The sequence below is a fragment of the Mya arenaria genome, chromosome 1, assembly GCF_026914265.1.
Source record: "Mya arenaria isolate MELC-2E11 chromosome 1, ASM2691426v1".
NCBI lineage: Eukaryota > Metazoa > Mollusca > Bivalvia > Myida > Myidae > Mya > Mya arenaria.
The window spans coordinates 17978120-18050208 of record NC_069122.1 but is presented as its reverse complement, the minus strand read 5'-3'; the positions used below and the strand labels follow the sequence as shown (position 1 = coordinate 18050208).

The following is a 72089-nucleotide window of genomic DNA, read 5'->3' as shown; positions in this document are numbered from 1 at the left end:
CGAAACCTCATTCACTAACGAAAAGGTTTCAGAAGGATTTATGCACTACTTCTCCAAAGTCTTTAGCAGTTCAAATAGTCAAGATACCATCGCTTACCGTGACGAGGCCGAACTAAATAGCTTTCTGAACGTAAATAATGAAAATTGAGACCTCTCCAACTTTATCACACTTCCCTTCACACCGGAAGAAATACAAAAGGTCACACAGGCACTTGCCAAACACAAAGGCCCTGGTCACGATGGTATACTGAACGAACATGTATTAATAGGTGGGAAAGCAACAATTAGAGCGTTTACATTCTTATTCAATGCTGTAATTAAGCACGAGTCAACTCTAAGCGCATGGAAAATAAGCGTATTGGTCCCAATTTAAAAGGCAAAAGCGAGACCCATCAAGCTATAGACCAATATCTCTTATACCTTGTTTTTGTAAAATCTTCGAAAAGCTCTTGGCCAACAGAATATACGCCAACCCTTTACTTTTCAAGTCACTATTTCCTAATCCCCAACAAAACGGGTTTCAAAAGGGTCTCAGCTGCTTGACAGCCGAATTTAACCTCCAGGAAATGATTTATCACGCTGTTGACAATGGTAGTCACGCGTTCGTGGCATGTCTAGATCAAAAGGCTGCCTTCGATACTGTCCGACACCAAGCACTTTTGCTTAAACTAGGTAGACTTGGTATCAAAGGTAAACCCCTACGGATTATTCAATCCTCATATAAATCCCTCAGATGTATTATCCGCGCCGGTCAAGGCTTAACGTCAGACGCATTCGACGTCGTACGTGGGGTTAGACAGGGTGGGGTACTTTCCACTTCGTTTCATGCAGCTAATACCAAAAGGTTAAAGTCCCGATAACACTTTACGGCCTTGAATTATGGAATAACATGACCGTAAATGACACAAAAACAGTCGATCGATTTCAACACTTTGTGGCAAAGAAAGTGCAAGGTTTTCCCTCGCAAGTCAGATCTGATATGTCGGAATCTATTCTCGGACTTAACCGCCTCTGTAGCCAGATCGATAAACACAAACTGATGTTTTTGTATAAAATTTAAAGTTTGTCTCAACATTGTATAACGAAAGAGATTTTTATCGGAAAATATTGCATGTATTTGGAAGACAATAACTCTGTTAAACTTGGTTTTATCCAGGACATATGCAGAATACTCACATAGTACAACTTGCAATCTTTACTTAATGAGTACCTAACCATATCATTTTAATTACCACTCAAAACAACGTGGAAAAGGATTGTTAATAACTCAGTCAAATTACTAGAACTCAACTGCTGGGAAACTCGCAAATGACTGTGACTTTATATTGTTTCGAATCCTCCATCCTGTAGTCTCGCCTTCTATTATATACTCTGTTTCAAGAAAAAGGGGTATTCAGGGAGACTCTTAGATTAATAGCAAAATTATCGTATAGATCAGCTGTAATTGCGACCAGAACTTGCAATTAAATGTGACGGGATATTCCAGAAAGAAATGACACATGTTTTGTGTGAATGTAAAACTACACTATTCGAAAAAGCAAACTTTACAAACCAACTAAAAGAAGCTTTCAACCACGACTTTTGTGACACTCTTTCTTCTCTGGACAGTTTTACCTGGTGCTTAAAAGTTTTAGGGGCTCCAATCGAGCCACTACTGGAAATCGATCAACAAATTGATTTTTTGAAATTATATTTTAAATTTATTACACGCTGTTTAAACAGATACTTTTACTCACTTTTCCTTAGTAAAATCCAATCTTTACAATGTGCTGTTTCGTCTAGGCGGGAACGACCATGCAACACAGTGACGTTTTTCATATAAAACTGCTTGGAAATTTATGGATTATTCTTATCAATTAATCCATATTCATGTTATCTTTCTAACGTTAACAATGTTATGTTTGCCATAACTCGCTGCTGCAAACCTATTTCGTTTTGAAATGATTTTTGCATCCGTCGAATCTCATACAACCATACTATCATGGAGGTCAAATTGACTAATTTTATATGCATGTAGAATACTAGTATAAGCTTTTTATTTATACTTAGATATGCTATATCCTGCAATGTTTGTATAAATATTTTGACACCAATATGCAATAATTTTGAACTGTTATTAACTGAATTATTATACATATTTTATATACATTTTATGTCTATCAATGTTTGTATATGTTATGAATATCTCCAGCCATGGGGGAAATAAATAGGTTAAGTTGAGTTGAGTTTAGCGCAAAATCAGGAGCGAAATATATTTATGTGCAAGATCGCCCCGCTCCCATGGCGGCCTTGTTTTTTATCACAACATTTAATGCGTTGTTTGAATAAGGTAGAGGGTCTTAGCGTCAATTATTTTAGCGGAATTTTAAGTAAGGAACATGTTTAATGCGGACCAAAACGGCGGATTGTTTGATTATTTTGGTGAGTTTGAAGGATATTTTGACCCGGTAAGTAAGTTTGTATCACTTTTATCATCATATAAATACAGTCGAAACTCGTTGGCTCGATATCTCATGGCTCGATATCCTCGTTGGCTCGAACCAGATTAAAAGGACCGATTTTATTTACTCTTTTTTCATATAAAATTCGATCGGATTGCTCGATATCTTGAGGGTCGATATTTCTCCACGCTCGAAGTCATTTTCGCGGTCCCAAGTCATAATTTCACACATTGTTTTGTTTGCTTGGGTCGATATCATTTTCGCGGGTTCAGTTAAGAATCTCACACCTTGATTTGTTTGCTTGGCTTCATTAAGCACATGGTGCTTATCGATTAAAATTGCTTGACTGGTATTATAATTATTATCAAACTTAAATGGTTTAACAGATTGAATAAACATGCCATCACTTTAAGTTTTGTCTCTAAATGTTATCAGAACAGAACAGAACAGAACATAATTTATTACACGTAAACTATACAGTTTTTTGTGTTTCATAGACATAATAATGTTATCCATCTATAAATTTCTATGCATTTTGATATACGTTATAAGTTTTTATTTGTGCTACACACTGTTTAAAATTTTAAAATTGCTTGTTTGTTGTTTTCCCATAAATGTTTTTTTTTATTATAAATAAAAAAATCAAATGGTATTTTCTAAGTTTGGAATAAGTCATGTTACGAACTTTACGATTGTAACTATGTCCAATAAATACTCTTCTGTTCTCTTGCGGAGATTGCGTAGCCAATAACAAGGTAAACTATAATTTTTGTAACGAATAAAAAATAACATCCTGTAAGCAATCCCGCTTGCCTCGATATTCTTGAGGCTCGAAGTATTTTGGCCGGTCCCTAGAATATCGAGCCATCGAGTTTCGACTGTATGCCTACCCGGAGGCCAGACGTGTAAGCTTCTCTTGGTCCTTTAACCTATGTTTCTAGAGGTCTCAACATAAAAGTAATTGATTGTAAACGCTAAACTATTGTTTGTTAACAAAGTGAAAAAGAAAATTTCGTGACTTGAAACAGTGTTTTGAGTCAAAATATGCAATTCTTGGACCTATTTAAGCAAACCTTTGTTGAGAATATGCATTTCTTTCATAACGGAGGTTTGCGCACTTAACATGGGTACCATATGGCCATTTTTAATGTTTAAACACCTTGTTATGTTTGCCGTGAAAGTTTCATGCAGTTTTTGTTAGCTGCAGAATCAGAATAAGCGTGCGTTAATAAAGTGTAATTAAGACGCGAGCTGTAGCACATGATAAATTAACATACTTACACTGTCAAAATATTATTCCAACACATCAAAATACTCAAACAATCCGACATTATGTTCCGCATTGTACATTTCCCTCATTTAAGATTCTGCAAAAATACGTTGGACACCATGATTATGCGAATTTGATAAATAATCCCCGAGTTTTGGCAGTCATTCTTGTAACGTTAGTGAATTTAAATTGAAATCGGACTACGGTTTCCTAGCGGCTGATTTTCAAATTTCCCCGTACAGCCATATAGTGAAAACTTGCCCGACCCCCTGGCACCAATGTTTTAACCACCCAACCACCCAACATGGCTTGAATGAGTTTGGTAAAGCGTCACCCAAGGAACGTTTCTGTGAAAAGTATTTATATAAATTGCAGACGGCTTCTAAGTATAGCCATGACTTTAATAGAGGTCACCTAACGACAATTTCTGTGAAATTATTTTTACACGTTTTCTCTTTCGGTTGCCAGATATCTGGAAAAGCAATAACGAAAAAAACATTCCTGTAAAGTTTGGTTTAAAAAAGAAGACGTTGTTTGAAGGAAACTGTTTCCGACGAACGGTAGACAGACGACGACCATTCGGAGCTCATCTCCCATTTTTATCGAAAACAACCTCGGATGTTTTGGACGGTTTACATACTCAAAATGTGGTACGTTTAAGTCCGCTGTAAGTAGGTCGTGTAGTAGTTTAATCTAGCAGTTAAACTTTATGACTTTACTCTTGGGAATCTTAATTATGTTTGCAATGATACACTTCACTGACAATCAACTTAAACTGAGATCAATAAATACAACTCTAAAATGCTGTATTTAATTAATGATATGATTAAAAAATACGAACTTATTCAACTGATGTACCGGCATATATCCGAGGTTGTTCTCGATAAAAATTGCCGAGGTGTTCCGAATGGGACGACGACATTGAACAATCATAATAGCCCACGATTGAGCACTTCATGATCAGGTGAGCTAAAAGGGAAAGTCTTACGTCAAATCATTTACCTGAATCCGATGCCATTGTCTGCAGTATCCCGGCTAGAAGCAATGCCTAAAAAGGAAAATAACTTCAGAGTAATAAATATGAAGCAATCCGCCCTGATATCAAACTCACACACGTGGCTTTTTTCAGTATGTTTGTTATAGAATTACAAATACATAGAGGGACGTTGTTTGGTTTATGTAAGACATTTAACATACTTCAATATGTGGTCAACAGAAGCTATATTAAAATGTTCAAGGTGGAGTACCCAAACTCCCCCTGCCAACATTTTAAACCACTTAAATTTCGGTTCTGACGGGAGGGGGGAGGCGAACGTCAAATTATGCCCCTAAGTAATACCAATCTAGCGCCAATTATATATTGATCTCAACATAACTGTTTTTATACACAAAATGAGGGGAAAAAACAAAGTTAGACGGTAATGCAGGAGCACAGAGGTGACAGCATTAGAGACTATTTTAAATGCGATAGTCAATTAAAAAAACTTACAATGATACAAATCTGTATCCATGCCATCGTTTCTGTGCTGAAGAACGTTCACTGTTTGAAATCACAATTACTTTTTGGTTTGAATTTTTAAAACGCGCGGATCGATCTCAATACCGTTTTTTGAAAGAGCTGATTGCCGCAGCCTGCTAGATATGTCAAGCACGGAAGCATGCAACCAGCTATTACATCCGTGTTTCAATGCAAAGGCTGCAGCTTATGCGCTTTTTAAAAAAACAACACAATATGAGGTATTTAAAGGGACACAATATAGCTTTAACTTGACAGATGCAAAAACAATCTTTAATTTTAGTGCAATGATATGTAAAATTCATTTGATCTTAATGATCAAATAAAAAAACATATAATTCGTGTACAGTTAAAAAATAATACAGATATGTTGGCGCTTTTTTAACTGCAGAATTTGTTGCCCCGTAGCAATTTGGCATTTAAAGGCTAAACTTTTTAACAAATCATATTTTGTTTTTGTTTGTGTACTCATTATTTGTAAAAAAATGTAAAACATATTAAATTTAAATAGAGATTAAAGAATTCATGCAGTTTACAAGACTGAAGTTTTGTTTTTATTTTATTTTCACTGAATATTTATATAATTTATAAATGCCATAAACAAAAAAAACAAATAAATATATTTAACTGCTTTTTACAGAAGAAGATTATGCTTTTAGCTTCTCATCAAATGCTGAAAATGAACAAATAATCAATAACTGATGGGTCCTAAATGATTTACAGCGTTCAACTATCGTCCGAGAAGGTAGAAACAGTGTTTTCTCCACCTTTAGTTCAAATTTAACACGGTTTCAATCGTAAGAACCATTGATTTAAATATTTTATTGTCCTTTTCGATGAATTAAAACACCTGAATTAATTGCGGTACTGAGAATAAGAGTGCATCGTTAAATATTTAGAGGGAAATATATGCTGTTGTTTGCATGAAAAAGATAATTGTTATGTTTAAACCAAGGCCGAATGGTCTTCATTGTTTGTTGTTGTTTGTTTCGGTGTAAAATGGTTTATGATTATTTTAATTGATTTGGTTTATTATTTGTTAAAGGCGGATATAATATATTAACAATAAATAATAGTAAGATATACAGTGAGTTCGTTTTTACGCTGTATACTGCTGTATGCTGCGTCCTCTGTTTAGAAAATACTAGAGTATGTACATAACAAGGCAAATGAAAAAAGTGAATAAAGAGTCTTTATTTCGTGGCATCTTGAATTCGCCCTACCCACGAAAACATCGAACATTAATGTCCCACGAACATTAATGGTCTCACAGTATATTATATTGTCTATATATAGCTCAACACTAGTACAATTTTGTTTACTTTATTTTGTTACAGGCTCCTCAACAGTGATGCAGGACATAGATTCTTAACACTAGAATTAACGGAATAGGATGTAAGATTGAATAAGTGTTATTTAAGACGACTCCATGTGGACGTTGAAGATATAATACATCAAGTGACAGATAACAATTCACCAAAACATAAACACGGATTTCTTGAAGTGGCTGACAATTTTTTGTTTGTTTGAGACTAACATATAACAAATCATCATGATATTTAGCTTTGACCTGGTCCACATAAAGCGAGTTATTGTGACACTCTTATTCAAAATCGATACACACACTTGTAAACCTCCATTTTGACTGATAAACCTTTAAATTTCTTACTAAATAACCCATGTATGAAAACTATTAATAACGTATAACAAGATTGTAACCGTGTATTTAATAGCAAAACGCGCAAACATATAATATGATTGGTGAATGCTAAAAGATTTACTGTGGTCTACTATAGGCTCACCAGGTAAAAAATATTGTGTTTATGCTCTTTCAAATTAAACTCGGAACCATTATTTCAAAATTTATTCATACTATTTGGAATATTGAAACAATAGTATTAATTGTGGTATATCTTATTTGTGATTAAGGGTGCGTCTTAAAAACTGATATACTTTGCCGAACTTCATATCTACTGATATACTTTGCCGAACCTCATATCTACTGATATACTTTGCCGGACCTCATTTCTACTGAATATATACTTTTCCGAACCTCATATCTACTGATATACTTTGCCGAACCTCATATAAACTGATATACTTTGCCGAACCTCATATCTCTTTAAAAGCGGAAGGAATACCCTACAACTAATATACTTTGTCGAACCACATATCTCATTGAAAAGCGTAAGGAATGCCCTACAACGAATATTCGTTGGCCGCATCTAATCACTCATTGTTAAATTGATTCAGCTGTTTAAAAACAGTATATTGATACAAGCGATGTGCACAAGTGTTCCGATTGTTTTGTTTACATGATTTCGCTTCAGATTCCACAGCCAAGATGCAGGATATAAACAATTATTTCAAGAACTTACGGAATAGAATGGACGATTGAATTGATAAATATTCAGGTTCTTTGCAACAGGCCGTATAAAGATATAACACATCCTAGTAAAAATGGCAAATCACAATATTCCTAACATGTTGTTGATATTGACCTCCTTTCAAGACGGATCTTTAATAGTTTTCAAAATTATCTATAGCAGTGTGTATACCACGTGATAAATTACGTCGTATATTCTACGGCGGAAGGCAATATTTTGCTTCGATTGGAGACTTAAAACAATGATAACTTTTCATTTTCTTTACCATTTTAAATGAAACAGAGCGCAGTCTATGCCGCTTACGGAGCCCCGCCTTCGGTCTTTTGCCAAATTTTGATTGAGAGTTTATTTTCTAAACTTCGACAAACCTTTTCACGATACGGCCGTCTGACGGAGCACTGTCAAAACATTGTTTTGGAAACAGGTTTGTCGAAGTGTTTGATGAAAATAATCATCATCTTATCGAACTCCGGTTATAAAACAAAGGTGGGGCTCCTTAAGCGGCATAGACTGGCCTTTGTTCAATTTAAAATGGTGTAGTGAGCGAAAAGTTATCTTTGATTTAAGTCTTTATTTTAAGCAAAATATTACCTTCCGCCGTAGAATATACGACGTAATTTATCACGTGGTATACACATACTGTATAGCATATTTCTTTTTTTATACACATGGAATTAAATGATCACCAAATAAACATTAATGTCTACGTACATTTGTAATTGAATCCCTTAGATAAAAAGAATTTGTGCTATTAAATGTACTGGCGGAGAGTTTGATGGGCAGGTGGGTCATTGTTTTGTCACTGGGACATGCTCTATAACTAATTTGCCTTGGCCTAACTCTTTGTTCTTCCCAAGAACATTTCCAACAACAACCAAAAAGACAATCGGAACACCTCGGCTATCATCCAACAGAAGTGACCTCGGAAAAAATATGGGTTTATAGAAAATAGTCCATACTGGGTGACCAAGGCTATGTTCAAGCAACAAATCGATTTTCTAGACCAAATACAGAAGGCTAAATATTACCACTTATTTGTGTGTAAGTGTTATGATTATACTCGAAATTTTGTATTTAAATATACAAAATGGAGTAAAAGGGGTCCTAATGAGGATCTAAATATATATCCTTTGTGTACAATGTAGATAATATGGACTGTTTTACTTATGCTTGATGTTTTAATAATGTATAATGTTACCATGTTTTATACATTTTATACAGAAATAAATCTAAATCTATTTATCCATCTATTAGATTTATTTTTAGTAGGTGGGTAAGTCTGCTTCCATTTAACAAATAAATGATAATTAAAAACAATTATCCAGTGTTCAGTGGAGAATATCTAAAATAAAAATGCTTAATTTAATTTATTTTAATGTCTGAATCTGACTGTACATAAAATGAAAAATATATAAGACTTTCTTTACTCAATATTATTTATAATTAGATGTCTTAAACCACGGACGTATGGTTTATATATCCTGTCTTAAACATTCCATCTTTCCCAAGTATAATCTTTGACTGTGAGTTAAATAGTAAGTTATGTATATTTATTCATCAACAGTATAGTGTGAGAGTCACTCAGCTACGATGTTGGCACAAATGGATATCGTTGACAAAGTTGATCAAACCAATTTAATCTTGACACCATACTCCTCCTAAACCAGAATAAGGCGACGCTTTCTTAACTTTATTTCCATGTTACACACTAAATTTCTTAAACGAAGAAAAACAACTTAGCTGTCCATTTCATTATATTTATTTTTGTTTATTTACATTTAAATGGTTTGGAATGTTTGGCGAGACTCCCCTTTCACATATATAAATATCTGATCCAAATTGACCACAGCACAAATTATTTAGGCCCAAATGGCCATAGCGCAGAAAAATAATGTTAAAAAAAAATGGTCCGAAAATGTTGACCCGATTAAAGGCCAACTGGTCACCTGCCAAACTTTAGCGTCTTCCATGGCGACCTACCCCAAACCTCGGGGTTGAAAATAAGCAATCAATTATTGCACTGCAATCATTTATTGCAGCAGTTAAACAACACAATTTAGTTCAGCTCAGCAAATATGCAAATCAGTATCAAATATCAATTACAAGTATTCATTCTTTAGCAAATGTAAGTGAATTCCGTCACGGAAAAGCAATGTTCGGAAAGCACTTTAAAATGGTTAATGATAAATTTGCTTAAGATTTGGATAGAAATGTGCTGCTCAGCGCTAACCAATAGAAGTATGGCGTATTTAGTACAACGGGTATTGACGCGGTGTTCAAGGCACAAAACCCTTTGAACAAGAGCAAGGTATCATGATAATTTACACATTCTACTTAGGAGACACAAAAATACATTTTTTTCATATAGACTTTGGGAGCCTCGCCGGACTTTGATTCTTCGGGGTATTCGTCTGGCGACTTCTAATAGCCGTTGCGCACATTGAACTTTCTGCACTGCAGCTGGGTCGCCAGCTTCCCGGTTTTACGTCATTCAAAAGAGCGATGGTAATGGCATAACTGAAATATTCGAACAACACAACAGAAGAGAGCAACTATTTACATCGAAAAATGATAAATTAATGCGTTTCATGCTTATGTGTGTGTATAAAGTGTACAGCTCGGCTGCCTTAAATATGCAGGGGGGTAGGGTGGGTTTTTTAAATGACGATGAAATTAATTCCATAACTTTTAACACACCTTGTATTGACGATGGCTTGATTCGATAGACAGCTTTACCACAAAGGAATAATACTTGTAAAGCGAGAATTTACTTGACCAATAGAAATTTAGAAGAGCAATAAACAACTCATGCGAATTGACCCTACGTTGACCTTCGGTTAATAACAACTATCATTTCATTTGTTGATAACCTCGGTTACTCAACATGAGTAGCCGGAACTAATATAGCCATCTAACTAATAGCGGCATATCAGTGGTCTTACAGAAAGGGATTGAACACGTCAACAAGCATACATGTTGTTAAAAGTTAAATGCTATACATGTATTATGAACTGGTAATGGTGCAGAAACAACGAACAATTCTGACATTTGTGCTGTGCCTATAAGTGGCAGACATTTAAATTCTGATCTTATTTTTATTTTCATAGGGCAGGCAGTATGGTACAAAATTGATTTCAGCCCTGAATTCCTGAATTGCTGTAATGTAAAAAGGGCAGAGAAGGTATATGGTTGTGCTGTTTTTCGGAATGAAGACAAAAAGGCAAACAAAAAAGTACTGGTTTTAGATAAACTATTCCTGCATGTTTGTACAATTAATAAATAAGGAATAATGCACATAATGTAAACATGTATATTGCAGTAGAGTTCAGATCCAGGTTGGTCCAGGCTGGGGTTTAAGATTTATTCCTAAATGGAAAAAAAAATCATTCCGAATGTTTTAACAACGCATTAAAGCTGCAAGTTGTCCAACTGGCAGCTTTTTTCTCGTTTTTGTTTTAAATCAAAGTTTTTCACGCCTTTCAATTGTTATCAAAGTAGGAAAGGGATGATTCTTTAACTTAAAGCTACACACACACAGATTGAAAGTTTTGACATTTTAAAAACTATCTCAGAATCGGCTGATTTTGGTATTAATACCTTCAAATCAGCAATATAAGATAACTCATAATAGATAAGATCTAATTTGTTTGAAATATAGCCGATTTCTATCATGAATTATCAGTATCGCTTTAATCCACAATAAGACATTAAGTCTCGAACTTGAATATAAAAGGCTGTGATCTGATTTTTTTAGCAGTCTTATATTTCTGGTTTCCTAATTGAAGTGAAATTTCATTTCTATTTGTTTCTGTTGTATTTTATCTTTTCTATTTCAGGCACTGTACTCAAAAATGCATTTTACTGAAAATTGAACAGCAATACATGGACTATTACCGGGGAGGAAAGATAAGCGCAAGATGGCATTAGCGGACCGAATAAAGAAGAAATAATTTTGTTCACTTCAATTTTAAAGCCAACAGAAAATGCTTTTATATGCCATTTTATGAAATGGGTTTTTTGAAATATGAAAAGATAACAGTGGTCTAGTGGATAAGGTGTCCATCTCCAATCCAAGGTTGTAGGTTCAAAATAGTTTGGCATTAGCTAAAATGTTTGGTGATGTGCAAACAATTTTATCATTTTTTGTTGATTTGTTTTGCTATCTGTCAGAATGTTAATTAGAAGTGATTAGCGTTGCTTACTCATTGATTGATTATGGGTTTATTTTTTAAATGATGTAAAAACAGTTTATTCTTAATTTCCTTGATTTGTTTGAAGACATTGTGTTGAGGTTTTGGCATAGCATTAGTGTCATCATTATCATTTTTGTTTGAAAATTAAACTTAAAAAAAAAAGAAAAAAGGTAAACCCAAGTATTCATATAGGCACAACGTCATTGCCAAACACAAAGACTAGCAGCAGAAATATCCCTTTTAGCATGTGTTGGAATTACCAGCCTAACATATCACTGCATGGATGCTTAAATAAGTTAATTAGCGCGCAGCCTCAAAGTTAAGTATTAGTTTCTTAATTGAGATAAAAGTCTTTACTTATGTCTAATATATTTTAAAAAAATGAACACTATATTGGCAATTCCATGTGCAAACGGTCAACAAATTGACTGTAATAGTTATGCTTTGGTTATTATGATTTTACTGTTTAAGCCTTGCATATGAATTACGTTTGTGATAAACATTTAATTTTGGAGTGGCAAATCTACAAAGTCATACATGGTGGTTAAAACATAAGGAATAATGTGAAGTGTCCCAAGCTAATTAATCCACATAGATGGGCTTTGCAAAGTAATAACCTAAATAATACTCCATATTACATTGGAGTGCATAAAGATGGCGCGTGTATTTATCATCTTATATTTAAAACAAAACTGAGAGACATGGTTATCTTAATAAAGCTGAAAGTTACTGGAAAGATTAATTTTAAAGCTTGAGGTACTCGTTTGCACTTTATGGAGAGAGACATTTAAACATTTTCATAATGTGTGAAAATTGATCGAGAAACTTCGAACAATGATAAAGGGTTGTTCAAAATAGTCCTCTTGTTCAGGATTATTGAACAATATGTGACAAGTTTTATACGGCCTAAACTGCCAAAAAGCTTTTGAAACCGGACCTAATATTTTATGTTTAGGCTTTTATTCACAAAATAATGTTCAATCGAGTATATATCAGTTGTTGTTTTGTCTTTGTTTATAAAGAAAGGTTAATAACTCGAAGATATTAGGACTAATTGATTAATGGCATTTTCCCAATGTAATAAATTGTAAATAAATATTCTTGTGATTGGCTTCTTATTATAAAATTATATAGTTTATGTTTCAATAATTAAATAATTGTTCTTATTGATAAAAGAAGTTGTGATGTTTGTCTTGAATCTGTCCTGAGGTAGTCAGGCAAATTGATTTATAATTATAATTATGTATGATTAAACCTTTATTCCTATTCAAGTGTACCACCAACAGTATGGACTAAAACGGGGATGAATTCGCCCAGATTAGTGTAATTTAACTATCAATCGAGCATTCATCGTTTGCTTATTCAACTGTTTTATGTAATAACTAAAACTCGAAACTTGAAAAGATGTGTACTGACGCGATCAAGATCCCTTTTTGCATCAGAGCGCTTAGTTTTATGATATTTTAATTGATGTGAGAATCTTTTTTATAATAGTGTTTGTTTCAACGCTAACTTCAATGGCAACATCATGACTAGAAATATGGAAGTATGCTTTTGTTACGTGGATGCTTTTAACATGCATTACAGTTTCATTCTTTCGGAAGGACATACGAATGTTTGTTGCTCGGTCATTTGAACATAATAAGTTAAGATCTGAGCAACTGGAATATCTAAATATTACTATCGGAAAAGGAGACAGTAGTTATAAGTTGAAATTTCCAACCGGTATAAAGGCTTTTCAGAAAACGTGGTCACAGTACGTTCAAGACATTGAAATAGATCGTCTCCTAAAACAAAAGCGGAATGGTTTCTTCGTCGAAATAGGGGGCTATGATGGTGAACGAATGTCCAATACTTTGTTTTTTGAAATGGAGTGAAATTGGACAGGATTACTTATCGAGGCAAATCCATATATATACGAAAAACTTGTGGAAAAGAACCGAGCATGTTACACTGTGAATTGTTGTGTAAGTGCCAATATGTCGAACATGACTTTCATTCTAGCGGACGTTTATACGGGCGCGGCTAAACTCATGCGAGACACACATAGAAATTTTATCAAGGAATTAGGCTATAAAAGGGGAGGTGTCCAACATGGAGAAAATGTACAGTGATTTGTCACTCTTGAAACTAACTAATCAGATTTTAGAAGAAAATCTATTATTAAGTTTATGAAGAGTGTCCAATATGACCATGTTAGTAAATTGAAAAATGATGACATTTTTCGAAAAATACAATAATGCATGATCTATGCAAATTATTAAATTGCCGAAAAGGAATTAGGCCTTAAATGGGGCGGTGTCCAACACGGCGAAAATGTTACAGTGATTTGTCACTCTTTGCAAGACCTACTTGGTGCTATAGGCATGTGGCGGATTGACTTTTTCTCGCTAGATGTTGAGGGTGCGGAATTACACATTTTGAAATCTATCAACTTGGACAAAGTTTATATAGATGATTTCTTTATTGAAACTAACAAATCAGATTTGAGAAGAAAATCTATAATTGAGTTTATGGAGAGAGTCAATTATGACCATGTTAGTAAATTAAAGAACGGTGACATTTTTCGAAAACGACAATATTGCATGGAGTATGCACAATGCTAAATTGCTGAAGAGGCAAACACCGTGAATTATTGTTGAAATGAAATGACAATAAACTTTAGTAAACGAAAATATATGCAAAATGTCTAAATATCAATAAGATGCATGGATAACAGCATAGATCACAGCATGATAAGCTAATATCATATTAGGCTCAACTGAGCATGAAAAACGATGAGATATAATAAACATTACTTATTTGTTTATTTGTCGTATTTTCCTCGTTACACACACTTGGTTTGTTAACACTTAATAAGCAAAACATTCTAGTAAGTGGCATACCTGAATAATTTTATATTTACCCCCGAGAGAGAAGTGGGCATGAAAAGGTATTTCAATAGTTTAGTCTAATGATGAGATGGCAGTAGGAGGTGTTAAGTCAATCCTCCCATAGGGTCTACTTAACGACAAGATTCAATGAAATTACTATGAAATTGAACTAGCATGTTCAGCGACACTTAGCCTTTAAATATGAATCAAGATTGCAGGATTTATGCACTTGCAATTTTAGGGGTGACGAAATCGATCTAAACGCGAGAGCGCACTTCATTATGCCTAGGTACGCCCCTTCGTGTGTAGCTGTGTAATGAAAGTATTATGTTGTGTGATTCAAAGTAACGTTGGTCAATGCCTTGCAAAAGACAGACCTAATACAATCACAAAATACGTTGCCTGGTTGCCTTGTTGCTGGTTTTATCACGCCAGACTGCCAAATTCATGTTGCCTGGCTGCCACATGCCGCCTTCAGGATTACCATGTTACTGAGCTTCCGCGCTCCTAATTTCCTGTTGCCTGGCTTTTGCATTACCGAGTACACGCTGTCGGACTGCGAGACTCACGTTCCCTCACTGCTACGTTGTCGGCTTCACGCTGCTGGACGGCCTTGTTCATGTTGCCTGGCTACCATGTTAACAAGTAATAGTTGCATGGTTTCCACGTTGTCGACTAAAAGCTTCTGGGCTTCAAAGTCCACATTTTCAGGTTGCCGAGCTCACGATTACACTATGAGGCTGCCAGATTGTCATTATAGCGCTGTCATACCGCCAAGCTGCAAGTTTCACGGACATGTTTTTTTTTCTAAATAGAACAACATTGACAAGCCGATGAGCCAATAATAATGTTTGGATCACCTTTTATTAAAAAAACAAAGGCTTTGTGCGGAAAGCTGGTGACAATTTACTTAATAAAGTCAAACTTTGAGTTGGCAATTTTATCCCAAAATCAAAACATGTTTTATTATCTGCAATTAAGGTTGTAAAATTTATTGTTGGGACTATGATGACAATATACAAGTATGTTACATTATTATTTTGTAAATTATGTGAGGAACAATGCATTCGTTTAAGTTAATAAAATAACTTCATCTTACTAAATATATATCGATTTCAAACGATGTTCGACTTACCTTCAACAAACGTGCCATGTATTAGCAATAAATATCTGCTCCACAGTCATCCCATTATATAGTTTTGTTTTGATAAATGCTTAACACATCGAGGGTGGACATCGAAAATGTTCTAAATGGCAAAAAAAGCAACGAATCATTTAGAGCAGGGTGAGGAATCACGTGACCTAATCGGGTTCTCACTTGGATCATCACGAGTCATTACCGATGTAAACAAACACGAAAGTTAATTTCTTCATAAAATTTTTGACAGACAATATATGAACATGTGTCTTAGCCTATAAAAGACTATGCTATTTATACTTCTACAGGTGTGTTTAGATTTGCTAGTATTTTAATAATGGAATCCTTGGCCAAATGTTCAACTTGGCAGAATTTTGTAGAACGATGCCACGCTGAAATTTTGATCCTGGCCCTGTTTTCTCACCCTGTAGAACCAGTTCACTGTTACCCTCGATGTATAATGAAGGAATAGATAATATCATGCAGATACAATATATTCGAAAGTGTGTACAAATAGTATAGCATATTAAATGTTTTAAACACGAACGGTTAGGGAAGATAAAATGTTTCCGAACAAAACAAATGACATGATGATGATTTGGCAAACAAACAGCAAAATAGACTATAGAGCTATCACGTAACCAAGAAATGTATTATCTTTACCAAACTACCTTGGGTTCAGTGGAATGTTGTCTAAGAATGAATATCTGGGTGCATGAGGAATGCAATCCGGAAAAAAAATGATTGAGGGTCGGGTGACCATCCTCAGCGTATTAGGGATAAAGCTCAGTGTTTGGGGTCATTGCAGTGCTCAAACTGTTCATGGGACTGCCCGCATTGTTTAAGTATGCAACTCTGGCTGCATGAGCGATGTAATCCGAAATAAAACATGGGGATCGCGTGCCCATCCTCAGCGTATAAGGGGTGTTATGCTATGCGTTTGCTACTCTGTGGACTGCTCGCGTTGCTTTATAACGCATATCTGGCTGCGTGAGGAATTTAATCGGGAAAAAAGGAATTGGGTCAGGTGACCATCCACAGCGTATTAGGGTTATTATTCAGTATTCTGTGTCAATGCTGTGCGTAAACTGTTCAAGGGAATTTCCGCGTTGCTTTAAAATGCTACTCTAGCTGCAGAAGCAATGTAATCCGGAATTAAAAAATTGGGGATCGGGTGACCATCCTCAGCATATTAGGGGTGTAATTCAGTATTTGGGGTCATTACTGTGCGTAAACTGTTTATTGGACGATTCGCCTTGCTTTAGTATGCAACTCTAGCGAAATGAGCAATGTAATCCGAAATAAAAGAAATGTCGGTCGTGTGACTGTCCTCAGCGTATTAGGGGGTAATTCAGGATGCGGGGTCATTGAAGTTCGTTAACTGTTAAGGGGATTCAGGGGACTGTTCTGTTTGCTATGGAATGCAGCTCTGGCTGCATGGGCAATGAAATCCGGAATAAGAAATGGGTTTCGCGTGACAATCCTCAGCGTATTAGGGGTGTAATTCAGTATTTGGAGAGATTGATGTGCGTAAACTGCTCAGTTGATAGAACCCCTTTGCTTAAGAAAGCAACTCTTGCTGCATGAGCCATGAAATCCGCAATTAAAAATGATGATTCGGTGACCATCCTCCGCGTTATAGGGTTGTAATTCAGTATTCGGGGTCATTGCTGTGAGTAAACTGTTCAGTGGACTGTTCGCGTTACTTTAGAATGCAACTATGGGTGCATGAGCAGTGTAATCCGAAACAGAAAATTAAGGTCGGGTAACCCTCATCATGGTTTTATGGGTGTTATTCAGTATTCGGTGTAATTGCTGTGCTTAAACTGTTCAGTGGACTGTTCGCGTTGCTTTAGAAAGCAACTCTTGATGAATGAGCAATGAAATCAGAAATAAAAAGAATTGAGGGTCGGGTGACCATCCTCCGCGTTATAGGGTTGTAATTCAGTATTCGGGGTCATTGCTGTGCATAAACTGTTCAGGGGACTGTTGGCGTCACTTTAGAATGCAACTATGGGTGCATGAGCAGTGTAATCCGAAACAGAAAAATAAAGTCGCGTGACCATCATCATGGTTTTATGGGTGTTATTCAGTATTCGGTGTAATTGCTGTGCTTAAACTGTTCAATGGACTGTTCGCGTTGCTTTAGAAAGCAACTCTTGATGAATGAGCAATGAAATCAGGAATAAAAAGAATTGAGGGTCGGGTGACCATCCTCAGCGTATTAGGGATGTATCTCAATATTCGGGTCATTGCAGTGCACAAACTGTGCATGGGACTGTCCGCAATACTTTAGTATTCAACTCTGGGTGCATAAGCAATGTAATCAGAAATAAAAAGTGGGGTCGCATGACCATAACAACGTTTTTGGGCTGTAATTCATTATTCATCATTGATGTGCGTAAACAGTCCAGGGGACTGTCCGTGTTGTTGCTTTATAACGCAACTCTTGCTGCGTGAGCAATCCGGAAAAAAAGAAATCGGGTCAGGTGACCATCCACAGCGTATTAGGGGGGTTATTGAGTATTCGGGATCATTGCCGGGCGTAAACTGTTCATGAAATTATCCGCCTGGCTTTAGAATGCAACTCTGGTTGCATGAGCAATGTAATCCGAAATAAAATAAAAATGGGGGTCGCGTGATCATCAACAGCGTATTAGGGTGTAATTCAGTATTCATGGTCATTGCTGTGCGTTAATTGTTCAGGGGACTGTCCGCGTTGCTTTGGAATGCAAATCTGGCTACATAAGCAATATTATCCGGATTAAATAAAATGCTGTCGGGTTACTTTGCTCGGTGTATTTGGGGTGTTATTCAGTATCCATGGTCATTGCTGTGCATAATCTGTTCAGGGGCCGTCCGCGTTGCATAGGTGTGGTGACCATCATCAGCGTATTAGGGGTGTAAATCAGTATCCAGGTAATTGTTGTGCGTCAACTGTTCAGGGGACTGTCCGCCTTGCTTTAGAATGCAACTCTGGCTGCATGAGCAATGCATTTCGAAATTACAAAATTGCGGTCGGGTGAGCATCCTCAGCGTATTAGGGGTGTAATTCAGTATTCAGGTCATTGTTGTGCGAAGTAACCTTTTCATGGGACGGTCCGCGGTGCTATAAAATGCAATTCTGGCTGCATGAACAATGTATTTCGGAATTACAATATTAAGGTCCGGTGACCATCCTCAGCGTAAGTTGAAAATGTGTCATCGTTTCAGCTATTCTGAAGTTCCGTATCTATTTCTGTCCGCATTTCTTTAGTTTGTACCTTTAATACTAATTTATATATCACAACAAAAGCTTAACCGTACAACAAGGCGTGTGTAGGATATATTTATAAAAGTGTTATTATTTCCCTTTGTGTTTGTTTGCATAATGTTTTTAATTTAATTATATCTTGTTCTTCAAATGTCCCAGTTTAATAATAATTAAAATGATTTTATCTCGTGAAGTACATGATTCACGTCAAAGAAAATTAATTTCGTTTGCAACACTGTCTAGTTGCATGGAAGTGACACTCTTTTTCAAAATCAAAACATACCCATGTATAACAAACGTCAATTTTGACTGATAAACTTTTAAGTAGTTTTTTTCGAAAATTCGTTTATGGCAAATATTAATTACTGCTAACAAGATTGTAACCATGTATTTAATAGCAGAAAGCGCAAAAATATAAAATGATTTGTGAATGTTAAAAGATTTACTGTGGTCTACTATAGTCTCATAAGGTAGAAATACCGTGTTTGATGCTCATTTCTTTTAAATTAAATTCGGTATCATTCATAAGAAGCAGTGTTTTCGACATTTATTCATCTTCTTTTTAAATATTAGAACAATATTATTCATTGCGGAAAATTTTATTTGGGAGTAAGAGTGTATCCTTAACTTAATATGCATTTTTATTGGCAAATTACATTCACCTCAATCTCGATCAAGTAAACAAGGTAAAGAACTATTCAACGACACAATGGATATACATGTCAACATCCTTTTATTTTGTATCATGAATGTTGTTAACCATGCGAAGCTGAAATAAGATCATATGAAACTCTGTTTAAAATAGAAGTTGTACTTTTATTTTATTTCCCTGTCTATACATACACTCAATTAAGCAAGTTTCAAAAACAGATATTAATATATTTAAACCCACCGTTTAAAGGGACTGTACACCAGATTGGCATCAAAAAAGTATTTTTTTTCTACTACGAATTTCAGGACAATTATTTAATAAAATGATTTACTCTTTGATATCATAATTGAAAAAAAAAGATGTAAAAAAAATCGAGTCGGAGACCGGGTTCGAACCGGTGTCGCCAAACTTGCAGTCCAGTGTGCTACGAAGGCTTACCCTATACTGTTGGAATAGTTAAGGTATAAACTTAACTTTGTAATATCACGTGATCACATCGACTAGCCAATCACGCATAAGGAATGAATTCTACTAGGTAGACATACCTAGTAATCTTTTTTTAAATGGAACAATACGAAAAAGCTGCGAAAAATAAAATTAATAGTAAACTATGTGGCTCTTAAGTTAGTAAGTTTCAATGCATTGTACAATTTATGTCAGTTTTCGACAATTATGGTTTTTTTTTTCGCTTTTTCATCATACGGAGTACATCCCCTTAAAGATTCCGAGGGCTTTTCAAGAAGTTCGAAGATTTCTTAAATAACTTTACAATTTTATCACATATTGATATATTTTTGGACGAGATAACCACAGACATGAATTTATTTTATGCAGTGAGCAATATGCTAAAATTACAATGTGCTGTTGTAAGATAGACAATATGTGAAGTAACGCTAACCTACGTACATGATTATGTTAAAAAATATACGTTGTCCAGATTTTGTCACCTAATACCTAGATAGTATACAGGTAAAAATGACAGTACAATCCTACGTGATGAAAATATGTAATACATAAATTAAATAAAGGTTTTTGTTACGTAATTGAAAACGTCAAAACATATTTCTCAAATCAAGTTTTGTAATTTTTGACTCAAGCTTGTTCAGGTAAAAATATATTTTGACGATATCTAAAGTCAATGGATTTTTTTTACGTAATAAACTATTTTTTATGGAAAAAAATATCCATTTGGAAATGAAATAAATGTTTTATTAATAATGTTTCAAACAATTTGCGTGCGTGCGTGTGGTTGTACGTAACAGGGTTTTAATTTGGTGTGCGTGTGTGTCTACGAGCGTGCGTGCAAGCGCCAGCATGCGTGCAAGTGTGTGTACGCACTTACTAACGAGCGTACCTGCTTCTGTGTGTGTGTGTGCCGTTCTAAAATAAAGTTAAATTAAAGTTCGTAGAAAACACGCTACAAGGAAAATGCTTATAATCTTATCGTACGATCTTTTATTAATCAATATCACTGTGTAATAATAAATGTTTGCAAAAAAAACTAGTTGATTTGGCCTCATGTAATATCGCAAAGAAAAAGTTAAGTGGTATGTGTGTGTGTGTGCATTTTGTCCAGAGCGTACCATTTGTATTGCTGTTACATACGCCAAAATATATCTTGTCTTTTTAAAATACATTTTGAACGTTTATTACGGCATGTTCGTTTACAAATTATTTCAGAACCAGTTGTCTAAATGTTTGTAATAATAATTCAGTATTCAGAGGAATTGGTCAGATGTTATTGAAACAACCACAAGTTGGTACCATTCCAATTTATGTTGTTCAATCCATCTAGTAATACTGACATAATATTAATTCATTAATCTTGACCTTTGATATTTTATAAGCACATTGATCGGATGGCCGAATTATTTTCGTTTGTTATTTCGTGTACGATAGGTAGGTTTTGGAATTGAAACTTGGTGCTTAACAATCAATGTTTGTATTTTAACATATCTATAAGCTGATATGTAGTAGTCTCGCGTCCGCTTCCAACACTAGTGTTCGTTTGTGGAAATATCAAGAGAACGTTATCATGCATCTATTTTATCTTCTTATCATGCTAATTTACTATTGACTTTCAAAAGAAACTCGCTCGGGTCATGCGCTTAGCTCGAGGATGTCTGTGTTTTTGAGCAAGGTAATATTATACACTATTATATACATACTATTGTTTAATACAGGTATCTGAATACAATTACAAAATAAGGACGTAAAACATGAAAGAATGTTGTTGAATCCTTTTCAAAGAGCATTTGTACTTAAAAAAGTAGGGCGGGATAATCTTAAAATTGCAGAAACGGTGCCCGCAATCTTATTGAGACTTTACCGTAGGGGAAGTTAAATCGTGTATCAATTTCGAGTTCTTTTGTCCCATAAAACTAGAACAACTATATACTCATTTTCAAAACATAATACGTTCTTTTACATCCTCATCGTATTCTGCATATATTCAGTTGGTTGAAACACGTAACTCATCGATAAAAGGAAGGAAAAGACTGACAGTGCCGCATTTGAAATTCGCCAAATATTGACTGTGAGACATGGCTTCAAATCTAATATTCTTGTCCGTTTTGCTACTCTCGCTTGAAGGTGGCTTTGGATCTGAATGTGCAGCAATGTCAGAGTGCTGCGGACAAGGACATAATTATGTGGAGCTGTTTAAGTTGTATCTGAAAAGCGTGAACGGATACGACGAGCCTCTTTTTGACCGCGTCACAGCACTAGAACGGCTAATGACCGAACTACAGTCGGATTTGGGTAGGAATAATGATAAATGTTGTTATTGTGTGTATTGTAGAACCAAGACTTTTCTGAACGGCATATTCAACTATTTATCACAATCTTATAAACAGTTTGCAATTTAATTTTGATTTAATATACATATTGGACAACTGACATAAATCACAATAAAGCAAATCTGAAAATTAATGAAAAATTAGAATGAACATTTTTATTGTGAGACCCCACAATAATATTGATTTATTCGTCGAGTTTTGCTCAGAAAATTTGCAACGCACGAAATAAAAATGCAATTTTTCAATTTCGTTTGAACACAGCAGTGGGTGAAGGCGAATCAGTTTTCCCCTATATAATCAATTCATAATACATCTATATCAAGTTTATTTGTTGTTTGTAACAACACTGATCGTTCAGTTGGCGTTGTGGTTATCGCACACGCCTGTAACCATGGCGACCAGGTTGTGTTCGATATCCGCCCTTGGTATTAACCATGTTGATTTGGTTGGTGGCAACAAATCCGGAAAGTTGGGTTTTCTCCGGTTTCCCCAACACCACAAGACCACACTTTTAAGCAACATTGTGCCAACGAGAGTTCCTTAAAATATGCAATTTTAGATTTCTTCACACTCATATAAAATGGGAGATAAATAAAATTTAAACCAACATTTCTTCCAAAGATAAGGTCATTGTGAAATATTATATTTTCGGAAAAAAATAGTACACTAAAGTCGACGAACAAAATAAAAAATGGTTTGGTCTGAAGTCAAATTTTAAGATTTTTTTTAATTGATATATCAGCGATAAATGTGCAATAAATTATTGGTAAATATCTTTTCTAAGATATAATGCAAGTAAAGACATTTGGTCTGCCCATTTTCAAAAATTCCTGACTTTAATTTTTCATCCAACATAAAGGCTGGATTTGCAATCAAAATTGAAGTTGTTACAATGTTTGTTTTTAAATTAACCTGTCATATATTTATAAATAAATATTAAATCTTATTAACAAGATTCAACGCTACTCGAAACACACAAACGGGGCAGAGTTAATTAGATATATGTTTAAAGCAAAATACTGTGGCCGCGAGCTGAAAATTCAGCGCGCTGAATTGGAAATTCATATGCGGTCACTGGGAATGTTTGAATCCTCAACAGTATCTATTGTTTTACTTCAAATCTTTTACATTACAGATGCACTGCGTCCAGCAAATGTTTTGTTCAAGGCCAAAACATTAAATGACCGCTCCTTGGCAACCGATCAAATTCTTGTATTCAATGACGTTATGTACAACTACGGTAACGGATATGATAGCAAAACTGGCAAATTCACCTGTCCAAGGAATGGAACGTATCTGTTCACTACAAGCATTTGCATCAACGGTGGGGAAGCTCTATATTTCGTCTTCGATATTATGGTAGATCATCAGACCGTGACACGATCGACTTTTGCCGAACACGTGTCTATGGGAAGCAATTGCCACACAGGGGAAGCTATTGTCAATTTGGTTGAAAACCAAGAGGTCTATCTTAAATACACATATACCTCATGGTCAACGGACGGCATCCGGGAAGAAGCTCTATATCGATGGAACACATTTTCTGGGACAATCCTACATCCATGATGAAAACAAGAGAACACGTGCATTTCAGGCTCCGTAGTTAAATCAGTTGCTATATAATAGTTCGACTTTTAAAAAATAAGTTATGTTGATATTTGTAAATACTTTTTGTCATATTTGCCTTCTTACAAATCTATTATTTCTGTTTTCTGTTAAGATTCGCATTTACTTTAATAAACTTTTCAAACGATGGAAAGACACATTCGCCCACAATAGTTGTTGTTGTTTTACGTTAATGACACTTCTGCCCGACACACCGTGAAATACGGCGAAATTTCGTTCACCATAAATCGTCGAGAAAGGGCACACATTGTTCTAGAAAATATTGTTCTTAAGTCATAGATACGATTTTGTTTGCATCTAAAGAGTTGATGATTCCACATGCATACGCAACTCTTATTCGACATTATAACGAAAAGGCTGCCTTGAGTGGGATTAATTTGCCCGGGTGCCTAAGCTTATGCAAAGAGGAGTGTTTTAACGCCATAATTGAAAGCGCACAGAAGGAAAGCGTTTTACCACCGTTATAGGAGTCATATTGTATGTATGACGTTTAAAACAAGTTCAGACAAATCAGAGATATTGATATCAACAGAATGATTAGTTTTGTTATATTATGTTAAGAATCGGATGCCAAATGGTCCAGTATAGAGAGCTCAAACGGTTAAGGTGGAATGAAGTAATAGTTTATGTATACTTCATATACTGACACCGATATTGTCATTTATTGTCAAATTGAATGGCCATAACTCAAAATTTGGTCAGCATTTTGTTCACCGCACTCGTCCCTTATACTAGTATATATGTCCTAATCGCAATTAAGTATGAGTAAGATATGCTGAAAATCGATCTATAATACAATGAATACTACAAGCCCAATAGTCAAAAATCCATAAATAACCCTGTTTAACGGCACAAGGCAAGAGCCCAAATGACATTTAAATAGAGACACAATCATATACACTAAACAAAATTCCTAACCGGCCACTTAGTAAAGTAACCTTCTTGAAAAGTTTATTAAGTATAATCAGTATACAGTTCAGTATTCTATATCCGCCATCTCGTGGCAATATTCTTTGAAAAAATCAGTTAAATCGAAGCATAAACGGCAGAGAAAACACAGTTCATTTGCGGTTACTCCTAAATCCAAAAGTCACAAGGAAAAGAAACAACTATGCAAGTTTCATAGGGAATCAAAATTTTCATTGTTTTTCTATGTTTAGCAATCTTTTGACTCAGGCTTTGTTTCACATATTGGTAATGTTAAAGTTGAACATTCATTTGAACTAATTAAGCCGTTGATGACCGTGTTTCAGTCTCACTTTCTTCCTTTAAACGTTAGATTTTGTGACCTTTATGATTGAGGGTGTTGTCATTTGAGACACTGTATCTTTTTGACAACGCGAAATATGTGAACCAAGTTTTCACAGCATGTGAACGATGTAATGGTCTCTTTGTGAAACTAATTTGTAATTAGGCGTATTTCACAGGGATTCGAATGTTAGACGATTACTTAGGTGGACGGTTCGGAATTGTTTTAGTGTAAACAAATCATACACAAATACAAACACCACCAACAGATCCCACACTAGATAAAATAGTTTCTCTATAATTGATGGCATTACCGCCTTTGGACGGTCAGTGAAACAGGAGTTCATTGGGAACTGGGTCTAGTGGGCGCTTTAACTAGTTTACATGGCCATTAGTCAAGAACGGACTCGCCAAAGATGTTTTAAACAATTTACCAAGTTTGAGGGAGGATAACCGGTGGACAGCCCGTCATAGATGATCCTAAAATCCGTTATGCTTTACTATCTTGTATTTTCTTTTATATTCACATTTGTTTATGCTATATCACTACGGCCACAATAACTTCCGAAAAAAGACACCCATATTTTGATTTCTCCTTCGCTCAATGTAATACGAGGCCCTTTCATTTCAATGATGCTCCATTTGGAAACTTACAAGTCAAACCCAGCAGGTTATCGATGTGAACTATTCTTGCTCTTTGTCACAAGTGTCATACATATGTGAGGTGCTAAACGTTATCATCAGGTTACGTAAAGATTGGATATTCAAACTACTGAGCGAAACTGGGTGTTGTTTTAACATTTAAAGAGATACTGCTCAGACGTTGGTTATTTAACAACACGTTCGAGATATTATGACGGTAAAAATTGAAACCAAGTCTTAAAAAAACTTGATTAAATGTTCTAGAGAGCTAATAAAGTTGTGGACGACGATATATGAAAAACAAATATTGATTCCATTATACGTCCAGTATTCCACACGAGCGTAAATAAATCAACCCAGACGTTATTTTCAGTGCGTCGGGCATCGTCAAAAATCGGGTTCAGATTACATAAATATAACACTGGGCATTTTTGTTATGAACATGATTGGAAATAACCTGGCTGTAGTCTTATAAGAGAATAAAATGGTTCCGATAAATTGTGTTTATCTATTCATTTGTATACGATTAAGAGTGTCTTCCGGACTTCAGAGGTTTCGAGAAGTTGGGAATTGGTAAACAAAGGGGGCAGATCCTTTGATTTTTGTCTAAAGGGGTAGATAAAGCAACTGAGTTCCGTGTTTGATCAAACTTTGAGGACATATTTCGAATTGATATATGTTATTGATTCTTATTCGGTTAGGTTTATCCATTACAAACTGTTTAAATTTCAGCAATTGAAGGGGTTTTGCTGGTCCCCGGTTTAAAATCTCTTTTCAAAAGCTTTATAGGCAAGCACAAAATGTTTTGTTTACGTTTTTCAATAGTAACACGACCATTTTTCCAGATCAATACATACTGAATGGCCCTCGTATGTACCTCTGTATGTATAAACATCACTGTTACATGGATAACATTACCTTCACATTACACATAGGCATTACATTCTATAAGCAAGACATTTAATGATACATCCAAATATTCTTCAGAACAATCAATAGAAATATCAACTAGAACAAAAATGTAGAAGTATTCTTAGTCAAAGAGTAAAACGTGTACACAAATATGACATTCATGTTGATAAACCAAGTTCGTTTGATAACATATACTTGGAGCGGTTTTTATAAAAATGATACACTGAAACAGAAATAATTGCTTTTTTTTCGCCGTTTGGTTTAATTTCCAGGTGTTCATTCATTCATTCATTGAAACGTACGCCATTTTGATTTTCTTCTGTTATATGTTTGTAATGGTGTTACATTTTGTGTCCGTCGTTTAGTGAGTCGTTACAAAAAAAAGCTCATGCGGCTATTTTTTTTTGTTATCATATACCCGACTTTAATAACGATTATTGTATTTTGTTCATTCCAAACGATAATATGTCCTTCCTTCTCTTTTAATAACAGTCCATTTGACTGCATTCCACTGACCGTTGAATTATTATTCAAAATCATAAGAGTAGTAAACAGAAAAGTGATCCATAGTGTGATTTAAATTGATATACTCTGGATGTGAAACGGAAACTGAAATACGGTCATTCTTCTGAAACTTAAACACAGCTGAAACCAGACTTGTAAAGGGAAGCATTTGGGTTTGTCCCAACGATCTTTTCCTTTGCATCAATACTCGAGTGTGTCCGTAATAATGGGATAATAGATCCACATGATGTACGAATAGAGTCGTACTGTTTGTTGTTGGTGGTCTTAACTTTAAAGTGTTGTTGGTCGTGGCTGGTATTCGAACATGTATCATGGAGGATACAATATAATATCCCGGTTGCTTGATGAAGATTTCTCCTTCTTGAAAGAGATGGATACAGTTGTGTTCCGTAAACGTGGAGTTATATCTATTCCAGAGCAGTTTTGAATGACCTGAAATGAGCGAAGGGTGAATGGTAAGTGTATTGACATTTCAAATGTTGTAGCAATTACTTTCCAATATACACAATGATATAATTATATGACGAATACCCAACCATTTCAAAACTGACAACAATTCTTGAGCGTTTTTTACAAATTATAATAACATTAATATCAATATTTGTAATGATTTTAGAATGGAAAAAGAACAACGGGAATTTCTAAAATACAACATTACCATTAACCGTCAGACTTGGTGAGATGTCAACAATACCAGCAAGCTTTGCTTTTGGAGTACGGATGCCGTTAACTTTGTCACAATCGTCGTAAAGTAGTTCGTAAAAGCCGTCTCCGACAGTGACTGTAACATACGCACATGCATGTATATGAAAGTTATCGTCTTAAAGTCACATACATAATGACTTATTACTTCGCGATTTTGCTCATTTTAAATCAGCACGTCGTTCGTACGAAAAAAAAATCCTAACTTCAAATGATTAAGATAGAACTCCCAATATCGTAATTTAACAATAACCCAAAATTGCTTTGCTTTTTTATAAGAAAACATAATGTCCTACCTGTTTGAGACTGTTCAAAGTGTTTGCTCGTTGTTGCCTGGAATATTAACAGTTAAATAGAAATCCTTCACATTTCATAACGCACACCCGATAAAAAACATTTGAAAACACACATATAAACACGAGTAATTACATAGAGGCTAATTGTTTGTTTCAATGTAAGATCGTAACTTATTTCACCAGGTCACAAAAAACCGAACGCTTCATTACACAAGAAGAGCACACACGTATTGGCCAAATGTTGGAAATGACGTCTTTGAAATTGTGTCCAAACTCTGTGCACACTGACATTTGATTTCCAAACGGTACAAAACATAAAATTGTTATTTCACTGTTTTTATTTTATTTTACTAATACAATTCTAGGATATCAATTAATACGACGCTTTGGGGGCATTTACAGCGGGCGAGCAAAATGCTGTTCAGAGAATATCACATTTAAATGAAACTCCTTTGTTTACATAGACGGTATTTATAATTGACTTTTGGATCAAGCACAAATTACAACAAACTTTTACCAGTAAAATGATGCATGTATATTTAATATCTAAGTAAGCACTCGGGTCTCATTCCTGATTTCGAGTATTAAGAACATTTTATTTCGAGAGACAAAATCTTATTAGTACCTCCAGAAGAACGACATAGATTTAGTTGAATATAGCGATTAAACGTTTGTTTACATTCTTAGTTTATAAGTCCATATTATCCCCCTTTGTTTCAATGTACTCATACAAATATTAAATACTGTTTTCGGTTTGAAAGGCATTTGTATCGTAGAGTTTAAAACATTAATATTGTTCAGTAAGTGGCCACGATCCAATTCATATCGGGGCCGGGGCGGTCAAGGAATTAACGTTAGAGGGAACGTAACTTCGGGCACAACATTTCGACATAGCACTCCCTCAGAACCCAAATTTAAATAGTTTTAAACGTTTGCTCGGGGTTGGGGTTCTCCCCGAAATCATCTGAACAATTTCCGGTCCGAAAATGTGCATTTTGGTCGTATTTATAACTTTTTCGTCCGACAGGTAAACTTGGCAATTTTGGGGGGCGCACGACCCCTGCCTGGATCCGGTTTAAAAACATGTTTACCGAGAAAAGTCTACCAGAGTTAAAGTGCGCACGGAGTGTAAAATGTATGATTTTAACTATGGTGATGTTTTTTCTTACTGTTCACATGCTAATACCAATAAATCATCACAATGAGATTATGTTTAACTTTCAACTACATATGCCGCTAACTTTATGAATGTATTTTAAGAAAAGGCTAATACTTCAAACATGCAGTTGCTTTGTTATCGACCGATAATTACAATCAAATTCAACTGATCAATACGTTAACAAATGGTCATAAGCTATTCATAACATTTCGATCGTTAAACACAGTCAGTAAAATTACTTCATACATTACTTAATTTATAGTGGATGAGTCACAATTCTAAAATATCAAGTATAACGTGAAGTATGGCGATACCTTTGCGAGAAGAAGTTTGGAGATGTTCTGAAGGGGTCCACAACAAAGTGAAGAATTTTCCGCTTGCCTTAACGCATCGATATCCTTGTTTGCATGATGAAAAGGGTTGTATGCGAAGTTCAGTTCATCACAGTTTAAACATATGGTACTTTCACGTTGATTGGTTTTATTTCCTAAGGCATAACACAGTACAAGAAAGAATAAAAGAATTGACAATGCTGCTAATAACACTGTTAGTCCAAAGAGAATATGTTCTAATCGGGACGTGTTCTCTCTTTGTTTGTTATTGTTGCGTTTTTTACAGCTATTCGAGGAAACACAGCTGAAAAAGAACAAACTACTGAAACAGGAAAACACATTTAAAACAGGATAGCAACTCTAGCAGTGGTAATTTGTTTTATCGTGGTACTAGTAGTACATAAAGCAAGCATAAACTTTTGCTTTTCAAAAATGTTGTATGTTTAAAACTACAACATGCTTTCTGTTTTATTGTATTTCAATCTTACGTATAAACACAGTGTATTCTGACGGAAGACATTACGCAGGACTCAAACCAAGGTGTATTGATGCCCGATAGCAACATTAGTTCAGTTTTAAATTCAATGCATAAGGTGTATTATTAAGACCAACTGAGATGTGTGCATATTTAATTGTAAATCCTTAACCATATAAAGAGTTATGTTTCTTGGCTGAGTGATAAGAACGAGAGGAATTACCTATTTTCATTTTAAAGAAAAAAGTTATAAAGATATATGCCAGCAAATGGCGTGCATGCAAAACAATACACCTTAACCTTACTACTGTCTAAATTACAAATGGCAAAACCGCAATCTAAATCTACCATTGTACACTCAACAAATAATTAAGTATCCAATTTTCATTTGGATGTTTAATATCATGTGGTTAAAATGAAATCTGGTAATACTTCCATTTTTGCTGAGTATATAATAATGACTGTAAGGGTCGGACATTATAGATTTTCGAGTTAAACTTAAACGTAATAACATTATTACTTACAACAGTTCTTCGGAGTCCGTCAATAAGGATATTCCCGAACAGAAAGAGTCCATTTAGCCGTTTTGTAGTTTCTGTGACAATAATAACCTTTAAATATCAGAAAGCAATTTCACCGCAAACGGGTGACACCGTCCGTCAATTTTTTAGTTAATCATCAATATATCAACATTTCATTAGGTTATCTAAGTTGATTGACTTGCAACATATGTGTTCAAAATTATTACAATTGTTTCTATCAGGTTTCATAAAGATTATAAAATGCATATATGACCACCGTTAAAGCGGTTTTAAGTTCAACATTTGAATTGAGACGTATCTTAAGTTCGATTTAAAAACCCTAATCAAAGTGGTACTCTCTTAAAGGTACCCTCTATATAGAGCATATTTATCCAGTAGTATTCCAATGTTGGACTATTGCTTTCCCTTGATATTGGCGTTGGTATTGTCATGCGAGAACATTAACGGTGGTCATGTTTTTGTATAACAAACAAATAAGAAATAATGTATGGTTTGTGATTATATCGCACTAATATAGACAGACAATACGGAATTTTATGGAAACAAATCCAGAAATGGTACAATGAATCTATTATTTCTATTTCGCGTAATGGTACTTAATGTGCTGACCTAAGAATAGTAAATGCTACAGTCTTCTTTCCAAAAACAACGATACTGTTTTTATTAAATGACAAAGAAGTAATATGTTTAGTTATTAGACAAGGGAAATAACTCCGTACACAAAACCTCAGGTACACAAATGCTTCAAATTCTCTGTAAAATATCATCACTCCGGCAAACACTTTACTTTCTCAGGTACGCGCGACACAAGGTTCGGACGGCTGCTCTATATATTATTTATAATAAATCGAGGCCCAATAAGTCTCTTCTAATTGGGCAAAACAACACGAGTAAAACACTTTCATATGCTGGTTAACATCAATGTAACGTTTCATCACTCTAGCTGATAGACGTTTGGAGATACGCACGACAACAAAGTGGCAAGATGACAAACAGAAAAACTGACAAACATGCCAAAACAAGAATATTTGTTCAATTGATTACAACGAAAAATACGTCTGAACTGTTTATGTTGTGAACATTCATATTTGAAGCATTTTAGGCACGTACTTTGCATCTAATGCAATTAATGATTAAACTGTTTACAGATATGATTCACCATGTTAATACCGTTATTTTCACTAAAACACACCGTATAGCTATATAGGAGTAATTTACGCTTTTCATGAAATTGATAGACACAAGAAATTGTAAAGTTTGCGTTTATAAAATACCGTTCTTTTCATGATAAAAGAATAAACAGCTGTCTCATTGTTTCGAAATAAAATGAGGAAAACGGTTTGTACAAATTTGACTATTGTTTAATTGTCAATTTCTCAATAATGAAACTTAAATTTGATGAAGATCAGTTAAAGTGACAGTCTTATTCAAAATCAATACATACACATGTATAACAAACATACATTTTGAGTGATAAACCTTTAACTATATATAGCTTACTAAATAATGCATTTATGGAAAATATTTATTACTGATAACAAGATTGAAGCCGTGTATTTAATAGCTGAAAACGCAAGAATATTAAATGAGTGGTGAATGCTAAAAGATTTACTGTGATCTACTATAGTCTCATAACGTAGAAATACCGTGTTTTATGCACATTTCTTTAAAATTAAACTCGGTATCCTTCATAAGAACCATTGTTTTAGATATTTATTTATCGTTTTTGGAATATTAAATCAGAACGTTTAATTGTGGTAAATCTTACGTGGGAATAAGAGTGCATATTTAACATTTACTCAATTATTTATACAGATATATACATGTTTATTGAAAGAGTTCTTTTTTTAATTTAATGTAATGTTTCCCACATTTGCATTAGCAAAAGGGAGAAGATACATAAACAGAAAAGCATGAGTTTTGTCACGGTTATTTATCGATACATGCATAGTATATATAATTATTTATCAAAACATGATTACTTTCCCTTAATTTTAATTTTGGAGAGTTTACAAAGTGAAATGTATATTTTAGAAATACAATTCAATATGAATTGTTTCAAGTATTACAGAGTTCGACGTTTTGAATCTATATATAAACACTTTTAAAATGTTTCGTATGGTAAACCGGGTTTATGTTTAAACAGTTTGTTACTGAGCATGTTTCTGTAGCTTTTTGCGTATATATTCATTGGTCATATTTAGAGAACAACGGATATAATGCAATCACAAAAGCTCTCTGTCAGCCAAACACATTGTTCAAATACATTATCAAAACAATAAATACACAATACCACAATACAAGCAGAGTGCTCTACTATTGTTTAACTATATTTAAACTATAAGAAACGTCAAATGTTGAGCGATAAAATTCCAAATCCGACATGGATTGTGTCAAGTTTGATTGACTGTTCAATATAAGGTTACTAATGTCCCAGATTGTAAAGATTATATAAACTTCTTAAGGCCGCTGAATGGAAAACTCGGTGTTTTGTAATTAACAATAATATCTCATTTTGACATTTTCATTCAGAATGAAGTGTTATATTTCATGAAACTTAGCCGTGTAAAGTGTTCACTTGATATTTATTTACTTGAAATCTACATGGGTTGTATAATAAAAGAATTATGGTTAATGCTAAATATCAAAAGAAAAATGGTTTTGTTATAAACAAATGATTTTTTAAGTATTGGCTTTCACCCATCAACAAAATATTTTCGCAAAATATGTGTTTTTAAATAACAAACCTTGTGCAAAATGGGAAACAATGTTCAATATAGTATAAACGAATTGATATAAAACATACATGAATAGTGAAGCATATATTTTAGTAATATAATTCTATCTTAAATATTTATAGTTTTTGAGAGTTCTAAGTTTTGAATATAATGTAGAAAACTAAGAAGATGTTACACATGTTAATAAAGAGTATAATACTGATTAGTCATTTATTCATATTCCTTGAACGACGGACATAGTGACAGTCGCAAACGCTATCTGTGCCAGCTTGAATCCATCCTTTCAGATAGATCATCAAAACAAAAATATACAATATCACAAAAACATAAGTTTTTACTATTGTTCGTATAGCTTATTATCATCAGATAAGTAAAATGTTAAGCGATAAAATTAAAAGCATACCTAAAATGTAGAACTGCCGACATTGAGTGTCCAAGTTTGAATTATCGCTTTAAAGATTTTCAATATAATTATTATAAGTATTGGTTTTAGTTTGCATTGACTTTGAAATATACGCATTATAAACTTATGAATGGCGCTGATCGTTTTAAATATTTTGCTCATGTCCCAATCAAGATATTATAGATAATCATATATAATGGTGTTTTTTTGCATTGACATTGAAACATGCGTGTTATATACTTCTGAAATACGTGGAAATATCGTACGATGTAATATTTACACGACATTAGGTAATATCTTAATGAGTAAAAATGGGTGTTGTGAGCGTAGCTTTGGTGTTCCGAAAAAAGTACGAAAATAAAATGAAATCATACTGCTTAAACAAACACGAGTTAAACTTAAAATTAAACTCAGATGACATTAAAGTTATACACCAACAAATCAAATGCTGTGTTTAAGCTGCAATATTAGACAGAAAGTAAGTACCACTTTCTTCTAGTGTGCCCTAAATCGAAATAACATGCACCCGTATTATTGCCACTAGTCGAATCTTACTGAATGAATACTTCTACAAGAAAAACCACCTTTCGTTCACTATGCGAATAATTTAAGAATATAAAATCTCACTGCTTATATAAATCGCTTCACCTAAATTAAACCAATTACTATAGGAAAACTTAAGAAATCATGCCTTCTCTTTGGACAAAAAGTGGTGACTTCTAAATATGGAAATAATTGGCAAAGGTATAAGATAAATAAAGTCTGAAGGAGTTTAAGTAACTTCCGATAGTTCGGTTATGGTATCAAATTTGTTTCAAAGTTACGCAAATAATATTTACAGAAATATGTTCATGAACTATGTCACTTTCAAATGCTTGTGTTTTTTTGGTTTTGAATAATAAGAAATAGTTTACGTTGAAAGTTTAAAAATAATAATATATAAGTAAAATAAAAAGCTTATGATCACCAAAGTAAAATGTTCACGAGTACGCATCTCGTGAAATTCAGCTTCCGGTGTTCATTCTGTGAAATATATTGCGATCGTACATTGAAAACAAAACAAGTATCCTCTATTTGCTATTTACAGACGGGGTATTGTCAAAAGATGAAGGTGTCAGAACTGTATGTTCAGTAAAATTGTACATGGCATAACTCATTTACCGTATATTGATGCGTGTTTAAACAGATCAAAACCGAATAAAGTGCACGAAGCAATGTTTGGTAAACATATAAATAAGTTTTGCAATAACATAATGAAATGCTTTTATTACAAACGCAATTATGCAACAAGGGGGTTAGTGCGGAAACCACTTTATAGCCGGGATTTTTTTATTTTGCCAAATGCTATTTTGCAACAGGGCGTATTTTATAGAGGAAATCGTTAGGAGTAACACTGTTACATTTTATGAACACAATTGATTACCTGATTTGACCTGATGACCTAGGTTTTGACCCGAGATGACCTTTATTTACACTGGTCCCATATAACATCTTAGAAATAATGTGACTGAGTTCCTTATAGAGTTGCTGAATACTAAAGGAATACGAAACATTAACACAAGATCTAATAATATTCCACCTAGTGTTTTAATTGCAATGACCCATATGCACAATTGTCTCAAATATCATGTTGGCCAATATTCTGACAGAGTTTCATGAAGATTGGATAAAATCTATTGAATTGATAATTGCAATCGTTTTCTTGACTTACCCTCTTCAACAAGGTTTAGACCCGAGATGACCTATATTCACACTGTTCCTTAAGAAATATGTTGAACACTAATGCATTTGTGAAAAGCATGAGAACTTTAAGATATGTCTTAATATATATGACCTGTTTTTTCATCGAGAAGGCCCATATTAACTTTGGTCTTAAATAGCATGCTGAGAAATATTCTGAACCGAATCTCATAAAGATTTGTCAAACCGTTGAATTTCTGAACGCATTTGTTTCCTTGACTTGACCTATTGACCAAGGAAGACTCGCGATGATCTATATTTAAACTGTTCCTAAAATCATGCTGAGAACTATTTTGAGTTAGTTTCTTAAACATTGGCTGAACACTGTGGCCATCTTCCCAAAAACGATAAATAAACTAAACCTATAATCAATAGGGCACAAGACCGCTACAATGAAAACTATAAAAGCAGGAACACATTTCCTTTTGCAAAACATGGTGTTATGCGGGAATTAAATATATGTTTAAAGCAAAATACTGTGGCCGCGAGCTGAAAATTCAGCGCGCTGAATTGGAAATTCATATGCGGTCACTGGGAATGTTTGAATCCTCTACAGTATCTATTGTTTTACTTCACTCTTTAACATTACAGATGCTCTGTGTTCAACATTAAATGACCGCGCCTTGGCAGCCGATCAAATCCCTGTATTCAATGACGTTATGTACAACTATGGTAAAGGATACGATGGCAACTGGAAAAATTCACCTGTTCAAGGAATGCAAAGTATCTGTTCACTACAAGCATTTGCATCTGTGGTGGCGAAGCTCTATATTTTATCTGCGATATTATGGTAGATCATCGGACCGTGACACGATCGACATTTGCTGAACACGAGTTCAACAATCGGAAGCAATTGCCACACAGGGGAAGCCATTGTTAATTTGGTTGAAAGCCAAGAGGTGTATCTGAAATACACGTATAACTTAATGTCAACGGAAGACATCCAGGAAGATGCATAATATCGATCGAACACATTTTCTGGAACACAGTTACATCCATGATGAAAACAAGAGAACATTGCATTTAATAAAAACAACAATGAGAAAATACATAACTTTTAAAAGAAAAGCTATGTTGATAATTGTCAATACTCTTTGTCGTATTTGCCTTTTTAAACTATAATTCCTGTATTTGTATGACATGATTCGTATTTAATAAACTTTTCAGACGATGGAAAGACACATTCGCCCACAATAGTTTCTTGTTGTTTTAAGTTGTTCTTAATAGTTCTGCCCGACAAACCGTGAAATACGGCGAAATTTCGATCGTCATAAATCGTCGAGGAAGGGCACACATTGTTCTAGAAAATATTGTTGGCAACTTGTGCGAAATTCTTCAGTCATAGATGAGTAGTTTTGCAACGCATGAGTTGATTCCACATGCGTACGAAACTCTTAATCGAAATTGTAACGGAAAGTCTGACTTGAGTGGGATTGATTTGCCCGGGTGTCTAAGCTTATGTAAAGATGAGTGTTTTGCGCTATAATTAATTGAAAGCGCACAGAGCGAATGTGCTTTTTACCACCGTTTAAGGATTCATATTTTATGTATGATATCAACATAAGAATTAGTTTTATTATATTAATGTTAAGGATCCGATGCAAACTGGTCCAATTTCGAGAGCTAAAGCGGTTAATATGGAATGAAGTCATATTTTAAACTTTATATACTGAGTTATGGCGATTTATTGTCTAATTGAATGGCAATATTTCAAAATTTGGTCAGCATTTTGTTCACCGCACTCGTTCCTTATATGTCTTTATCGCAATTAGGTATGAATAAGATATGCTGAAACTCGATCTATAATACAATGGCAACTACAAGCCCAGTAGTCGAAAATTCATAAATAACCCCTGCTTATTGACACAAGGCAAGGGCCTGAACGACTATTAACTAAAGACACAAACATATACAAATACAAACACCACAAACAGACCACAATTTGCAAATCATCAACTGTTGGAAAGGGCTCTAAAGTTGTTGATCTTCTTCCAGCCTAATCCTTTATTGATTATTTTGTATACTGTTGCATATGTTTGTTCTATGAAACAAATAAGTTTAAACCAAACAGACCACATACTTATTAAAATACTATTTTGATAAGTATGTGGTCTGTTTGGTTTAAACATATTTTGAAAATAGTTTTATCGATAAATAATGGTATTATCACCTTTGGACTGTCAGTGAAACACGATTTCATTGGACATCGAGTTTACCTGGGGCTTAAACTAGTTTGCATGGCCATTAGTCAAGATTAGACTCGCCCAAAATAGTATGCCTTTGAACAATTTACCAAGTTTGAGTGAGGCTAAACGGTGTACCGCCCGCCATTGGTGATTATAAAATCCGTTATGCTTTACTATCTTGTATTTTCTTTTATATTGACATTCGTTTATGCTATATCACAATGGCCACCCATATTTTGATTTCTTCTTCGTTCAATGTAACACGAGGCCTTTTCATTTCAATGATGCTCTATTTGGAGACTTACACGTCAAACCAAGCAGGTAATCGATGTGAACTATTCTTGCTCTTTGTCACAAGTGTCATACATATGTGAGGTGCTAAACGTTATCACCAGGTTACGTAAAGATTGGATGTTCAACTTCTGAGCGTAACTGGGCGTAGTTTTAACATTTGAAGAGATACTGCTCAGACGTTGGTAATTGAACAACGCGTTCGAGATATTTTGACTATAAAAATTGAAACCAAGTTTAATAAAAACTTGATTAAATGTTCTAGAGAGCTAATAAAGTTGTGGACGACGATATATGAAAAGCAAATATTGATTCAACTATAGGTCGAGTATTCCACACGAGCGTTATTAATCAACCCAGATCTCATTTTAGTCCGTCGGGCATCGTCAAAAATTGGTTTCATATTACATCAAGATACCACTGGACATTTTTGTTTTGAAAATTACTGGAAACAACATGGCTGTACTCTTATATGAGAACACAATGGTTCCTGTAAATTGTGTTTAACTATACATTTGTATACGATTAAGAGTGTATTCCGGACTTCAAAAGTTTCGAGAAGTTGGGAATTGGTAAACAAAGGAGGCAGATCCTTTGATTTCTGAGTATATAAAGCAACTGAGGCCCGTGTTAGATAAAAAAAAATTCAGGACATATTTCGAATGGATTTTTGTTACCGATTCTTATTCTGTTAGGTTTATCCATTACAAACTGTTTAAATTCCGGTAATTTACGGGTTTTTGCTGGTCCTCGGTTTAAAATCATTTTCCAAAAGCCTTATAGGCATACACAAAATGTTTTGTATACGTTTGTTAATAGAAACACAACCATTTTTCCAGATGATTGCATACTGAATGGCCCTCGTATGTACCTCTGTATGTATAAACATCACTGTTACATGGATAACATTACCTTCACATTACACACAGGCATTACATTCTAAAAGCAAGACATTTAATGATACATCCAACTATTCTTCAAAACATTTAATAGAAATATCAACTAGAACAAATCCATTTTGTAAAAACAAATCAAAGAATAAAAAGTGTTAATACATTTTACATTCATGTTGATAAATCAAGTTCGTTTGAAACAAATTACTAGGAGTTTGAGCGGTTTCAAAAAAATACATACTCTTAAACTGAAATAACTGCTATGTTTTCAAGTGTTAAGTTCACCGTTGGTTTAATCTACAGGCGTGTTCTTACTTAACGTTCCTTTACAATGCCAAGGTTGTTACCCAAACATTTACAAAACAAACACACGGCATTTTGATATTCTTCTGTTATATGTTTGATGTTACATTTTGTGTCCGTCGTTTAGTGACATGATAAAAAAGTTCTTGTAGCTAATGTTTCTTGTTATCATATACACGACTTAAATAAAGATTATTGTATCTTGTTCATTCCAAACCATAATATGTCCTTCCTGTTTTTTGAATAACAGTCCATTTGACTGCATTCCACTGACGGTTGAATTAAAGTTCAAAATCGTAAGAGTAGTAAATGGAAAAGTGATTCATAGTGTGATTCAAATTGATGTACTCTGGGTGCGAAATGGAAACTGAAATTCGGTCATTCTTCTGAAACTTAAACACAGATGAAACCATACTTGTAAAGGCAAGCATTTGGGTTTGTCCCAACGATCTTTTCCTTTGCATCAATACTCGAGTGTGTCCGTAATAATGTGATAATAGATCCACATGGTGTTCGAATAGAGTCGTGCTGTTTGTTGACGGTGGTCTTAACTTTAGAGTGTTATTTGTGGTGGCTGGTATTCGAACGTGTATCAAAGAGGATACAATGTAATACCCCGGCTGCTTGATGAAGATTTCTCCTTCTTGAAAGAGATGGATACAGTTGTGTTCCGTAAACGTGGAGTTATATATATTCCAGAGCAGTTTTGAATGACCTGAAATGAGCGAAGGGTGAATGGTAAGTGTATTGGCATTTCAAATGTTGTAGCTATTACTATCCAATATACACAATGATAAAATTATATGACGAATACCCAACCATTTCAAAACTTACAACAATTCTTGAGCGTTTTTTACAAATTATGATAACATTAATATCAATATTTGTAATGATTTTAGAATGGAAAAAGAACAACGGGAATTTCTAAAATACAGCATTACCATTCACCGTCAGACTTGGTGAGATGTCAACAATACCAGCAAGCTTTGCTTTTGGAGTACGGATGCCGTTAACTTTGTCACAATCGTCGTAAAATAGTTCGTAAAAGCCGTCTCCGACAGTGACTGTAACATACGCACATGCTTGTATATGAAAGTTATCGTCTTAAAGTCACATACATAATGACTTATTACTTTGCGAGTTTGCTATTTTTAAATCAGCACGTCGTTCGTACGTTAAAAAAACCCTAACATAATTGATTAAGATAGAACACCCAATATCGTAATTTAACAATAAACCCCAACAATGCTTTGTTTTTTTTAAAAGAAAATAATAATGTCCTACCTTTCTGAGACTGTTCAAAATGTTTGCTCGTTGTTGCCTGGAATATTAACAGTTAAATAGAAACCCTTCACATTTCATAACGCACACCCGATAAAAACATTTGAAAGCACACATATAAACACAAGTAATTACAGAGAGGCTAATTGTTTGTTTCAATGTAAGATCGTAATTTATTTCACCAGGTCACATAAAAAACACCGAACGCTTCATTACACAAGAAGAGTAGAATACACGAGTGCAATATTTACTTTGTGTTCACGAAGTGATAAGTTGCAACCTATCGCTGAAACAAACACTTGATTTATCGTATTTATAAAAAGGATTTAAAGTGACAGTTAATTTAAACATTTTAGAATAAAGCGCCGTATTGGCCAAATGTTGGAAATGACGTCTTTGAAATTGTGTCCAAACTCTGTGCACACTGACATTTCATTTCCAAACGGTACAAAACATAAAATTGTTATTTCACTGTTTTTTGTTTTATTTTACTGATACAATTCTAGGATATCATTTAATAAGACGCTTTGGGGGCATTTACAGCGGGCGAGCAAAATGCTGTTCAGAGAATATCACATTTAAATGAAACTCCTTTGTTTACATAGACGGTATATATAATTGAGTTTTGGATCAAGCACAAATTACAACAAACTTTTACCAGTAAAATGATGCATGTATATTTAATATCTAAGTAAGCACTCGGGTCTCATTCCTGATTTCGAGTATTAAGAACATTTTATTTCGACATTTCGAGAGACAAAATCTTAGTACCTCCAGAAGAACGACATAGATTTAGTTGAATATAGCGATTAAACGTTTGTTTACATTCTTAGGTAATAAGTAATATTATCCCCCTTTGTTTCAATGAAATCATACAAATATTAAAAATTGTTTTCGGTTTGTAAGGTATTTGTATCGTACAGTTTAAAAGGTTAATACTGTCCAAAAAGTGACCACGATTCAAGGTATATCGGGGCCAGGGGCGGTCAAGGAATTATCGTTAGAGGGTACGTAACTTAGGGGCACAACCTTTTGACATAACGCTCCCTCAGAACTAAAATTGAAATAGTTTAAAAAGTTTGCTGGGCAACTTTTCAATTTTTTTTGGGGCGCTCCCCGTCTGGATCCGATAGCTGGTATGGTTTAAAAACATGTTAACCGGAAAAAAATCAATCTGGGTTAAAATGCGCGCGAAGTGTCAAATGTATGATTTTAACAATGGCGATCTTTTCTTACCTTTCACATACTAATACCAATAAATTCATCACAATGAGGTTATGTTTAACTTTCAACTACATATGCCGTTTATGAATGTATTTTGAGGGAAAATTAAAACTTCAAACATGCGCTAGCTTTCTTGTCGATCGATAATTACAATCAAATTCAACTGATCAATTCGTTGACAAATGAATTAGCTATTCAATACATTCCGATCGTTAAACACAATCAGTAAAATTACTTCATACAATGTACATTACTTTACTATATTTATAGTGGATGAGGCACAATTCTCAAATATCAAGTATAATGGAAAGCATGGTTATACCTTTGTGAGAAGAAGTTTGGAGATGTTCAGAAGGGGTCCACAACAAAGTGAAGAATTTTCCGCTTGCCTTAACGCATCGATATCCTTGTTTGCATGAGGAAAAGGGCTATATGATAATATCAGCTCGTCACAGTTTAGACATATGGTACTTTCACTTTGATTGGTTTTATTTCCTAAGGCAATACAAAGTACAGCAAAAAGAATTGTCAATGCTGCTGAAAGTACGGTTAGTCCAAAGAAAATATGTTCAAATCGCGACGTTTTTCCTCGTGGTGTATCGTTGTTGTCTTTTGTATAGATATTTGAGAACACACAGCTGAAAAAGAACAAAAGTACTTAAACAGGAAAACACAACTAAAACAGGATTGCAGCTTTAGCAGTAGTATTTACCTTGGTACTAGTAGTATATAAAGGAAGCATTAACGTTTGCTTTACAAAAATCTGTTTAAAACTTCAACATGCTGTTTTATTGAATTTCCATCTTGCGTATTAACACAATGGTTTTGATATTCAGTGTATTCTGGCGGAAGACATTACGCAGAACTAGAACCAAGTGTACTGATGCCCTATAGCAACATTGGATTAGTTTTGAAATCAATGCATACGATGTGTTATTAAGACCAACTGAGATGTTGGCATATTTAACAAGACCCCAAGATTGTAAAACCTCAACCATATCAAGGATTAGAGTTATGTAACTTGGCCGTGTGATAAGAACGAGAAGACTGACCTATTTTTATTTCAAATTAAAAAAAACGGTTATAAAGATGTATGCCAGTAAATGGCGTGCATTCAAAACAATACAATTAACAGGCAAGCAAACCTTTAACATTACTACTGTCTAAATTAAAAAAGTCAAAACTGCCATTTAAATCTACTATCGTACACTCAAAAAATAATATCCAATTTTCCTTTATTCATTGTTCAATGTCATTTGGGTAAAATGCAACAAAAAATGTTAATACTTCCTTTTTTGCTGTGTATATAAGAATGAATGTAAGGGTCGGACTCTTTAGATTGTCAGGCTAAACTTTAACGCAATAACATAATTACTTACCATATTTCTCTGGAGTCCGTCAGTAAGGATAGTCCGAGTGCATCAGGACACGGAAAGCCCATATAGTCGACGTGTTAATGTATCTGTGACAATAATAATTTTAATATATCAGAAAGCAATATCACCGTAAGCAGATGACTTCGCCCGTCATGTTCGAGTAAATCATTAATATATAAACATTTCATTACGTTAGCAAAAGTCGTTTGCATTGCATCACATGCGCGCAAAATATATTAATGCGCATCATTAAAGTCAAATGATTAATATATGAGCATGCATTAAATTTAAAATATATATTGCATCAGCCTTTATTATAGTGTGCCTGACGAAATTTGTCTTCCACCCTTGCATTAACAGAATAATTCTTTTCTAAATATGTGTTTTTAATTAAACACCTTTGTGTGAAAGGGGGGAAAATGTTAATAATAATAATAATAATAATAATAATAATAATAATAATAATAATAATAATTATAATTATAATTATAATAATTATTATAAAAATGATCTTTAATACACATGTAAAGTGAAACATATATTTAAATAAAAAAATACAATTCCATATGAACTATTTCGAGGTTTTGAGCGTTCGAAGTTTTGAATCTAATGTAGAAAATGTTTCATATGTTAAGGAGTATGACTTTGACAGTTCATTGTTCATATTTTGATAACGACGGACATGGTACAATCGCAATTTAAGTGCTCTCTGTGCCAGCAGGAAACAATTTTTTATTGAAAATAAACAATCAAAACAAATACCGAAATATCGAAGTTCACCATGCCACGAAAATACAAAAAGGATCTACTATTGAGTTCATATCTTTAAACCATACGACCCGTCAAATGTTGAGCGATAAAAAAAACAAAGGCATGCCGCAAATGCAAAACTGACTCGATTGATTGTGTCAAGTTTGAATGATCGTTCAGTGCTACATTGTCCCAATCAATACATTTTAAAGAATGACAATCAGCCGCAATGCCATTGAAATATACACTCTATATAATTATGACGTGGAAAACTATTTGTGGTCTATTTGTTATTAACAGAATAATAGTTCATATCTTCAAGGGAGATTTTGATTCAGAATAAAGTTTAATATTTCATAAGTCAAGAGTCATAAGTTATTATCCATGTTAAATGCTCACTTGATATGTATTACTTAAAATCGTGTTGTAAAATGAAATAAGTATGGCTATAAATGCCAATAAATATCAAAAGAAAAATGGTTAAGTCATAAAAAAGAGGTTTTTTAAATATTAACTTTTTCCCTTCAACATCCTATTTTCACAAAATTTGGGGTTTTTTTTAAATAAAACAGCTTTGTTCAATATAGTATCAAACATACATGTATAGTAAAACATATATTTGTATGTTAAATATTTTAATTTTTTGAGAGTTCTAAGTATTGAAACTAATGTAGAACATTTTGTCAAACAAGTTAATAAAGAATATAATTCTGAAAAGTCATTTATTCATATCCCGTCATGCAACGACAGACAAAGTAACACTCGCAACCCATCCTTTCAGATAAATTATCAAAACATAAAAGTATACAACATCACAAAAACATACGTTTTCTATTGTTTGTATAGCTTAATATCATCAGATAAGTAAAATGTTTAACGATAAATTCAAAATCATACCACAAATGTAGAACTGCCGACATTGAGTGTCCAAGTTTAAAAGATTGCTTTAAAGATTTTCAATATATTACAATGGTTTTTGTTTGCATTGACATTGAAATATGCTGATTATATACTTCTGAAGGGCGCTTAAGTGGTAATCTCGTACGATGTAATATTTAGATGACATGATGTTATATCTTAATGAGGAGGAATGGGCGGAGTGAGCGTAGCTTTCTCCGAAAGCATGATGCAAATGATTATTGCAATATTTATATTTTTCGTTTCATATCTATCGTTGGTAGCCGTGGTAACCTAGTAATTTTGACATTGATTTTTCAGAGATCTAGTTGACAGTTCGCTGATGTTAGTGTATCCGTGCTGGATTATAATCTGACCCGCAGTTTCTCTGAGTTTGTTAATCTCGGGACAGAAACACAATTTATGTAATACATTGTATGTGATTTTCATGATGTAGATAACCCTGTTCACACATTTGCAGGTATGTTGAGCAGAGCGCAAAATCGAGCGCAGTTACTGTCTACTTAAAGGGACTGTACACCAGATTGGCACCAAAAAAGTTTTCTTCTGTAACGAATCTCAGAACAATTATTCATTAAAATGTTTGACTCTTTTATATCATAATGTTAAAAACAATACCACAATGCATAAAAAAAATCGAGTCGGAGACCGGGTTCCAACCGGAGTCGCCAAAATAGCAATCCAGTGTTGTATCCACTGTGGTACAAAGGCTCACTCTAAACGGTTGGAATATTTAAGCTATATGTATACCTAACTTGGTAATATCACGTGATAACATCGACCAGCCAATCACGCATAAGGAATGAATTCTACTAGGTAGACATACCTAGTAAAAATAATAATGGAAAAATACGAAAAAAATGCGATTTTTTTTTATTGTAAACTATGTGGTACTTCAGTTAGTAAGTACCAATGCATTGTTCACATCGATACCAAGTTTATGTCGGTTTTCGACAATTTCCTTTTTTTTCGCTATTTCATCATACGGAGTACAGCCCCTTTAACAGCAATAATCGAGGATGTGTTCTCATCATCAGCAGCAGTATTTTTCATTAGTAAACGCGACAGTACGAATTCAAATGATGACGGACGTTCAAATTGTCGTGTCTGTACAGGTTTTCTAACTTCATTTCAAGTATCTTCTTCCAGATACATATTGCGAGTATATCCTCAAGATCGTATTTTCTTAAGATTATATGCATTTGTATATCACGAGTGTTTGGAGAACAAGAACTGTTACAGATGTTTGTATTCAATTTTCCCAGAAACAAGCATACACCTTCAGGGGAGTAAATGTTCCATATTAAAGTCATACAGTTTATCTATGTTTTCCTTATACATAGTTATTGAAAGATTCGTGCAAGGAAAGTAAACCAGATAAAAGAAATGTAGTTATAGGCAGTTACATGCACTTGAATGCCAATTGTATTATTATCATTAATATGTAGTGGCACAACTCTATTTCTCACGTGTTTATGGTATAATATAGCAACACAGCCTTTTCCTACTTTACTATGCCTAGAAATGTAACGTAAGTCATTACCACAAACGGCAAAGATAAATTGTCTAAATATGCACATTACTCGGGTACAGTCAATGTTCAGAGATGTCACATATCTCAATGTCTTTGCTAATCAGTGTGTCAATAAGAAATGTCGCACTTGTAAAAGACACCCATGACATTCCACAATAAAATGTTTACATTCATACCTAGAGAATATGCATACATCAGTACCCTTGTAAACATTGGTTGCTTTGTAGCTATATTCAGTGATTTAGCTTGTCGCAATATTTCGATCTATTATTATTCAAGCTATGGTTGCGTTGTCCACTCTGTAGGTTAACGCCACTTCCGGGACGCTCTGTGTCGTGTTGCGCTTCGGAACGGTCATAATCCATGCAGTACCCGGGCTCATGGCGTGTATCGTTGTTTGGAGTTCCGTTTTGGAAACGAGGCGGATGCGCTTGAGACCACCTCCGTTGCTGATTCCTTATATTAAAAGGTCACAGATTGCCAGGGTTGGCAGTTCACAAATTCGAGCCCAAAACTGTCATATACATGTAGAACGGGATCGGCTTTACTGTACGCATAGACGTTAAGGCGGACAATAACTTTGTCAGGATACCTTCGCATGGAGAATATACGATGCTGTTGGGTCATGCGCATTCACATAGGCCGCCAGCTGTGCGGTTGTCATTGACTTGCTGTAACCACTTATAAAGAATCGTTTTGTCGTACGTCTTATAGGTGACTCGAACCCCGTTTTGTTTGCATTGCCGTTTTAAACATTTTCTTCTTCATCTCCAATAGAGGTCTACTCTTGCCGCGGAGAAACTAGTACTGGAATCGTGAATGTCTCAGAAGACCGCACAATAATCACGTGGCTCCGGTCCTGGTGGGCCGCACATGGCTTCTGTAGTGGATGAGCGCGCAGTATGTTGTACACTGCTCGGAGCATTTGGGCGAATAGTTGTGGATGCGTTGCTTACGCCGCCAGGCGATAAAATTCCGGTATGCAAATTTGATGCCGCGGTTAAATGCAACGCGTCGGTGTTATTTGTATAGTATGTGTGTTGTTCTGGATGTGTATTTCACTAAATGCATTGCTGGAACAAATGTTAAAGGGTAAAATAAAAAGCTCGTATACATCAAACGTTTATTTTCCACGAGTACGCCTCTCGTGAAGGTCAGCTTCCGGTGCTCATTCTGTGAAATATATTGCGATCGTACACTGAAAACAAAACAAGTATCCTCCCTTTACTTATAGACGGGGTATTGTCAAAAAATGAAGATGTCAGAACTGCATATACATATTTTTTAGTATTATTGTACATGGAATAACTCTTATACCGCATATGGATGTTTGTTGAAACAGATCAATACCGAATAAAATGCACAAAGCAATGTCTGTTAAACTGATAAACAATTAATGTTATTATTTGATGAAAGGTTTTCATTTTCAACAATTATGTAACAAGGGGGTTAATTCGGAAACCAAATTATAGCCGTTTTTTTTTTTCATTTGACAAATGTGATTTTGCAACTGGGTGTACTTTTATAGAGGAAATCGTTAATGCTGCTGATCCCTATTCACATTGCTCCTATGTTTTTACCCGATGTGGTCTATATGCACACTTGTCTGAAAAAGCCTGCTTTTAAATAATCTGACCGACTTTTATGAAGATTGGATTAACACTGTTGAAATTATCGAAGGATTTAGAAACTTAAACAAACAAGTTTGAATTAATTTTTTGATACAGTGACAGATTTCGACCCGGGATGACACATATTCACACTGGTCTTAAATACCATGTTGTAAAATATTCTGACCGAGTTTCTTAACGATTAGAATAATACTGTAAATTTTAATGAACGAAATTGTTTACTTGATTTGACCTGTTGACCTAGGTTTTTGATCCGAGATTACCTAAATTTATACTGGTCCTAACTACTAGTTAGAGTTTACTATAGAGTGGCTGAACACTTTAAGGAGTACGAAACATTAACATAAAATGTTGTCTTAATATTTCACCTAATGACCTAGTTTTTTAATCGCGAAAACCAAATGTACAATGGTCTCAAATATCATGTTGGCCAATATTCTGACAGAGTTTCATGAAGACTGGGTAAAATGTATTGAATTAATAACGCAATCTTCTTTCTTGACTTTTCCTGTTGAACAAGGTTTTGACCGATATAACCTATAACACATTCCTTAATATCGTGTTGAGAAATATTTTGACATAGTTTCTTGAAGATTGGCTGAACTTTTACACATGTCTTAATATAGGACCTTGTTTATGTATCGAGAAGATCCATATTCACACTGGTCTTATGTATCATGCTGGAAAGTATTCTGACCCAAGTTTCATTAAGTTTGATTATAAGTATCTTCCATGGCCGAGAATGTAAGATAGGTTCATTCCGACCCGAGCGTATGGTGTTTTGCGGAAACGAGGTTTACCGAGTTTCCGCAAAACATCCTGCGCGAGGGTCGGGATGAACCTATCTTACACGAGCGGCTATGGTAGATGCTTTTTCTCCCACCTCAGTTAAACAAAATTAAGTAAAAATGTATCTTTTTGCTGGAACTCTTTTGTGCTTAGAGACCAGGTTTCCATGATGCGCTTCAAACAGACGCTACAGACGACAGTCTTCAACAAGGGAGGTAATTACAATGTGGTGACCATTAAAAGAAGTTCCATACGGGCATTTTATCTTCGCCCGTGGGCAAGATAAGAATTTTTAGCATGGTTAAATTAATGGATGTATTTATCTGAGGTGGGAGAAAAAAAACGTTGAATTTATTAACGCATTTGTTTCCTTGACTCGACCTCTTGACCAAGGTTTACACTCGCGTATACACTGGTCCTATATATCATGCTGAGAACTATTTTGACTTAGTTTTTTTGAACATTGGCATAAAATTGTGAAAGTAATAAGAAACTTTGACCCACATGTTGTCTTAACATTTGACCGGCGGACCTAAATTTTGGCCCGAGATGACTTATATTCATACTGGTCAAGATCATGCTGGCAAATATCCTGACAGAGTTTCAAGATTGCATAAGCCTGGTTGAATTTTTGAACGCAAATGTTTTCTTGATTTGACCTTTTTTTACCAGAAATGACCAATACATTCACACTGGTCCTAAATATCGTGCTGAATATATTTTTTATCTATTTTGACTGAATTTACTGAACATTGGATGAACACTGATGAAATTGTGAATGGAATGAGAAACATTAACAAAAATGTTGTCTTCATATTTGACCAATCTGCCTCTGGTCTTAAACATCATGCTGACAAAAATTCTGACCAAGTTTTATTTAAATCGGACAATAGCTGTTGTATTTACAACACAAACTTAAACACGAAATTGTTTAATACACCGCCCGCCGGCCAATCTTTACCCAGGATTTTTTAATGAAAAATCCGGCTAAGAATGAGTTCCTGTAATCTTTGAAGTGCCATTTTCATCTATATTCAACTACATTTTGTATTGAAATATTTGTATGACATAAATGAACAATGCAACTCTTGGTGTTATAACCTTTTAATACACTTATCCTCACAAAAATGTCACAAAAATCGCTTTATTACATCTTGTGTTTTGGAAACAAAACAACTGAAATGTTTAACCTTTAAATATATCCGTTTTATTGAAAATACCAATCAGTATGCTAGGTGAAGTAAGTGAGTTCATACAACTTCAAACATCAGCTTTCAAAGTTATGTACTAATAACAAGAAGGTAGGGAAAAAAGTAGAATTGTTTTGTCAGGTATAAAAATAAGTGATTTTACGGGCAAAAATAAGTAATAGTAGGGCTCCTTCTTAGTCTTTTGAAGCAAATAATTGACTAATGAAGTGAGCCTTTTCACCATTGTTGATGTACATGCATTCCATAGCTCAAAATAAGTTGTTTTTGAACTGGCAAAAATGTGAAAATAATTGACCAGCTATGGCGGTCTACGGGGGTGCCAAACTTAGCATACTCTTAATTACAATCAGAAATTTAACGCTTCAATTTCTGCATTCTGGGTCATAAGTTTACACAAAAAATAGGGACAATATGGCTTTTTGTAGGAAAAAGTATGAACCTAACAATTCAGTAGGGAAAAGTAGAGCCCGCTTGTCAGCCTGTATACATACTTACAATATTACACTATGCAATAACAATAATATAAATAAGTTGGATGTATGAACTAAAAAAAATCGTTCTATGATTCTATACAATGAAACCAAACTGGTTTTTTTCAAAATTTGATTACTTTTGTTTCAAATTGGATGACTGTTTTTCAAGATGCAGTCAACATTTTGCACCTTCTTGAGTTCTAACATATACTGAATATATTTTTACTGGCAACAACAACATTATTATGTTAAAAGTTTTTTTTCATTTATTTATTCAAAGATTTTCAGTAAAGGAACTATTTTAACTTAACCTCGCATTTTATAAGTAATACGTGTTGTTTATTTTAAATATCCATGTATGTGCATTGCTTACTGAAATAAATCTATCTATCTATCTATCTATCTAGTATCAACGACATCAAAAATTTAACAAAGAGAACGAGATAAAGACAACAGCTCATCTTTTTTACTATTTCATGTCATAAAAATAAAAGAACAAAAAAATCTGCAAAATGACGTGTTTAATTATAAGGTTTTTTATTTAAAGTATGGTATAAGATCGAATTATTCCTGATTAAAAACAATTATCAAATAGTATGATCAAAATAGTTATTTCAAATACATAATGAATTGCAATTCAAAACCAGCTATGTTCCTAACAAACAGTATTTCAATTCAACAAACATGTATAAATTAATCCATACATGTAGTTATACAGTGGAAACAACAAGAAAAAGCCCAGCAGACAAAATTTCCCTCTAGATAGAAGACGAACATAAACTATCTATAAACTACTAATGACAATAAATAGACTAGTATAGCAGAAACAACATCTACATTATCAGTGATTTTTGTTGGAAAATTAATATATTTTTTTCCGCCTGTGTCTTGCAAATTGGGAAAAAAGTCCAAATTGGGAAAAATATAAAATCAGATCAAAATAGCAAATATAATGTCAAATATACATCTTTTCACCTTTTTATGCATACTTTATGCTTTTTTATTCACTAACATAATGTGCATTTATCAAATTGGTAAAAAAATATCATGTTTTGGGGAAAATGGACATTTTTTCGCAAGGGGAAACAGCCTTTAGAAGGAAGTAAATTGCAACAAAAACATCACTGATTACAGTATTATGTTAATTAATATTCATTAAAATATAACGTTTTATTAACATGTCAAGTATCCAACATCCACTTATGTATAAGATCTTAAAATGAAAATAATATTTCCAAGTTCATTTAAAGTACATATTACAAACATGATACATTTTATAACTAAGTGTAGTTTTTGTTCCTTTCATCCTTTTTCAACAACGACCTTGTGTCATTTTCTATGCTGGATGAGCTCTGGTCAGAAGCAGAGCTGTCAACAGTATTTTTAGAGTTTTCAATGTCCGGTTCAGGTTCTTGTTCCTGTATTTCAGCACTTGTTGGTGCTTTGATTTCTCCTGACCATAGAGCCTTAACTTCCCGCCTGTATAGACCAATCAGGAACGTCGGTATAAGAGTGCATGGGACAAGATAGAGCAAAGCTGGTTGGCCAGTTTCCATGAAGGCAAGAGCAATGTAAGTAATGATAAGACCAACTGCATATCCAATACATGTGGCTATGTAATACACCCGTCGTGTCTTAACTCTTAAATCAAATGCATGGTTGTGGGATAGCAAAAGTCCGGGAATAATGATATCCCCAAAGCCAAGCAGAGAGTACGGAAGATGACAGGCGCTCATTGGTCCCCTTGTCAGTCTTGGCATGGTAAACACCATTGGAAGTGTCTCTACGGTACTTGACCCTCCCCCACCGCCTGCAGCACCCCCACCCCCTCCCGAAGAGCCCCCAGTTGCCACCTTCACCATGATACTCTCTCCGTCTTTTGTGAACAAGGGTGAGATGAATACAAAGAAGATGTCGTACAGAAACAAGAGACAAAGCATTATGGTGCATATTTTCATGTTGGGTAGAAAGACTGTCCTCATAACATTAAGACAGAAAGCATATCCAAGAATATCTTGTATGACCCAAGCATATGGTTCATGTCTCATTACGCCCCAGAAGATGGCAAGACCTAGGCACAGAAGGTACAATATGATATCTTTATACAATTGCCTATGCTTAAAGAAGGGTAGTCTATTTTCAGGCAGTTTTCCTTCCCATGTGCACACCTTATGCAAGAAGGGTTTCAAGCAGTAGTACATTCCCATTGACCCAGCCAAACAGAACAATACTATCACAACAAACACAAGATACTTGTAGAAGAAATAAAGCAGTAACAAAAAGCCACAGATAAGAACAAATCCAATTAATAAGGCACAGAAAGAGATATCCACACTGTCCTCATCTTCATCTTTGTTCTTTGTGTCATCATTGTCATCAATGTCATTATTAGCTCCTTCTCCATTTACTCGGACTCTGTTTTTTTGTTCCTTTTTCCTTAACATTTCCTCATACTTTTTCTGTCTTGCTGTGCCTGACCAGAATGCTCCAATCACAACTAGACTTACAGCAATGAGAAATATCACGATCATGTTGGCATCAAATTTGCCCATTTGTGGGGCATAAACCGACCCAACTTGAGAGCCAGCTCCACCATAATGCTTGAATAATGTCAGATCTGACAACAGAAGAGAGGATAAGCTTATATTTATATATTTATAATCAGATTCATTCCTTCCACCAGGAATAAGAAGACTGCTGCTTGCAATCACAACGTCTATTGCACCAGCTGATTGTGCATGTTCACCTTTCTCAGCAAAGGAGCAATTGCCCCTTGCAACTATTACTATTGCACCATTTACATCAGTTGGATAGTCTGTAATTTCACACCCATAGCTGTCTGAGAGATCAACAATTTTAAGGGCAGATTGTGGTGACGCTTCATGTGACAGATTCTTAAACAATGGATTGTACATTACACAGAAGTTTTTCTCCCAGTCCTCTGCATCTTTGTGTCTTGTAGTTAGCACCCCAAAATCACCCAAGGTACTGGTCACCTGAAATAGAAAAGAATGATTCAATAATGCTTGAATAGATCTAAGATCTTGAATATTATTGCTAGCCTAGATTGAAAAAGAAACTCTTGAATTACTCTTGAATTACTTTGAATCACATAATTAAGTATACTAAATGGAGTTCTCACTTTATAACTTTTAGTTTTTTAGTCTGAAGTTGAAGTTAGCTAAATTGACTTTAAAATAATTTCAAAAATAACTGAATTGACCAAAGAACATAAAAAATACTAAGGATAATTATTACCTCAGTGTAAGATGGTATATTTCACAGTGTGAGCACCAAAAGCTATATTTCAAGAGTGGCCTAGCCATGAGTGAAATATTTACTATTGGTGTTAACAAAGTGATATATATATTGCAATCTTACACTTCACTTTTTATTGTTATTTTATGATATACAATGACAGTATTTCTGTTGTTTATCAAAAAAGCATGCCAAATTATATGCAAATGTTTGATTTGGAATGGCGTGTGGTCTAAAATATTTAAACAAGTAAAAAATATCAGTTTTTTCAGTGTTTGAATCAGTGGACAGTGAAATATCAATTGTATTTTACTTTGAATCTCTATATAGCAACAGAAAGGATACAATGAATAACTCTTTTGACTAATTACTTGATTGTTCAAACTATTAAAAGATATTAAGGTAATGACCAACAAGTTTGAAGAAAAATAATGTACTTGTAGCTATAGTAATTTACCAGTTGCAAATGTTGTTATAGGTGTTGATCAGTTATAGTTCCCAGTAAAACATGTATGCTTTCTACTGACATAGTGAGTAATTCAAATGAAAAAACATTTCAGTTTCAGGACCGCAAGCATTCTCTTTAAATTAATCAGACAAGGTTTTTGTGTTCAAGGTTACTGTGGCCCTGAATTAGGACCTGCTGACCTCAAAATCAATCAGGGTCATCTGCAAATCATGACCAACCTCCCAACAAATTTTGAGACCGTACACCTTAGTATACGCTATTATCAATCGGACAACCTTTCTTGTCCAAGATCCCCGGGACAATGACCTATGTCCTCAAACCCAATATGGTTCATCTTCTGGTCATTACCAACCTCCCTACCAAGTCTAAGAAGCATAGAACCAAGCATACTGTACCCATAAATCGGACAAGCTTTTTCTGTCAAAGGTCACCGATACCTTTGACCTACTGTTCTTAATAGGGTAATGGACATCTACAGGTCAACACCAACCTTGGTTACATCCCTACAAAGCTTGAAGACCTAAGGTATAAGCATAATCTAGCTATAAATTGGACATGGTTTTGTTTATGGACAAACCGACGATGTGAATTTAACATACCCCTGCTTCTTTGGAGGGGGGGGGGGTGATGTGTAAGAATATATGGTGAAAGGTGACATGGCATACTTCCTCTTATACATTTGCTTTTAAAAATTATTTATTTCATATCATGTAATCATATTTCTTGCCAAAATATATATTTTGAATCACACTATTTCAAAATAGTATATTTGAATATAATTTTTATCAACTATACAATAAACTGCATAATTAATATAAGCAACACCTTGCCCCTTAAGAGGCAAGGTGTTGCTTATGAGTTGACTGGCAAGGTAGCTGGGGTTGGGGGGGCTAGATGGAATATTCAAGCACAGCAAATAAAACAGAAAAGGATGTCCGTTGTGAAATAAAAAGAAAAAATGAATTTCAAACTGAGGCAATATGTTAGAAAACTAGTCTTCAGTATCTGAAATTCAGAAATGAGTCTCCCGTGCCAAATAAAAACGAAGCTTCATAAAAAGCGCAGCTTTAGCGAAGCTATTTCTTCGCTAAAGCTGCGCTTTTTTCCAAAGCTGCGTTTTTTTCAAAAGCTTCGCAAAAGCTGTGCTTTTTCTTCGCTTTTTTCAAAAGCTTCGCAAAAGCTGCGTTTTTTTTCATGAAAGGTTCGCTTTTAGTAAAAAAGCTTCGCTAAACCTTCGTCTTTTGAAAAATAGCTTCGTCTTTTTGTTTAAGCCATATTTTCCTTAAACAAAAGCTTCGTCTTTAACATAAAAGCTTCGTCTTTTGCATAAAAAGCTTCGTCTTTTTGAAATTTAAGATGGCCCATATTTATTGGAAAAGACGAAGCTTTTCAACCAAAGACGAAGCTTTAAAAGAAAAGACGAAGCTTATTTTTTGGATATTTTGCTTTGTAGGTGCACTTTTTTTGCGTTTTAAGTGTATTATATAAATAATAAGTGCTTTTTCTTAGCTGAAGAATTTTTTCTTTTAAAAATTCTGCATTCCATCTCAATTATAATAATTCATGTTCAAGTTAAGAATTTCTTTTATCAGCAGTAATTTAAATGTTTTAGTTTATCCATGTGTAAATCTACATTAACATAAACAAAATATTCAATCGTTCATCAAATTCATACATTCTATTCCTGATTGAATGAAGTATTCAATCTCTTGATGAATGAATGAAATATGGAAAAAAAGGGTTGAATCCAAAAATAAAATAATACATGGATGAATTAATGAATGATTGATTGATTGATTGCACAAATGAATGAATGATGAATGAATGATGAATGAATGTGAATGTTTGATTGATTTACTGATGTATTGATTGATTAACTGGTGGGTTGATTGATTGGTTGGTTGATTAATTTGTGATTGAATGAATGAGTAATGAATGAATGAATGAATGAATGAATGAATGAATGAATGAATGAATGAATGAATGAATGAATGAATGAATGAATGAATGAATGAATGAATGAATGAATGAATGAATGAATAAAAATTTGAATAAATAATTGAATGAAGGAATGAATAAATAAATTAATAAATAATTAATAAATTGATTAATTAATTTACTTAATTAGTTACTTTTAAATGACTGGATGAATAAAAGAATTATCAATTAATGATTTAAAATAAAATAAAAAAGGATATTTTTAATAAATCAATGCAATAAATCATAATTTTATAATATTATGCAAAATAATACACTTACAAAATAAACAGTTATTAATTGCATTCAACTGAATATTCACAGAATTCATATTACTTAAATTTCTATACATGTTATCATCATAGATCTTAATGCTTTGTTCATAAGCCATTCCAATGATAAGCCATATTTGTACAACAACCAATCAGAATCTCAGAACCAAATTTAAAATAGGGACGGCCATTTTGTTGGGATTTCAGCAGGAAGGGTTGGATGTTTTTAAAGGAATTAATGAATTTACACAAATAACAACCATTGATGATTAAAGGGATAAATTAATGATATCAAACTTATGATATAACTATCATAAGATCAGATGAACATGGACTATGATTTGGAATGACAATCCAATCATTTGATGTTTTGTAAAAGATGACATGTAATACTGGTGAGTTCTTATAATATTCTGATCTTATACTTATTTTAGTTGTTTATCAATTACTTAATAACCTCAGTGACTATTTTCTTAAACATGTTGGACTTTATATTTCAAAATGATATCCAGCTCTTAAAAATACAATGAAATTTATAAGATATAGTTTTAAAACTCATTGATTTCTTGTTTTTACCCTTGGCTTAACAGAATATCTATCAAAATTTGCAGAATGTTTTTCCATTAAATGTACATCTGATAAGAATCAGTGTTGTTTTACAAGGGGTAATAAAACTGCCATCTGCCAGATGGCCTACCACATATTAAAAATTGGATTGATCCATTATGTAAAGTATTAATTAACAATCTGGTAGTTCACACTGTGTAATAAACAGAGCTGTTAGGAACCTCTAAATTTAACAAAAGGGCAACATAAGGCAGAGTATGGAAAAAGTCATTTTACTATGTTGTTGACAGTTTAAAAAAATAGTATACAATTTAGGTATCATACTGAAAGGTATGCCTCTACACCAACTAATGGTGTAAATAATTAGAAGATCTAAACAAAAACAAACAATATTAAGTATAAATATTGATTTCAAACATTTAGAATATGCTTCCATGTGGTTTAATGGAGACTATAGTATCAGTGAAAAAAAATTGATATTCAACAATTTCACATTTTAATACAGCAATAAAAGGTCATAATGTTTTGTTTTTATTCTTTATTGGGGAAGTTTATACACAGGTATCAACGGCTCTGTTGGACGATAATTGACTTCCATTTCACCTGTATCGTGATAGATATATTGTTTTTCTTATACACAGGTGTTGAATTGATGATGCAATAGCGGGATAAAGCTATTTAGTCTGGAAAATTTCGGTGAAAATTGCGGGCAGTTGGTTCATCGAGTAACATGTTTTAGGAAATTCGGATTTGAAATTGCATTTGTTTTCGTTAAAACTGTACATTTTCTTAAAGATTGACACTAACTCTACAAGGAAAGTCCAAAAATGTAGAGTTTGGTTAAGATTTGATAAAGTTAAGGCCTCTTAAACAGGGTGATGTCTGCAAATAAATGGAAATTCAGGCTCAAGTCGTCACCCTTTACAAAGATAACAGACAATGCGAATGTCCGTCGGACAGTCGGACATGTCCGGTATATTTCAAGTTTGACCGACGAAACTTTTGTTTTGGTCGGTCACAATGTCCGGTGAAAAATTAAAGTCAGCACCGTTTAATTTTCGGAAAATTTACTTTCAGTTTCTAAATAAATGTTCAGAGTTATTTTTATATCATGATTATTCAGCGTGTTAATCCGTGTTTCACTCTTTGTAAACCCCGTTTCGACATGTTTCCGTAAAAGCCGATAAAACGCGTAAGGTTCAAATTTCAGCTGGTACTCTAATACTTTTATTTTACGGAAATGTTTGGAAATTACAAAATTCCGTATGTAGTGGTTCCCGGCAATCGTGTTAATTAAATATGATGATTAATATACCGAGCTGACTTTCTTTCCGCTCTGTTTAACATTGCCAATAACAAGAACTCTACTTTCGTTTTTGCATAAATGTTGTGCCTGAGTTTGACTTCTAGTACAATTCGTTACATTTTATAACCCTTTTGTATCTTTAATTTAAAGATGAATAAAAAGAGTAAGATCTAGCTGTTTCATGAGTAGACGAACCAGATATGAGTTTTTTGGGGAGGCAAGGGAAGAAAAAAATAATGACATTTATAAGATCCGAATATTGATTTTTTTACATTATGTTTGTCTTTTTTTGTAATTCATTATAGTACTGTAGGACAAATCTAACCAAAAAGATCTAAACCTGTTCAAATGGGGAATTACAAAACTTTTTTAAAAAAGAGGCTTAAAATCAAGGTTTAGGCTGATGTTACTGAATACTGTTCGTAACATTGCGACAGGTAAAAATTTGGTGCGACAGGTAAACTTTCAGTGTTTACCTGTCGCAATGTCCTGTGAAGAAGGAAAAGTTTTCGCGTTGTCTGAGATAATAAAATAAAAATAAAAAATAATAATAATAATTTTGCCAATTTTCACAAGTAACAGTTACCACAACATATTCTTACTAAAATTTGATATAAAAAAATTGATAAAAAAAAAAAAAAAAAAAAAAAAAAACGGACGGGGGCGTGGTGTGTCAAAACAACGCAACCTGCCCCTGTGGTTGCAACGTGTTTCTCCCAAGGGAGGTTCAGAGTATAAACTTTATTTATCATCCTATTTATTCTTATGTTGACTGTATGCTACTAAAGCTATTCGCTTGTGATTGTTGTATGCCTTTACTTAAAACATATATAACTCTGGCTTATTTTTATATTGTATTATATTGTATCACGTATGTATTTTTAGTAACTTAGCTCTTAACTTGAACATATATATTTATTATGCATGTAATAGTATGTAAGTCGGTGTAAAAAGCTCAGTAGAGCTTATGTTACTTGTTATGTAATCCGACTTCAGAAAATAAATATTACTTGACCTGACTTGACTATTTGATGATAATCTTGATTGAATGAATCCAATTTATTAACTAATGAAGAAAAAATGTAAATCCCTGTAGGAGATAACCTTCTCCTTGTTGTTAGACAGATCTCTGCCATTTTAATTTGAAGTAAACATAATTACTTATGTGTTGATGTCATCTGTGATGACTCAATTAAAAAACCTAATTACTCAGATTCACTTCCTGGTTTGACAATCACCTCAGTTTAATCTTTAATTTCACTCAAATTTAAATGGGTGAAACATGTTTGTAGTAAAATTTAACCACGAAATAAATTCATGTTACAATATATTAAAAAATCTATATAATTAATAAATAATCAACATAAACGATATTTATCCGAATACAGTAGTTCTGTAGTATAGCCACAGTTGTAACAGTCTTGATTATAGCCAATTTTTCTTTAAAAAATGTCTTACCGTAAGAAGGAGTATAAAAAATACTCTTGTGTTTTGAAACTTCATTTTCCTCAACAATATGAGTTAGTTTAACATGAAATAATTAAATTATAAAATTTCTTTTCTTTTGAGCTAACGCCAAGCCAGCAGCCAATAGCTAGCAGCCAATAAGTGTTTGCGTTGACTTACGGAAATAGATACGACGAAATAGAGAAAATTGCCAAATACATTAAGTCAGCAGCCAATAAGGAATTTAATCATAACCGTAATAAATTTTGCACTGAAAATTCTTGAAATGCACCAGATTGTAGAAGTAAAAGGAAACATAAAACACATGTATTGGTGAACGCTGAATAAGAATTGGACGTAATTCAGTTTAATGCAATAAATAAAATGATGAAAGAATATCGATTAAAGAAGACAACAAGTCTGGTTTGATATCAATAACATCGATCGCTGTATAAATGTATTTGTAACCACTAAACGAGGACTGGACATTCTGTATGATGCAATAAATGTAATATTAAATGAATATTAATGAAAAATTAAATAAACATACAATCATGATCAATCTCTGTTTTGACGTACAGGCCACCACAGCCTAACCAATCGAAACCAAACATCACGGAACTTGGGTGGCTGTTACGACCAGAAGGAGGCGATGTGACGCCCCAAGACCGGGTACTGGCATGTAGGGGACATCCAGGGCTATCACCTAGCACCGCCCAATAACTTCCATCTTGGGGTGAGCTTGACCAAAATTGACCCCCAACGTCCAGGACCCCCTATTTGGGTAAAACAAGCACATGGACCTACTTTGGGTGGCTGTTACGACCAGAAGGAGGCGATGTGACGCCCCAAGACCGGGTACTGGCATGTAGGGGACATCCAGGGCTATCACCTAGCACCGCCCAATAACTTCCATCTTGGGGTGAGCTTGACCAAAATTGACCCCCAACGTCCAGGACCCCCTATTTGGGTAAAACAAGCACATGGACCTACTTTGGGTGGCTGTTACGACCAGAAGGAGGCGATGTGACGCCCCAAGACCGGGTACTGGCATGTAGGGGACATCCAGGGCTATCACCTAGCACCGCCCAATAACTTCCATCTTGGGGTGAGCTTGACCAAAATTGACCCCCAACGTCCAGGACCCCCTATTTGGGTAAAACAAGCACATGGACCTAGGTATACCCGGTATTAGGGAATCACATTGCCTCCTTTTAGCCGTAACATACAACCAAAGTAAGCTAATTTGCTTTTTGCACGTAAATAGAGGTTGCAAAGACGTTGAGGTCAATTTGGTCAAGCTCACCACAAGATGTAAGTTATTGAGCGGTGCTAGGTGATAGCCATGGATGTCCACTTCATACCAGTACCCGGTCTTGTGGCGTCACATCGCCTCCTTCTGGTCGTTCCAGCAGCCCAAAGTAGGTCAGTGTGCTTGTTTTACCCAGATAGGGGGTCCTGGACGTTGGGGGGTCGATTTTGGTCAAACTCACCCCAAGATGGAAGTTATTGAGAGTGCTAGGTGATAGTCCTGGATGTTCTCTTCATGTCAGTACCCGGTCTTGGGGTGTCACATCGCCTCCTTCTGGTCGTTCCATCAACCCAAAGTAGGTCAGTGTGCTTGTTTTATCCAAATATGGGGTCCTGGACGTTGGGGGTCGATTTTGGTCAAGCTCACCCCAAGATGGAAGTTATTGAGCGGTGCTAGGTGATAGCCCTGGATGTTCCCTTCATGTCAGTACCCGGTCTTGGGGCGTCACATCGTCTCCTTCTGGTCGTTCCAGCAACCTACAGTAGTTCAGTGTGCTTGTTTTACCCAATAAGGGGGGTCCTGGACGTTGGGGATCGATTTTGGTCAAGCTCACCCCAAGATGGAAGTTATTGAGCGATGCTAGGTGATAGTCCTGGATGTCCCCTACATGCCAGTACCTGATCTTTGGGCGTCACATCGCCTCCTTCTGGTCGTTCCAGCAACCCAAAGTAGGTTAGTGTGCTTGTTTTACCCAAATAGGGGGTCCTGGACGTTGGGGGTCGATTTTGGTTAAGCTCAAGCCAAGATGGAAGTTATTGAGCAGTGCTAGGTGATAGTCCTGGATGTTCCCTTCATGTCAGAACCCGGTCTTGGGGCGTCACATCGCCTCCTTCTGGTCGTTCCAGCAACCCAAAGTAGGTCAGTGTGCTTGTTTTACCCAAATAGGGGGTCCTGGACGTTGGGGGTCGATTTTGGTCAAGCTCACCCCAAGATGGAAGTTATTGAGCGGTGCTAGGTGATAGCCCTGGATGTCCCCTTCATGTCAGTACCCGGTCATGGGGCGTCACATCGCCTCCTTCTGGTCGTTCCAGCAACCTACAGTAGTTCAGTGTGCTTGTTTTACCCAAATAGGGGGCCCTGGACGTTGGGGTCGATTTTTGCCAAGCTCACCCCAAGATGGAAGTTATTGAGCGATGCTAGGTGATAGTCCTGGATGTCCCCTACATGCCAGTATCTGGTCTTTGGGCGTCACATCGCCTCCTTCTGGTCGTTCCAGCAACCCAAAGTAGGTTAGTGTGCTTGTTTTACCCAAATAGGGGGTCCTGGACGTTGGGGGTCGATTTTGGTTAAGCTCAAGCCAAGATGGAAGTTATTGAGCGGTGCTAGGTGATAGTCCTGGATGTCCCCTACATGCCAGTACCTGATCTTTGAGCGTCACATCGCCTCCTTCTGGTCGTTCCAGCAACCCAAAGTAGGTTAGTGTGCTTGTTTTACCCAAATAGGGGGTCCTGGACGTTGGGGGTCGATTTTGGTTAAGCTCAAGCCAAGATGGAAGTTATTGAGCGATGCTAGGTGATAGTCCTGGATGTTCCCTTCATGTCAGAACCCGGTCTTGGGGCGTCACATCGCCTCCTTCTGGTCGTTCCAGCAACCCAAAGTAGGTCAGTGTGCTTGTTTTACCCAAATAGGGGGTCCTGGACGTTGGGGGTCGATTTTGGTCAAGCTCACCCCAAGATGGAAGTTATTGAGTGGTGCTAGGTGATAGCCCTGGATGTCCCCTTCATGTCAGTACCCGGTCTTGGGGCGTCACATCGCCTCCTTCTGGTCGTTCCAGCAACCTACAGTAGTTCAGTGTGCTTGTTTTACCCAAATAGGGGGCCCTGGACGTTGGGGTCGATTTTTGCCAAGCTCACCCCAAGATGGAAGTTATTGAGCGATGCTAGGTGATAGTCCTGGATGTCCCCTACATGCCAGTACCTGGTCTTTGGGCGTCACATCGCCTCCTTCTGGTCGTTCCAGCAACCCAAAGTAGGTTAGTGTGCTTGTTTTATCCAAATAGGGGGTCCTGGACGTTGGGGGTCGATTTTGGTTAAGCTCAAGCCAAGATGGAAGTTATTGAGCGGTGCTAGGTGATAGTCCTGGATGTTCCCTTCATGTCAGAACCCGGTCTTGGGGCGTCACATCGCCTCCTTCTGGTCGTTCCAGCAACCCAAAGTAGGTCAGTGTGCTTGTTTTACCCAAATAGGGGGTCCTGGACGTTGGGGGTCGATTTTGGTCAAGCTCACCCCAAGATGGAAGTTATTGAGCGGTGCTAGGTGATAGCCCTGGATGTCCCCTTCATGTCAGTACCCGGTCTTGGGGCGTCACATCGCCTCCTTCTGGTCGTTCCAGCAACCTACAGTAGTTCAGTGTGCTTGTTTTACCCAAATAGGGGGCCCTGGACGTTGGGGTCGATTTTTGCCAAGCTCACCCCAAGATGGAAGTTATTGAGCGGTGCTAGGTGATAGTCCTGGATGTTCCCTTCATGTCAGAACCCGGTCTTGGGGCGTCACATCGCCTCCTTCTTGTCGTTCCAGCAACCCAAAGTAGGTCAGTGTGCTTGTTTTACCCAAATAGGGGGTCCTGGACGTTGGGGGTCGATTTTGGTCAAGCTCACCCCAAGATGGAAGTTATTGAGCGGTGCTAGGTGATAGCCCTGGATGTCCCCTTCATGTCAGTACCCGGTCTTGGGGCGTCACATCGCCTCCTTCTGGTCGTTCCAGCAACCTACAGTAGTTCAGTGTGCTTGTTTTACCCAAATAGGGGGCCCTGGACGTTCCGGTCGATTTTTGCCAAGCTCACCCCAAGATGGAAGTTATTGGGCTATGCTAGGTGATAGTCCTGGATGTCCCCTACATGCCAGTACCCGGTCTTATGGCGTCACATCGCCTTCTTCTGGTCGTTCCAGCAACCCAAAGTAGGTCAGTGTGCTTGTTTTACCCAATTAGGGGGTCCTGGACGTTGGGGGTCGATTTTGGTCAAGCTCACGCCAAGATGAAAGTTATTGAGCGGTGCTAGGTGATAGCCCTAGATGTCCCCTTCATGCCAGTACCCGGTCTTGGGGCGTCACATCGCCTCCTTCTGGTCGTAACAGCCACCCAAAGTAGGTCCATGTGCTTGTTTTACCCAAATAGGGGGTCCTGGACGTTGGGGGTCAATTTTGGTCAAACTCACCCCAAGATGGAAGTTATTGAGAGTGCTAGGTGATAGTCCTGGATGTCCCCTTCATGTCAGTACCCGGTCTTAGGGCGTCACATCGCCTCCTTCTGGTCGTTCCAGCAACCCAAAGTAGTTCAGTGTGCTTGTTTTACCCAAATATGGGGTCCTGGACTTTGGGGGTCGATTTTGGTCAAGCTCACCCCAAGATGGAAGTTATTGAGCGGTGCTAGGTGATAGCCCTGGATGTCCCCTTCATGTCAGTACCCGGTCTTGGGGCGTCACATCGTCTCCTTCTGGTCGTTCCAGCAACCTACAGTAGTTCAGTGTGCTTGTTTTACCCAATAAGGGGGGTCCTGGACGTTGGGGATTGATTTTGGTCAAGCTCACCCCAAGATGGAAGTTATTGAGCGGTGCTAGGTGATAGCCCTAGATGTCCCCTTCATGTCAGTGCCCGGTCTGGGTGCGTCACATCGCCTCCTTCTGGTCGTTTCAGCAACCCACAGTAGTTCAGTGTGCTTGTTTTACCCAAATAGGGGGTCCTGGACGTTGGGGGTCGATTTTGGTCAAACTCACCCCAAGATGGAAGTTATTGAGCAGTGCTAGGTGATAGTCCTGGATGTTCTCTTCATGTCAGTACCCGGTCTTGGGGCGTCACATCGCCTCCTTCTGGTCGTTCCAGCAACACAAAGTCAGTCAGTGTGCGTGTTTTACCCAAATAGGGGGTCCTGGACGTTGGGGGCCGATTTTGGTCAAGCTCACCCCAAGATGGAAGTTATTGAGCGGTTCTAGGTGATAGCTCTGGATGTCCCCTTCATGGCAGTACCCTGTCTTGGGGCGTCACATCGTCTCCTTCTGGTCGTTCCAGCAACCCAAAGTAGGTTAGTGTGCTTGTTTTATCCAAATAGGGGGTCCTGGACGTTGGGGGTCGATTTTGGTTAAGCTCAAGCCAAGATGGAAGTTATTGAGCGGTGCTAGGTGATAGTCCTGGATGTTCCCTTCATGTCAGAACCCGGTCTTGGGGCGTCACATCGCCTCCTTCTGGTCGTTCCAGCAACCCAAAGTAGGTCAGTGTGCTTGTTTTACCCAAATAGGGGGTCCTGGACGTTGGGGGTCGATTTTGGTCAAGCTCACCCCAAGATGGAAGTTATTGAGCGGTGCTAGGTGATAGCCCTGGATGTCCCCTTCATGTCAGTACCCGGTCTTGGGGCGTCACATCGCCTCCTTCTGGTCGTTCCAGCAACCTACAGTAGTTCAGTGTGCTTGTTTTACCCAAATAGGGGGCCCTGGACGTTGGGGTCGATTTTTGCCAAGCTCACCCCAAGATGGAAGTTATTGAGCGGTGCTAGGTGATAGTCCTGGATGTTCCCTTCATGTCAGAACCCGGTCTTGGGGCGTCACATCGCCTCCTTCTTGTCGTTCCAGCAACCCAAAGTAGGTCAGTGTGCTTGTTTTACCCAAATAGGGGGTCCTGGACGTTGGAGGTCGATTTTGGTCAAGCTCACCCCAAGATGGAAGTTATTGAGCGGTGCTAGGTGATAGCCCTGGATGTCCCCTTCATGTCAGTACCCGGTCTTGGGGCGTCACATCGCCTCCTTCTGGTCGTTCCAGCAACCTACAGTAGTTCAGTGTGCTTGTTTTACCCAAATAGGGGGCCCTGGACGTTCCGGTCGATTTTTGCCAAGCTCACCCCAAGATGGAAGTTATTGGGCTATGCTAGGTGATAGTCCTGGATGTCCCCTACATGCCAGTACCCGGTCTTATGGCGTCACATCGCCTTCTTCTGGTCGTTCCAGCAACCCAAAGTAGGTCAGTGTGCTTGTTTTACCCAATTAGGGGGTCCTGGACGTTGGGGGTCGATTTTGGTCAAGCTCACGCCAAGATGAAAGTTATTGAGCGGTGCTAGGTGATAGCCCTAGATGTCCCCTTCATGCCAGTACCCGGTCTTGGGGCGTCACATCGCCTCCTTCTGGTCGTAACAGCCACCCAAAGTAGGTCCATGTGCTTGTTTTACCCAAATAGGGGGTCCTGGACGTTGGGGGTCAATTTTGGTCAAACTCACCCCAAGATGGAAGTTATTGAGAGTGCTAGGTGATAGTCCTGGATGTCCCCTTCATGTCAGTACCCGGTCTTAGGGCGTCACATCGCCTCCTTCTGGTCGTTCCAGCAACCCAAAGTAGTTCAGTGTGCTTGTTTTACCCAAATATGGGGTCCTGGACTTTGGGGGTCGATTTTGGTCAAGCTCACCCCAAGATGGAAGTTATTGAGCGGTGCTAGGTGATAGCCCTGGATGTCCCCTTCATGTCAGTACCCGGTCTTGGGGCGTCACATCGTCTCCTTCTGGTCGTTCCAGCAACCTACAGTAGTTCAGTGTGCTTGTTTTACCCAATAAGGGGGGTCCTGGACGTTGGGGATTGATTTTGGTCAAGCTCACCCCAAGATGGAAGTTATTGAGCGGTGCTAGGTGATAGCCCTAGATGTCCCCTTCATGTCAGTACCCGGTCTGGGTGCGTCACATCGCCTCCTTCTGGTCGTTTCAGCAACCCACAGTAGTTCAGTGTGCTTGTTTTACCCAAATAGGGGGTCCTGGACGTTGGGGGTCGATTTTGGTCAAACTCACCCCAAGATGGAAGTTATTGAGCAGTGCTAGGTGATAGTCCTGGATGTTCTCTTCATGTCAGTACCCGGTCTTGGGGCGTCACATCCCCTCCTTCTGGTCGTTCCAGCAACACAAAGTCAGTCAGTGTGCGTGTTTTACCCAAATAGGGGGTCCTGGACGTTGGGGGTCGATTTTGGTCAAGCTCACCCCAAGATGGAAGTTATTGAGCGGTTCTAGGTGATAGCCCTGGATGTCCCCTTCATGTCAGTACCCTGTCTTGGGGCGTCACATCGTCTCCTTCTGGTCGTTCCAGCAACCTACAGTAGTTCAGTGTGCTTGTTTTACCCAAATAGGGGGTCATGGACGTTGGGGGTCGATTTTGGTCAAACTCACCCCAAGATGGAAGTTATTGAGCGGTGCTAGGTGATAGCCCTGGATGTCCCCTACATGCCAGTACCCGGTCTTGGGGCATCACATCGCCTCCTTCTGGTCGTTCCAGCAACCCAAAGTAGGTCAGTGTGCTTGTTTTACCCAAATAGGGGGCCCTGGACGTTGGGGTCGATTTTTGCCAAGCTCACCCCAAGATGGAAGTTATTGGGCGGTGCTAAGGGGTAGTCCTGGATGTCCCCTACATGCCAGTACCCGGTCTTAGGGCGTCACATCGCCTCCTTCTGGTCGTTCCAGCAACCCAAAGTAGGTCAGTGTGCTTGTTTTACCCAAATAGGGGGTCCTGGACGTTGGGGGTCGATTTTGGTCAAGCTCACCCCAAGATGGAAGTTATTGGGCGGTGCTAGGTGATAGCCCTCTATGTCCCCTTCATGTCTGTATCCGGTCATGGGGCGTCACATCGCCTCCTTCTGGTCGTATTAGCAACCCAAAGTAGGTCAATGTGCTTGTTTTAACCAAATATGAGTTTCCCTTACGTTTAAGTTAATTGTGTTTAGGCTGAATCTAAGATGGAAGTCATGCGGCACTGCTAGGTGATAGCCCAGATGTCCATTCTATGCCAGTTACCTGTCTTATGGCGTTACATCGCCTCCTTTTTGGTCGTACCATCAACCCAAAGTAGTTTAATGTGTTTGTTTAACTCAATCAAAAGGGCCCAAGAGGTTGGGGTCAATTTATTCAAGCGTCAAATTGCCTCCTTCTGGTCGTAACAAGGGGTCCCGAGGATTTAGGTGCGGCATCTTGCTGTCGTACTAACAACTCAATTTCCTTAATTTCTTTGCCATGCACTGACCCCGTCTTGGAGGATACATATGATCTTCCTAGCCCCAGTACTACGCTTATTAAATGAGTACAGGGAATAGTCTTTTTAAAGGGTCTGCGTCGTATGCTTACCCTGTCTTCTGGAGTCTTTATTTGATCAGCATTAATCTTAGATAATTACACTATCAACAAAGCGGGATTTTTTCTTTCAAAAAACGCGTTGCCACCGCGGGGGAGAATGCGTCATCGCGGAATATCGCAACGATATATTCCACGGCAGCCAGCGCGGTGGTGCGCGTCATCACCGCAATCATCTGCTGTTACTGCTGTTACTGCGTACGACTAAATTCCGTATAAATGCACGCGGCAAATCGCCGTAATTCGGCAAAACCGAGATGTTTAGGTATTTGTGGTACAAATAGAATAGAAGAAGTAGATTAAACCGTGCTCGCGGACAGGATTTTACTTGATTGCGAGGGTAAACAATCGCATTGCTCTTATATAAATACTGACTAAACAACCAGAATGCAACTCATAGTAAAACGATTGAAGAACGTTGGTTAAATATTTTGATACCATATTTTACGAGAAGGCTATTCAAATTATAAATATTTTTACTTAATATAGCGGGTGTTTCGGATTAAAAACCAAATACCAAATATTATAAAGTACAGTATTTATTGGGGGAATGGGGGTAAACTGTGCCAGCAATAATATTCTAAAAAGCTGATGTAATATTTTAAATGTTTATGTTATCTGGGGCCAAAAATAAATCCAATTTAAATTATTCCCCCATGTGTTATCAACATATTAGCTGGTTATCCCGGATACTATATTTAGCCGCGGGTAGCCTCTACTGAGTACTGTAATACATATTCATTTTATGGTTTACTTTTGTTCTTACTGGTTCTTTTTCATTATGTTTCATCGTGTTTTATTTATATAAACCATTTGCGTTAATGATATTTTCATTGAAACATTGTTGTTGTGTGGCAGGTGTTCTTATTGGCTGCTGGAAAATAGTAGATTCCTTTCACATTTCGTGTTTCGTGGTAAAAGTACTTATTGGCTGCTAAGTCCCTTATTGGCTGCTGTACTTATTGGCTGCTGTTATTGGCTGCTAGCTTGGTGTCAGTTTCTTTTGATGTCAATTTTGATATAATATTTTTTATCAAATCAGCAAACTGGCAACATATATCTTTCGGGACCCAATACCGATTATCGTAAAAGCCGGGAACCGAGTTCATGCGCGGACAACTGTGCATACCAGACAACCAGAAACGAACGATTGACAAGTCATATTTGGGTACGTTCATGTTTTGCAATTTGATCTATTTGAAGCAAAATAATAAATTGAAACAACAGTATGTGTATAATGTCAGAATTACGTGTTGAGCGAGGGGTGTAATGGGGGGTGGGGGTGTCTGTACTGTAATTTCCTTTAAATAGTTGTTTGATATGTTTCTTTTATATGATGATGAATCCTCAGTGAATTTGTGCTATTATGTATGTGTGTTGAACCTACACGATTCTTCTGGGACACCAATGTGCAGAGATGGTCTCGGGAATCTTCATTAAAAGGCAGCATACCATGTCCAAGAAGCTACTTGGACGGTGACAACATCTAGAAGAATCAACATAGAGTAGGTAAATTGTTTTATTGAAAAAACAAACATCGTAAGTTGTTATCGTGTCATTGTCGAATGTAATGTTTCTGTTTGTCTAAATTTCCAAGTCTAACAGGGGCCGGAGAACAGAGTCAAGCACAACCGTTTCCGGTGTAGATTTTGACAATATACCGAACCCAACCCAACCAAGGCTCTCCAAGATGAGTAATCAGAACATCTATTATTTCTTCAAAGTATAAACAGAGGATATTTGTTGAATTCAGTGTAAGATCGTATTTCATTTCATGAGTGGTCACAGAAAAAATATTTTCACGAGTGGCGTAGTCTGTTTTTCGTAGTGTATATCTAGTCACTGTCGCTCTCAGACTCTGGATCTTACGTTTTTTTTCGGGGTGAATTCATGCTCAGTGCAGCCGAAGGATGTTTTGCTGTTGAGACAGCGAATTAGTTTCATATCTATTAAAGTTGAATGTCACGTTCCCGTGTGTTTATGAAGACCCCAGAGGAAATGTCGAGGATGTGCCCGAAGATGCATTTGAGAGGGATGCAGCGCTAACTTTGAAAGTTTTAAAAAGAAAAATGTATTGTTGAACTGATGAATGTAAACTGGAAATTGGTCAAATTCAAAATGCTTGTGCATACATGTACGCGGTTAGAGTTTGTAGGAAGAAATGGTCTATCAACTCTATTACTAGCACATGTGGCCAAGTATATAATCAACCGATACCTACCAATTGTAACAGTATTTTTCATGAAATAGTTCATACATAAATTGGTAAGCTTGTTCTTTTTTAATAGTTATAATCAATCGCAAAAAATGTTTGTTTTATTAAAACTATTGCATTATTTGATTGTGACAATTCAATACGATTCGGTCAATGTGTATATATTACTGCACTACAGACGACAACAAACATGTACTTGTGACATACATGTTTTTTTTCAAAGTCAAGGGAAGAAAATCTTCTAAAAGATGGAAAAAATAGTCCCGAGTTGTCTGTACAGAGTGGAATGAGCAAGGGTTATCATTTCACTCGAGCCAGAGTGAAATGATCAAGTTATCATTCACTAATATTTTTCACTCTTTCACCGGTATGCATGAAATAAATATAATTATTTTAATTAAAACCAGTTGTGATTGGTAACCTTCATGTGACGTCACGTCATGGAGCGATCTGATGATGTTGCAAACCGTGGCGTGATTTCAGACGATAGGGTAAGGACGGTGCCTGATATGAACGTGTTTATGACACACTACATGTCACCTTCTTCTCTAAAGAAACGCTTCAATGCCTATCAACTCGTACAAGTTTCCACATTATAGCCGCGTAAAAAGTAATCTGAATTCCGATAATTAATCATTAAAATGAAAAAGCACACCATAAAATACATGCAATGTGTCACACATCCACATGGGCCATGACTTTATGAAAAATATCTTTGGAAATAACCAGAATGCGTTACATTCATATATGTAAAAATGATTTCAGGAAAGATATTAAACCTATCAATTCTATTAAACGGACTGTACTCCGTATGATGAAATAGCGGAAAAAACGAAAATTGTCGAAAACTGACATAAACTCGGTGTTGATGTTTACAATGCATTGAAACTTACTAACTGAAGTACCACATAGTTTACAATTTATTTAAGTTTAGCAGTTATTTCGTATTTTTCCATTAAAAAAGATTACTGGGCATGTATACCAGGTAGAATTCATTCGTTATGCGCGATTGGCTAGTCGGTGTTATCACGTGATATTACCGAGGTAGGTGTATAGCTTAATTAAGTCACACGATTAGAGTAGGCCGTCGTAGCTCAGTAGATACGACGCTGGACTGCAATTTTGGCGACACGGGTTCGAACCCGGTCTCCGACACAATTTTTTTTTACATTTGGTACTTTTTTTACAATTATGATGTCACAGCGTAACACTTTCTATTAGATAATTGTCCTGAGATTCGTTACAGAACTAACACTTTTTTTGGTGCCGATCTGGGGTACAGTCCCTTTAAATAGTTAAAAAATACGTACAGTAATCATGAAGATTTATTAATACTAAACAAAAAAATCATTGAAGACAACTCAAATATGTAAATGACATACAATATGTCATCATAATTATTGAAAACAAAATGTAGACACTTCAGGATAAAAAGAAAAATATGAATGCAAATCTATTTCCAAAC

General features: G+C 36.1%; 5 protein-coding genes and 1 pseudogene across 7 annotated transcripts in view; 2 read left to right on the top strand and 4 right to left on the bottom strand.

Moving 5' to 3' along the window:
* The window catches only part of LOC128235848 (uncharacterized), a 14182-nt gene extending 8852 nt beyond the window's left edge, over positions 1-5330 (bottom strand). Inside the window, exons 1-2 of one of the 2 annotated variants that reach the window (XM_052950728.1) lie at positions 5201-5330; positions 4714-4759 (exon numbers count right to left, since the gene is read on the bottom strand). In XM_052950728.1, the coding sequence (XP_052806688.1) occupies positions 4714-4759; positions 5201-5227 (73 nt within the window). In that variant the 5' untranslated portion in view covers positions 5228-5330. Of the gene's footprint in view, positions 1-1736; positions 2408-4713; positions 4760-5200 lie in introns of those variants that run through there. The other variant, XM_052950668.1, reaches the window with a different exon arrangement.
* A 7884-nt stretch (positions 5331-13214) lies between these two features.
* LOC128225245 (uncharacterized) lies at positions 13215-14440 on the top strand (annotated as a pseudogene).
* A 7747-nt stretch (positions 14441-22187) lies between these two features.
* Positions 22188-24278, top strand: LOC128239183 (complement C1q-like protein 4). The gene is made up of 2 exons (XM_052955695.1): positions 22188-22483; positions 23657-24278. The coding sequence occupies exons 1-2, from the start codon at positions 22267-22269 to the stop codon at positions 24085-24087; spliced, it is 648 nt and encodes a 215-aa protein (XP_052811655.1). The 5' UTR covers positions 22188-22266; the 3' UTR covers positions 24088-24278.
* A 2736-nt stretch (positions 24279-27014) lies between these two features.
* Positions 27015-34232, bottom strand: LOC128238852 (uncharacterized). Of its 2 annotated transcripts, none has more exons than XM_052955178.1 (6): positions 34122-34232; positions 30963-31033; positions 29946-30285; positions 28473-28509; positions 28133-28255; positions 27015-27906 (listed from the first exon to the last, which is right to left on the bottom strand). In XM_052955178.1, the coding sequence occupies exons 2-6, from the start codon at positions 31013-31015 to the stop codon at positions 27476-27478; spliced, it is 984 nt and encodes a 327-aa protein (XP_052811138.1). In that variant the 5' UTR covers positions 31016-31033; positions 34122-34232; the 3' UTR covers positions 27015-27475. The 2 variants fall into 2 exon arrangements, with proteins under 2 accessions (XP_052811138.1, XP_052811222.1); XM_052955262.1 differs by having other exon boundaries at positions 29946-30267.
* Positions 34233-39309: 5077 nt separating this feature from the next.
* Positions 39310-45150, bottom strand: LOC128238972 (uncharacterized). Its single transcript, XM_052955388.1, has 6 exons — positions 45063-45150; positions 43419-43501; positions 42362-42677; positions 40819-40855; positions 40476-40598; positions 39310-40249 (listed from the first exon to the last, which is right to left on the bottom strand). The coding sequence occupies exons 2-6, from the start codon at positions 43478-43480 to the stop codon at positions 39816-39818; spliced, it is 972 nt and encodes a 323-aa protein (XP_052811348.1). The 5' UTR covers positions 43481-43501; positions 45063-45150; the 3' UTR covers positions 39310-39815.
* Positions 45151-50125: 4975 nt separating this feature from the next.
* On the bottom strand, positions 50126-69453 carry LOC128236315 (signal peptide peptidase-like 2B). Its single transcript, XM_052951220.1, has 3 exons — positions 69417-69453; positions 60029-60138; positions 50126-53717 (listed from the first exon to the last, which is right to left on the bottom strand). The coding sequence occupies exons 2-3, from the start codon at positions 60071-60073 to the stop codon at positions 52002-52004; spliced, it is 1761 nt and encodes a 586-aa protein (XP_052807180.1). The 5' UTR covers positions 60074-60138; positions 69417-69453; the 3' UTR covers positions 50126-52001.
* Positions 69454-72089: the final 2636 nt, after the last annotated feature.

Coding starts and splice junctions, on each gene's coding strand:
- LOC128238852 (XM_052955178.1), bottom strand. CDS start 31,015: ATGGACTCTTTCTGTTCGGGAATATCCTTATTGACGGACTCCGAAGAA. Junction 28,256..28,472: donor CTTTGAACAGTCTCAAACAG/GTAGGACATTAT, acceptor CGTATGTTACAG/TCACTGTCGGAGACGGCTTT. Junction 27,907..28,132: donor ACCAAGTCTGACGGTTAATG/GTAATGTTGTAT, acceptor CGCTCATTTCAG/GTCATTCAAAACTGCTCTGG.
- LOC128238972 (XM_052955388.1), bottom strand. CDS start 43,480: ATGGGCTTTCCGTGTCCTGATGCACTCGGACTATCCTTACTGACGGAC. Junction 40,599..40,818: donor TTTTGAACAGTCTCAGAAAG/GTAGGACATTAT, acceptor CGTATGTTACAG/TCACTGTCGGAGACGGCTTT. Junction 40,250..40,475: donor ACCAAGTCTGACGGTGAATG/GTAATGCTGTAT, acceptor CGCTCATTTCAG/GTCATTCAAAACTGCTCTGG.
- LOC128239183 (XM_052955695.1), top strand. CDS start 22,267: ATGGCTTCAAATCTAATATTCTTGTCCGTTTTGCTACTCTCGCTTGAA. Junction 22,484..23,656: donor CGAACTACAGTCGGATTTGG/GTAGGAATAATG, acceptor TTTACATTACAG/ATGCACTGCGTCCAGCAAAT.
- LOC128236315 (XM_052951220.1), bottom strand. CDS start 60,073: ATGAAGTTTCAAAACACAAGAGTATTTTTTATACTCCTTCTTACG. Junction 53,718..60,028: donor TTTTTATACTCCTTCTTACG/GTAAGACATTTT, acceptor TTTCTATTTCAG/GTGACCAGTACCTTGGGTGA.